Source organism: Phyllostomus hastatus, unplaced genomic scaffold, assembly GCF_019186645.2.
Source record: "Phyllostomus hastatus isolate PE091 unplaced genomic scaffold, TTU_PhHast_1.1 phas_scaffold_93, whole genome shotgun sequence".
Lineage (NCBI taxonomy): Eukaryota > Metazoa > Chordata > Mammalia > Chiroptera > Phyllostomidae > Phyllostomus > Phyllostomus hastatus.
Genome location: NW_025334042.1, coordinates 46,592,006 through 46,664,094, shown reverse-complemented (window position 1 = coordinate 46,664,094; position 72,089 = coordinate 46,592,006). Strand labels below are relative to the sequence as shown.

The 72,089-nt window shown below is 35.8% G+C and overlaps 4 protein-coding genes across 4 annotated transcripts; all 4 read right to left on the bottom strand.

Moving 5' to 3' along the window:
• Positions 1 to 27,950: 27,950 nt before the first annotated feature.
• Positions 27,951 to 28,978, bottom strand: LOC123812821 (taste receptor type 2 member 7-like). Its single transcript, XM_045829703.1, has one exon. It carries the CDS (start codon positions 28,890 to 28,892, stop codon positions 27,951 to 27,953), a length of 942 nt encoding a protein of 313 aa, XP_045685659.1. The 5' UTR covers positions 28,893 to 28,978.
• A 5,240-nt stretch (positions 28,979 to 34,218) lies between these two features.
• Positions 34,219 to 35,415, bottom strand: TAS2R9 (taste 2 receptor member 9). The gene is given in 8 exon segments (XM_045830140.1): positions 34,219 to 34,338; positions 34,564 to 34,804; positions 34,806 to 35,042; positions 35,044 to 35,227; positions 35,230 to 35,250; positions 35,253 to 35,321; positions 35,324 to 35,352; positions 35,354 to 35,415. Coding segments are annotated over 8 exon segments (963 nt in total).
• Positions 35,416 to 48,029: 12,614 nt separating this feature from the next.
• LOC123813101 (taste receptor type 2 member 10-like) lies at positions 48,030 to 48,959 on the bottom strand. The gene has a single exon (XM_045830139.1). The coding sequence runs from the start codon at positions 48,957 to 48,959 to the stop codon at positions 48,030 to 48,032; it is 930 nt and encodes a 309-aa protein (XP_045686095.1).
• Positions 48,960 to 67,410: 18,451 nt separating this feature from the next.
• Positions 67,411 to 68,334, bottom strand: LOC123813100 (taste receptor type 2 member 14-like). The gene has a single exon (XM_045830138.1). The coding sequence runs from the start codon at positions 68,332 to 68,334 to the stop codon at positions 67,411 to 67,413; it is 924 nt and encodes a 307-aa protein (XP_045686094.1).
• Between the last annotated feature and the right edge of the window lie 3,755 nt (positions 68,335 to 72,089).

The window sequence follows — 72,089 nt, the reverse complement described above, 5'->3', positions numbered from 1 at the left end:
ACTAAAGTGGAAAATATGCGTCAGTGGGTTCATGGTTTGTAAGTAGTATAGTAGGAACTGACTATGGATTGAGTGTGCCCCCCACCCCCACCAAATTTATATGTTGAAATCCTAATGCCAAAGATAGTGGTTATAGTAGGTGGGACCTTTGACAGGTGTTCAAGTCACAGGGGAGGAGCCTTTATGAATAGAATTAGTGCTCTTATAAGAGAGACATCACAGAGATCCCTGGACTATTCCACCACGTGAGGACACAGCAAGAAACTGGTGATCCACAACCCTAAAGAGGGCCCTTGCCCCACCATGCTAGCACACACCCTGATCTTGAACTTTGAAACTCCAGCACTATGAGGAATAAATTCCTGTTGTCTATGTTATCCAGTCTATGGTATATTTTTTTAATTTTTTAAAAGATTTTATTTATTTTATTTTTAGAGAAGGAAGGGAGGGAGAAAGAGACAGAGAGAAACATCAATGTGCTGTTGCTGGTGTTCATGGCCTACAACCCAGACATGTGCCCTGACTGGGAATCGAACCTGCAACACTAGTCTATGGTATTTTGTTATAGCAGTCCAAATGGACTAAGACACACCAAAGTGAAAACTTCCTATGTGTCTGTCAGGGGTTGCTGAATGCAAAAATTCTTTCATTACTTGTAATGTTAGTCTATGTTTTACTTGCAGTTGAGTCAATAAAAAACAGTCTCCTGTTTCTCCACTATATCTTGACTGCCTACCACATCCTAGGAACATTTCTAAGCATTTGGGGCATGTTAGTGAGCAAAAGAGATAGAGATCTCTGACCTCAAGGTACTTTTAAAGTAACTCAACAGAAAATATCAACCATTCTCCACATAACCTGTCTTTGTGGAGAGAGATGGAAGAGGAGCATCATTCTGCTTCAGTTATAGAACTGAAGGAAAATTAAGCAAGCTCCAATCAAGGGAAAGGATAGCAGAGATGTTCCTCTTGCTTGTGTCAGTGATGTTTGTTGACCTGACATATCTTCACAGTTTACCCTTAACAAGCAGCTATCCTTGTGAGCTCAACTATAACTTGCAACCAGGAATATTGTTCAGGCAGACACTAACCGTTCCAAGCATCACAAGCCATCTGTCCAGGCAGAACTTCCAGGGCTTGTGGAGAGAAAGAGTGCATTTCCTAGAGTAATGTTATGGAGTCATGGGGCTTGAAGCCAGTGTAATAGATGCAGAAAGGAAAGCTTGTTAAGGGAGCACTATTTATTGGAAGACAGAGTGAGATTTGCTGGCTTTGGATGCTAAGACAGTCACTTACAATCCTGCCACTCAGATTTTTGCCTCAGTGTTCCTGACTAAGGAGCTTATATGAAAAGAACAGTGGATAAAAACAAAACAAAACAAAACAAAACACACTGTAGTGGAGATACATCTAATACAAAGTTAATTAAGAACCAAAGTCAGAGCAAAAGGTGGAAAATTGTGTATGATGGAATCACTCATGATAATCCTGTAATTGCCTCGAAGTTAAAGTAGTTGGCACCTGTTTTTGTTTTTATAACTATATAGCAGGTCTTGTAACGTTTTGTTAGTCAATGTGTTTTGTGCCCTTAGTTAATTCTTCAGTCTCTCAAGAATATTGACAAGTAAATCATGACTCACATGTCTGGCCACATGAACCATTCATTTCTCTTCCTCTTCTTCTTTTTTTTAATCTAAAAAATTCTTTGAATCAATTGCATATTATTTCCTTAGATTTGCTAATAATAACCATTGACTCTTTTCAGCTTGATTGTATATGATCAATGTATACACAGTATTTCAATAAGTTAAATGTGTGTATAGGAAGTTTTCTTTATAATACTTAAAATTATCTGAGTAAGCATTGGGTAATGCAGGACTACCTGGTGTAAACTGGAGGTCTAAGGGAGGTTTCTAAGAGGGACCTTTGCCTACTTATTGACCTGGCCAAATGATGGGCAGAGGAGAGAGCCATCAGTCTGACTCAAGGCAGTAAGCCAAGCTACAGTTTGCCCCAGGAAATAGAAAGAGTGTTCTCTCAGGAAGCAGATGAACAAGAGAGTGTATTCTTATGATTCTGTAAAAAGCAAACCTCTCCCTAAATATCACCCAGTTAATATCCTACTGTTCTTGACTCCAAACAAGCAGATTAGCAAATGCTCCTCTCCTGGGAGGGAGCAGAAAAGGAGGTGGGCGGAAAGGAGAAAGAGTGGGAGAAAGGACTGGAAACAAGGGAAGGAGGACAGCAGTGTATGGAAAAAGGTAAACAAGCCCCTCTCCCCAGAAGTCCCTCACTGTAAACCCACCATCCTGTAGTTACAGAATGAACCCAAAGTTTACAGTGAAAAACACCACCAAAGGAAAAATGCCTCCTATTGTTACTTTTTCAAAGACATTCCCATGCCTTATAAATTAAAAGTTTAAAAAGACTAAATTCCAAAATACTCTGCTCTCTAATTTCACCTTCAACTCATCTTATCCAAGCCATACAGTTACCTAGTTAGATTCTATTTTCCTGGACTTGAGCAATCTTTCACTTGGGTAATTATAAGTTCTTGAATCTCTAACATTGAAAAATATCCACTTGCTTTCTACCCAGTGTCTTATGTGTTCGAATTTCCAAAGAACAAAAAGGATAATTACGTGTAAAAGAATATTACAAAAAGATTTCTATACTTAAGTTTGGAAGATTTACCTTGAACAATACCATTTAAGAACAAAAGCAACATTCTCTCGTTACTATTAACCAGAGAGGTAGAAAAATAAGGAAAAATTGCTTTCAACTTAAATGATCAGTAAATTTCTGCCAGATGTCCATAGACCACAAATTGTGAGCTGAAACACAACTAGAAGAAATAAGACCTTCAAGAAGCTAATTGTTATTTTATTTCCATCCTCTACCAGAGGATGGAATGTGAAATTCTGTCTTCTTTAAATTTTTATTTTTTAAAGGTTTTATTTAATTTTTAGAGAAAGGGGAAGGGAGGGAGAAAGAGAGGGAGAGAAACATTGATGTGCTCAAGAAACATCTATCAGTTGCCTCTTGCACATTCCCAGTTGGGGACCTGGCCCGCAACTGAGGCACGCACCCTGACTGAGAATTGAACCGGTGAACTTTTGGTTCACAGGCCAGTGCTCAACCCAGTGTGGCACACCAGCCAGGTCTTCTTTAAGTTTTTATAGACATTGTCTGTAGTTTACTTAAGGAATCCTCACTATTAGCTTATGAGAAACCTCTGAATTTTTATTTTCTTTGTGAATCTCATATTCTTAGTAACACAATATTAAATAGGGTATGAGTTCTTTCGCAGTATTCTTTTAAAGAAAGGCACCCTTATTTGTAGGAGGGAGGTATAAGCAACCTTAACCTTCAGTCAAGTCTTCTGCTTCAGAAGACCAGGTCTGTGTCCCCAGCAGGACCCCCAAACTTTGCATACCCTTTACCTCCTATGGTGAAATTCTTCATGCCTGTGAATCCTGTCCCCCAAAAGAGACTTTTCTTCTTGCCCTCAAGATCAGCTGGAAAATCACTCTTCTCTGATGCTTTTAATTAAGTCATTTCTTTATTGAGGCTAATTTTCAGACAGTATAGTACATAGATGACATTTCTGTATCTGATGAAATTTTAAATGTGAATATACTGTGTAACTACCTCCCAGATCAAGATAAAGAACAGTTTTGTCAGCTTATTCTTGAATTGAGCTCTTGATGTGTTGGGAGTGAAGTCAATGCCCCCAGGTGCAGGGGAGGAACAGTGTTTTCTTCTGTAAGCTCCTCTCCCCAAGCATACTATCTTCTAGTGTCTGAACTTTTCAGGCTGCAAGTACATTGCACAACCTCAAGAGAAACAGAAGTATCTCTGTATTCCGGCTCCTATCCTGACAAACTGGATTAGGCCTCTACTGTTCCATTTTTTAATTAAAGCTAGTCTCTATTTTTTTTCTCCAGCATATCTAATTTCTTCTAATTGCATTTCCATGATGACTAAATGAGGTTGAGCATCATTTCTGGATTTACTGTTTTGTGAATGCCTATTCAAATGCTTTATCTTTTATTGTAGAGGTTTTCTCACTTACTAATTTGAATGGGTTCTTTCTAATTTTTGGATACACGCCCTCCTCAAAGTCATGTGATGCATATGTCTTCATTTTTATTTTATGGTTAGCACTTTTGGTGTGCTTTTGATTGCTGACTTTATGATTTCCTATTACACTTTTAGAAGCCACTTTTCAATAATTTCTGAAACCAGTTACTACTGACAAAATGATTCTACTTTGTGGAATCTTTCCCTTCATTCTATATTAAATAAATCTTGGACTATCAACAATTAAGTCTTTCTTGTTTTTAAGTCCAATATTTAAAAGCCAGTAAGTACAGGTATGGAGCTCCTTTTCTCTTTCATATTTATTCAGTCTTGTTTCTAAGTTCTCAAATGTTTCCTTTAAGGACTTTTTTATTCTTGGTTTTATTCTGCAACAAATTTCAAATCTTGGTGTCTCAAGAGAAGAAGTTTTCTTGTTTTCTTTTTTGTTTGTTTACCCCTCTCCCCACCCCCACCCCTGCCCCTCCTCTCAATAGAAAGCCCACTGTGAGTCTGAATGCCTCTCTGCCTTCCATGCAGTTACTCCGTGATTCTGGCTTCTTTGATCTAATGGCTCTATATATGGAACCTGAGGACTCCACATATGCCTGATGAATCATGGAGGGCTTTCTTTTGCTTTCCGAAACTAACAAAGATGCATGTCACTTCTGCTCATACTCATTGCCTAGAGTTGGTTGCATGCTCTAGCTAATGACAAGAGGACTGGAAAGAACAGTTTTCCTTGGACCTAGGGAGCAAAAGCAGAAGAGGGATTGGGTGAACTCTTGGCATTAGTAGGACAGCCCCCTTCCTTTCACATCTTACTTTTTTAAGTTTTTGAGCAAACTTGATTCTTAGAGCCAAGGTGTTCCAGATAAAATCTTTTTCATTTCCCCTTTGCCCTAGTTTTTTTATTATTCTATTGAATAACCAATAATTCACTCCAACATCAGGCTCTCCCTCACCCTCACCATACATAAAGGGTCACTGCTATTAGGTTAGATAAGCTGATTCAGGTATCACAGTGAAAAATGAAAAATGAAAAAGAAAAGAAAAAATCCCTTGGCTATCAAAGTAAGCCGCACTCTGCTCAAAATGTAATATGTGAACAGTAGACACAATTTTTAAAATTAAACCTCATAATGGTATTATAAAGAATTGATGACAGAGAAGTAATCTGAGAATTGTGCCATAATGAAGGTTGCTCATTCTGGAATACAGAAAAGTGAGAAAGCTATGTATTTATGTGTCATAACACTGAATTAATATATCTGAGTCAGCATGAAGGAATATAACCATTTTGAAGCAAGAGAATAGACCACAGGATGCTCTTGCATTATTCTTTTATATCTTTGAAGCTAAGTATTTTTATTCAAAGAAGAACTGTAACTTCCTAGGAATAAGACTCCAGACCTTTAGATTTAGCAGTTTTTTTTTTAAAAAAAAACAACAAAAACTGGGAACACATATTGGGGAACTCAACATATCAAATTTAAATGGATATTGGCCTAAATAAGGAGAATTGCATTTGCTCTCAAAAGTCTAACCTTTTTTAGCAGCACATTTTGTTAATCAGCAAAAATAATGACAGTCCCTTTGCTTTCTGTTTTCTCAATGGAGGAATATGGTGGTTGGCTTTGAACACACTTGCAGAAGCTCTGTGCAGTCTAAGCACGAAGTGATGAAAACACGAAGTGAACTGGGCTAATCTACTCCTTTACAGTGGGACAGAAACCTAACACAGACCTCAGCTCAGTAAGGTTTGAACGATACCATGTTCTTTTAGAACACTCCTCTCTGAATTAAGAATATCAGATAGCCGAGAGACTGTTGGTGGATCTCTCGCTGCTCCACCTGGTGTTACTGCTTCTTGTACTTTCACCTTTCCTGCAGAGAGAGATAGAGCTCTCTCTGCAGCCAATCTCAACAACCTAGGGAAATCTGAATGAGAAACCTTTTCTAAATCCTGAGTTGGAAAACCTTCATACTGAGGAAGCATTGCACATCACTGAGAATGAGGCTATCAATCAATCATGAATAATCTGCCAGTAAAATAATAGGGATGATATTGCTGTGACTTATCTCTTCATTCTCATGTTTTAGACTCAGTTCAGTGTCCAGAAATAGGTAACAGTTCACTGATTATTTCCGTACACACACCAGTTCCCAGAGGACTGTGATGGAGACTTAGCATTTTTAAACGAAAGACAGATCAAAGTTATAAGCCTTTAAGTTCAAGGAAGCACTCAGGTAGGGCAAAGGGCCTCCAGAGTCATCTGTAGTAACACCTGTTTCACACTGTCATACCTAGTGTGACACAGGAAAAAAGCAATCTGGGCAGTTGAGACCTAAGTTTTAGTTCTAATTCTTTTCCCATGTTGAGTAATATGAACGTGGAAAAGTCATTAAAACACGTTGGGTTTTCCTTCACTTTCTTCACCTTAAAATTAAAAATTTGTGGATCCTATTCTCTGGTACCACTTTAGCTTCATTTCAAGATCAAATGTAGACATATAAAGTTGACTAGCAAATATCTAGGTTTTAAAAGAGAAAATGAAAGAACTGCATCTAGTGGGAGACAACTGGTTTTAATTATGTCAGAAATATATGTATTTATGCATATCAGACACTATTAATACTATTTTGTAAGCATAACACAAATGGTAGAAGTCAGTCTATAAGACACATACAGGTTTGATCATCCATGGACAAAACCTTCTATCCTTTCTCAAATGTGCACCGTTAGATGAAGACCTTGAAGAGTAGTAGCATTTTAGGAGATGGAACTTTGAGGGTTCAGATTTGAAGGAGAAGACTCCAATCCCTTAAAAACCTATAGAAATCAGATCTCTTGTAGTTAAAGGCACTTGCCAAAGTTTAACAAGCCGTAGACAGCCTGGATAGGTTTCTTTTACTGCAGTGGATTCCCACAATATACCTTTGGTCAACTCTGAGGTTCAGTTGCCTCACCCATTAAATGGAGAAAACTTCACCCAGCTTTCATGCTTTTAGCAATGATTAAATGCGATTGCAGTGCCTTGTTTGTAACAGCTGCTTAATTAATGCCAATTTTCTTTTCTTCTCTCTTTTTCCAGCTTGTTTTATACCTATCATTAAGTAATTCAAATACCCATCATAATCAAAATATGAGCTAAGTAGTCGGGGATTTTGAAATCAGGCTGCCTGAGTATGAATTCTCCTGATCCTTGGAGAAGTCTTAGTAGTCTCATTTGCAAAATGGGAATAATAATAATAATAATAGCATATTTTTGTGGGGATTGAATGAGATAGGCTTATAAAATGTTTAACACAGTTCATGCCACATGTGAATGCTCAGTAAATGTCACCATTTAAAACAGCAAAGAATGGGAAAACATTGAAATACATATTTGGATTAAGTGTTAAGATATCTGCAGAAATTCACCTAAAGGGCTACAGCAATATAAGAATGCAGGATTTAACAGAAGGTTGTAGAGGAACCACAATGTGCAATTGGCCCACATTTGTAATAACTGTTGCTCTGTTACCTGATAAGACTACTTTTGTGTTACTTGTAAAGATACCAGCATATTCATCTGGCCACTGCTCCCTGAAGAGGCCCTGCTCACCCCTGCAATGTGCCCTTGTGCCCCACCACCAGCCGTCCCTCTCACACCTAACACATTAGTGCTCTCAACTCCCTTCTCCACACATACTACCCCATTTGTTTTTTAATGTCTGCCTTTAACTTGTATAAAAGATAGAACTAAAAAGACAGATGGCTGAAACATTACCTTTTCTCCATGTTAGTCCTGATTCTTCTCTGCCGATGCCTAGCTACACAACACATTGTCCCCACTGCCTTGACTTGTATCTCTTGTTTCAACTTTCTCCTTAGTTTTCTGACCTACTCAGGTCCCTTTCCCACCCATCCCACACATACCTGTCAGTAGGTGGGAGGTAACCCTCTTTCATCCAGCCTTAAACAACCAAAAGAAAGAATTTGTGCATCTTAGAAACATCATTATCATCTTCTTTCTCACTGTTAATAGTAGGTCTGTCCAGAAAGTATCCAGCATGTATTCTGAAAAATAGAGATATTTATTGAAGAAGATACAAGAAACATTGTACACAGGACAATGATGCCTCAGGCCCTTTCAACATAGGTACCTTGGGACCTCACACAGTTCTCCCAATTGCCATCAGCTGCCCTGTTGTTATTTTCCTGAATCTCATCGATGGTCTGAAATCTCTTTCCTTTCAAAGGTGATTTGGGTTTTGGGAAAAGCCAGAAGTCACAGGGCACAAATCTGGGTAGTAGAGGGGCTGAGTCACCTGGGTGATTTGATGTTTTGCCAAAAAACTCTGCATAAGACATAATGCATGAGAGGGCACATTGTTGTTATGAAGCTGCCAATCACCAGTTGCCCATAACTATGGCTGTTTTCATTATGTCGTGTATCTCAACCAACAAAGAACATTGAAGTAGTGCTCCTTATTAATTGTTGGGCCTAGAGGGGCATACTGGTGATGGATAACATCTTCCCAATCAAAAATCACAATTAACATAGTCTTGATCTTGCTGTGACTTTACCTTCTTCGGGCATGGAGAACCAGGCAACTTCCATTGGGATGACTGGGCCTTTGTTTCCAGATCATAGCTGTAGACCCACAATTCATCTCCTGTTGTGACCTTCTTGAGGAAATCTGGTTCATTGGTAGAGGTTTGAATCAAGTCATTACCAACTGCAGCATGATGTTCCTTCTGCTGGTAGCAGAAGCTGTAGGACAAATTTTGCCACAACATGTTTCATGCCAGGATCCTGCATCAAAATATGGGATACAGTGGTTTTTGAAATCCCCAGATCAGCTCCTAGTTCTTGCACTGTTAGTTGTTGATCTTTGTTGATTTCAGCCTGTACAAATTCAACATTCTCAGATGTTCTGCTTGTTGCAGGCCTTCCAGAACGTGGATCACTTTCAACATTCTTGACCATCTTTGAAGCATTTGTGTCACACTTTTATTTGCATTGCATTCTTTGCATCATCCCTGAAAGCCTTCTGAATAATCTGAATAGTTTCTGTGAAAGAATTTTCAGGCTTAATGAAAAATCTGATGCAGATTCATTGCTTTACTCACCAGGTCATTTTGAATGCAGTGGCCACACAGTGCACATGCTCATTCAGTGATGTCTACTGCCCTCACTGACTGGTACAGTGAAGTCATTATGATCCATGCATGCACATTCCAGTCCCCTCTCCTTGGCTGCCAGGTTACATCGATGTTGCACAAACTGTTCTCATTATATTAATAATGGCTGGACTTTTTCTGGACAGAGCTCATATTTATTGAACATTTATAGTACACTGGGAAAAGCACTTTATTTGTGTCATCTCTCTTAATTCTCACAAAATGTTATGAGTTAGTTAATACTCTTTCTCTTTTATAAGTGAAAAGAATGAGGCCTAGAGAGGTTAATTAGTTTGCCCATATTATACAACTCATAAGTGATAAAGACAGATATGAAACCATATCTAACTTCAGGGCACAAGAGCTGAATGCTTATATTCTTTTCTTTAGAACTCAAAAGGAAGTTTTTTTATTAAGTCTGTTCTTTCAATCAAACACTTTCCTACTACTTATAAGATAGTCTTTTTTGTTTTTTAACTTTTCATAAAAATTGATAAAATAGCAGTTTCTATCCTCAAAAACTCTGTTCAGATTTTCAGCCTGTAAGATAAACATGTTTCTAGAAAGCATTTAGTTCAGCTCTTTCACTTTGATTGCCCAAGGTCAAAGAGATTATAAATGGAGAAGCCAAGTCCTGAGTTCACGGAAATCATTATATTTAACTTTCATGTTTGTGTAAGAAAACTAACTTTTTTTAAAAAAACTCCTTAAGTCCCTTCCATTGAGGCCAGTTGTCTTAAATCCCTTCTAAGTGCCTGTAAAAAGTGCCATCCCTCACTAAGTGACCCTCTCCACAACTTGCAACTCTCCAATTCCAATATTTTTGCTAAGGGAATTTGATATCATAAATCTTATCTTCCCTTCTTGTCAATTTTCTATAGGCTAAATTAACCCTGGATTAGATATAGTATATTAAAGTGGTCTTTCCTTTATACACTCTTGCCCTGGCACTACTTAGTGATTCCTTTGGTTCTACAGACCAATCAGAAAATTCTTCCTAAATCCTCCCCCAAAGTAGTTCCTGGGTCATCAAGCAGTTATGTTTGCATTTTCTTAATCTTTCATTCTTTATGATTCTCATCACATTTAAGGAAGACAGCAGAAGCCCTATTATCCCTTGACAATTTTAATAATAGGAATACAGTGAGACTGGTAATAAATCATATGAAGGAAATGTTCTGGTTGAAGTGACCCATCAGACGATACATCCTTCCTGTGTCGTAGCAAAGCATACTGTTCTTTATAAACTGTGTAAGTGAGAAACCCCAAACTTCTCCAGAAGACAGGAGAATATAATCTCATCTAAGGGTGCTTTCCCTTCTCTTTTAGTTACCCTGCCGACTTTGACCATATCCTAGCAAAAGTTCAAACTAAGAGTGGTAAGTCCAATATGATAAAAGGTATGGCAACGTTTTGATGAGTGAACTATCCTCAGTCATTTTTTTTTGCTTCCTTTTTTTCTAAAACAGAACAAGAAGTGACAGAGCTAGATTAATATATAAACCCCAATTCCAAAAGAACAGCACACTACTAGCAACTTACTTAACAGATAACTTGTTAAATCATGATTTTATTTTGTGTTTGTTCTTTAAGTCCATTGACCTGTCTATCAACTACTTAGCATGGCTAACTACTTCAATCACTGCTACAGAATAACAAGCAGTACAGAAGTTTCCCTTCCCCTCTCCCAAGAGTTGTGCCCTACATGGTACTGGCATTTTAGGGATAAATTTTATTTAGTTTGAACAGTATTTCTGATAGGTAATTGAATTAATCAATCAAAGGCAATTCTTTTGTTGATATACTTTTTGCTTTGTTTAATAAAAGTAAGCTTATACCATCCTACATATTAATTTGATAAAATAGTTTTTATATAATTTTAGAAATACAGCCTTCTTTCATCTATTTAACTTTAAATTAAGGATGTAGTTATATAGAAGACACAACAGAAATATGTGATTGTCCTCAAGAAACAAGCTTCGTGGGAGAGCAAGGTGTGACTGCATTTGGTAAGGTGGAGTATAATTACAGACCAAGTCCACCATTTCACTGCTGGACTATTTGATACAAACAAGTGGTGCCTGTCTCCATGGCCCTGGATGGAGTACTAAGGTAGTTATTAGTTGTTAAAATCAAATACAAAGATATTAAAAGGGGCCAGGTGAAGTGAGCAAGAATGAAATATATTTTATTGGAAAACTCCTCTATAGCTATATTTTAAATTATTATAGTATGTGTTCTATCAGAATGAGTAATGAAAAAGTAGTGCTTTTAATGATATTAATAATAGCTAGTATAGTATATTACTTGAATCTATCCTATGAGTTTTATTATTTTAAAAGGTCATATAATTTTTTAAACATAGACACAGTGTAACATAATTTAAAAGTACACCTATTTACAAGTTTATCTCATTTTTCATTACAAAGTTTTCAACTAAATTTTAAAATCATGTAGCTCTAGTAACCCACTTTTTGAGTCTTACTACTTCAACCCAATTCCTGTTGGTATGTTGCATTGTTTATTTGGCCTCACTTTTTTAATGTTATGTATTACCAAAAAGAAGCTTAAAATAGGAAGCCATGTTAACTAAAAAATAAAGGAACTGTGAAAATGGCTGTAATTTTTACCTAGAAATATAACCATATATAAAGGAGATAGTACAATAGGTATACTAACAATGACCACTGTGTGGCACCCTAGTCTCATGCATGACATCACAAAACTACATAAAAAATCATAATCACATCATAAAATCTAGCTCAAATGATTGTATGTTCTTCTTCCATCCCCACCAAACGAAGTCATCAAAAGAAACCAGGGAATAGCTCTGGCTGGTGTGGCTCAGTGGATTGAGTACCAGCCTATAAACCAAAGGGTCTTGTAGGCCAGTTCCCCAGTAGGGGGCGTGTGAGAGACAACCACACATTGATGTTTCCTCCCTCTTTCTCCTTCCCTTCCCCCCTCTAAAAATAAATAAATAAAATCTTAAAAAGAAAAGAAAAGAAACCATGGTAAGTTATTATGCTATTAAGCCATGGTAAATATTATGCTAAGTTATTTGATTTTTCCTGACTCAAATCTAGTTCTACACTTTCCTTGGCAACTGCCCTTTAACCCTTCCTGACCAAACTTTCCCTTATCCAAAAAGAAATAAACAAAACAAGAAAAAAGAAAAGAAAATGCTAACTCTGCCTCATCTTCGAAGTAACTATATATTTGCTCATTAACTTCTTAAACAAATATTCTTCATTTGTAGAATCCACTCTGCCTCAAGCAATAGCAATCTGGTTTCCAGAGCCATCTGTTAAAACTAGCTTTCAGTAAGCCTCAAAATGAGTTTGTATTCAACATTATTATTTATTCCCTTCTTTTGGAAACTCTTTTCTGCTCCGGTTTGGTAATATCACTCTCTTCGAAACTGGTTCTCAATGTTAGGTGGTGTGTGTTTAGTTTTTTCACTAGTTCTTCCTGAACCAATGATTGCATCCTCCAGAATTTTGCAGCTGAAAGGTCTGTCATCTAGGAAGTCTTATATACAAAAGCCCAGAGAACATACATATTCCATCAATCTTTTACTTCAAGTTCAAGGGACACAATCCAGCCAATACCGATTTTGTCAGATAATGGGTTTGTATCCCAGAGTTTGATCCACAATTTAAGGTTTTCATTCCTGGGACTCAGAGAACAGATGAGAGGGCAGAGGGCTTCTTCTGGATGCTCTTTCTCAGGCCCATCCATACCCCTCAGTGTTTTTAACTCCTTCACTGGCCCCCACTGCCTCCTCCTATGTCTGGCATCTGTAAGTGATCATTTTAGTTTCTGCTGTTGGATGAGGGGAGAAAAGAGCCTTAGATCCCACCTGTGGAGGTACGTAGGGACTATAAAGAAAGAGAGAACGCAAAGTGAGGTATTATCTTAAGTCAGATTTTTAAATTTATTTAATTTTTAATTTTTAAAAATTGTTTTATTGATTATGCTATTACAGTTGTCCTGATTTTTCTCTCTTTGCCTCCTCTACCCCCCACTCTCTCAGGCAACCCCCACACCATTGTTCATGTCCATGGGTCATGTGTACAAGCTCTTTCACTGCTCCATTCCATATGCTGTACTTTAAACCCCCATGGCTATTCTGTAACTACATATTTGTACTTCTTAATCCCTTCCCTTCTTTACCCATACCCTACACCCCCCTCCCATTTGGCAACCATCAGAACACCTCTGTAATCATGATTTTGTTCCTGTTCTTGTTTGCTTAGTTTTTTAAAAATATTTTATTGTTATTCTATTATAGCAGTCCCCATTTTTCCCCTTTTTTATCCTCCACCCAGCCCACTGCCCACTCCCACAGTCGATCCCCACTCTGTTGTCCATGTCCATAGGTCATTCATACATGTACCTTACTAGTCCCTTTCCCTTCTTTCCATCCTTATCCCCCTCCTCTCTGGTCACTGTCAGTCTGTTACTTATTTCCATGCCTCTAGTTCTATTTCGCTTGCTTGTTTGTTTATTTGTTTTGTTAATTAGGGTCCTTTTATAGGTGACATCATATGGTATTTGTCTTTCACCACCTGGCTTATTTCACTTAGTGTAATATTCCCCAGTTCCATCCATGCTGTTGTGAAAGGTAGGCGCTCCTTCTTTATTTCTGCTGTGTAGTATTCCATTGTGTAAATATACCACAGTTTTTTGATCTACTCATTTACTGATGGGCACTTAGGCTGTTTCCAGCACTTGGCTATTGTAAATTGTGCTGCTGTGAACATTGGGGTGCATAGGTTCTTTTGAATTGGTGTTTCTGCATTCTTAAGGTATAATCTCAGCAGAGTTGCTGGGTCAAAAGGCAGTTCCACTTTTAGTTTTTGAGGAAATTCCATTCTGTTTTCCACAGTGGCTGCACCAGTCTGAACAGTGTACTAGGGTTCCCTTTTCTCTACATCCTCACCAGCACTTGTTGTTTGTTGATTTATTAATGATGGCCATTCTGATTAGTGTGAGCTAGTATCTCATTACAGTTTTAATTTGCATCTCTCTGATGGCTAGTGATCTTGAGTATCCTTTCATATTTATGGGCCCTCTGTATGTCATCCTTGGAGAAGTATCTCCTTTGCTCATTTTTTAACTGAATTGTTTGTCTTCCTGGTGTTGAGTTGTATGAGTTCTTTATATATTTTGGAGATCAAACACTTTCAGCAGTATCATTGGCAAATATGTCTTCCCATATGGCTAGCTCTCTTTTCATTTTGATTTTTTTTAGCTGTGCAGAAGTTTTTTTATTTAATGTAGTCCCATTTGTTTATTCTTCCTTTATTTCTCTTGCCCTAGGAGATATATCAGCAAAAATATCACTATGTGGGATGTCTGAAATTTTATCGCCTGTATTTTTCTCTAGGGCTTTTATGGTGTCACAACTTATATGTAAGTCTTTTATCCACTTTGAGCTTATTCTGGTGTATGATGTAAGTTGGTGGTCTCGTTTCTTTCTTTTTTCTTTTTTTGGATATACCTGTCCAGTTCTCCCAACACCATTTATTGAAGAGGCTATTTTTACTCCATTGTATGCCCCTGCCCCCTTTGTGAAATATTAATTGATCATAGAAGCTTGGGTTTAATTGTGTGCTATTTATTTAGTTCCATTGATCTAGGTGTCTGTTCTTATGCCAGTACCAGACTGTTTTGATTACACTGGTCTTGTAATGTGTTTTGATATCAGGTATTGTGATCCCTCCTACTTTGTTCTTTTTTCTCAAGATTGCTGAGGCTATTCAGGGTTGTTCTTGGTTCCATATAAATTTTTGAAGTATTTGTTCTAGGTCTGTGAAATATGTTGTTGGTATTTTAATAAGGATTGCATTGAATCAATAGATTTTTTTAGATTCAATTGTTGATAGATATGTATTTATTGCCATTTTTAATTCATAGTTTTGATCTTCTTTCTCTTAATAAGTCCTTTTAATATTTCATATAATAGTGGTTTGGTGATGATGAACTCCTTTAGGTTTTTTTTGTCTGGGAAGCTCTTTATCTGCCCTTCATTAATTACTGATAATAATTACTCATGTAGTGCTTTATAGCACTTGGAAGAAATGAGTTAAGAAAAGAAATGAGCTAACAGAAGAGCATAATTAATGTGACAATAGACATATCTTTCATGAAGTTCCTTGTAGAAATACAGAAAAGGTAAAAACCTAAGTTACTTTTTTATTTTTATTTTTTATAGCTGAAGAGTAGCTGGGTATGTGCCCTGGATATACACAATCTTTCAAGACAAACCAACAGAGTGGCAGTCAAGGCTCAAATCAACCCAAATTTAGAGCCCGTCCTGGCGAACAGCAATGTAAATGACAACCCAGTCTTTGCATGTATTGTTCCAAGGATCCTTGTATAAAAAAGCTAATGGCTGCAAAAATGCTATGAAAAACTGTAGTGCCTCTAGGTGTGACCTGAGGTGCACACACCCTCTTTAGTGATCCTAAAATTTTCAACTCACCTCAACAATCGAAAGCATAGTAAGTTTCAGGGGACATGACACCCCTCATCTTTAACTCTCTTGTTTTAAAACACTTTCTGAGTCTTTTGTGTTATATGCTTCCAACCAAGACTCATATTTTATATCCAATCAAATTGTAACTTTAGGATACAATTTATGGTTAGAGTGGTATAGATTTAGATCACTTTCTCCATGTTATTTATTTATTTATTTATTTATTTATTTATTTATTTATTTATTTTTAAAGGTTTTATTTGAGGGGAAGGGAGGGAGAAAGAGAGGGAGAGAAACATCAGTGTATGTTGCCTCTCATGCACCCCCTACTGGGGACCTGGCTCACAACCCAGGCATGTGCCCTGACTGGGAATCAAACTGATGACCCTTTGGTTCACAGGCCTGCACTCAGTCTACTGAGCTACACCAGTCAGGGCACTTTCTCCATGATATCTAAAAGGTCATGCTAACTTGGAAGAAAATTCTATGTATACTCCACCTGACCTTCTTTCACTCATTCAACTAACTTTTATTGAATGCCCACAATATGCTAGGCACTGGGAATGTATTGATAGACAGATGCAACCAATTTACTGATACAGTTGATAATTTTAACAATGCTATCCTTCACTAAACAACCCAAACTTTTTCTTTCTTTCATGATCTCTACTGCTCTCCTTCCTTTTCGAAGACAACATAACTCTTATCCTATCTGAGGTTTTGAGGTCAATTTTCAACTCTTGGTTGAATTATTTCTTCCTCTGATTTTTGCCCTCTAGACATTGGCTGGAGAAATGGATTCAGAAGCAAATGCTAAAATATTATTCTCTCAAGTGTCATTCTTAAAATCTATGTGTCATTAAAAGCTTAGTGTCACTTAGTGTCACAAAAACTCTGTGTTTGAACCTTATGTTTGATTTATTGTTTTAATTCTTTTTGAGCTCTATAGGTACTGGGAGTAACTAGACTGCAAAGCATATGGTTTCTGCTACCCAGAAGGGGGTCCTGGGGATCGAGTAGTGGTTCTTTAAGTATCTGTAGACTATGAAATATAAGCAATTTGGGGACATTTTCAGATGACACACAAAATTCAATTTGATCACTGAAATTCCTGTAAATAATTCTAAAAGTTCACATGATATACAGGTTGGTTTTTCCCCCTCTTTTCTCGTCTGATGTAATTGTTATTACTTTAATCTTTCATCTTCTATTGATTTAATCTTTTAATGTTTGCTTTGGGAAATACATGGAAGAAATCCAAGGCACTCACAGTTATTAATTTGCCTAAGTTAAACCATGTAATAAATTTATGAGATCCATGAAGGTCATCCATTATGATGTCAACTTCAGTATGATGAATTTTTCCCATTTGTGTAATTTGAAACTCATTAATTAAGAAATATTAAATAAACACCTACCTTTCTCACAGACATGCTCTGTAATATGGCATGAAAATATATGATTCATGTGTAGAGTAACTTGTATGCATTCAGAGAACAAAGAGCTCTGGTATAAACCATAGCTGACTCGCCTGGAAAATGTTCTAATTTGCCTTATATTTTATGTAACAATGGGGAAGAATGAACTCTAGAAATTAGAACTGCAAATAAATATCTATTAGTATGTTTCTTTTATGCCTTTTAGAAGAAAACTTTAAATTCTAAAAAAGAAAAAATCTCTGTGGTTAATAGGTACTTACCAGATAAGAAAATGAGAGAGGGAAACAGGGAAAGAAAGAAAGTTGTGTCTACTAAAAGTTAGTGGGCAGACTTAGCATATAGTTCAGCATTGCGCTATGCTTTGTTCAAGACTTTCTTTTAACATACTTCCCTGCAAAGATGCAATTCTGATTTTGCTCTAATGAGTCAAGCAGGAGAGAGATCCTTGCATTCCTGTGACACTGAAGTGAGAGTTAACCTCCTGTGAGCTGATGAGATGAGGCTAACTAATCTTGCTTCTAGTCTCTAACTGGCACTAAACATGGTAGACCTTAGACACCTTGAATTTTAAGGATGATGACACTAGTGAAAAGTTTAAATTAGTTTAGCTATCAGTTAAAATTTTTTTAATAAAATAAATTTTATTTATTTTGAATGCAGCATAGAGAAGTCCTGAGACAAGGTGATTCTCTGAGGAATAAAGAGTTTTTCTGATGGTGCCATAGACAGAATGTTTGTGTCCCCCCACATTATTTTTTTTAATTTTTTTAATCCTCACCTGGGAACATTTTTTCATTTCCTTTTTGGAGAGAGAAGGAGGGAGAAAGAAAGAGAAACAGCTATGTGAGAGACAAACATTGATTGTCTTCTCATATACACCCACTCTGGGGATCAAACCTGCAACCTGGATATGTGCCCTAACCAGGAATTGAACCTGTGACCTTTGGTCTATGGGACAATGCCCCAACCAACTGACTGATCTATGCTGGCCAGGGCTATGTCCCCCCAAATTCAAATTTTGAAACATAATCCCCGGTTATGGGGGTATTAAGAGACAGGACCTTGGGAGGTGATAGGTTGTAGGACAAAGCCTTCACAGATGAAATGAATGTCCTTATAAAAGAGAGCCCAGAGAGTTCCTCCATCCCTTTCCTCATGTGAGGACACAGAGAGAAGAAGGACACCTATGGACCATACCCTATCGAATCAAGCAGAGTTCGGTAGATTTGTGCCAAGATATCGTGTATATCTATAGGCAAACATGGTGACTCCACCTGGTGGTTTCTCTCAGACATCATGAGCTATCTGATGGTTTATAGATAGTTTTATGTATATCACGGCACAGTTAGAATGGATGACAATATAAACTAGATGGCAGAAACATAGAAGGAGAGAAGAATATATTACTTCTAAATAAATTTAGGCTGCAGTAAATTTCTTACTTGCCTCTCAAGTTTATGGCTAATTTTTCTCTTTCCTTGTTTCTTTCTGAATTTCCTCCCACTTAAGAAGATCATAAAGAAATTGAAGAACCCTCAGAGGAATTGCAAGTCAATTCTCAAGAAGAAGATAGAGGTCAGCATGGAAAAAAGGGCAAAAATGAAAAAGAAGGCCATGGTCAGCAGGGTGAGCTTCATAGCTGGAATGTCCAGGGAAGCCAGGAAAACTCTCATAGCAGAGATGGAAAAGGTGGCCCAGGTGGTTGAGGGGGCCAGGGTGGCCTGGGTAGCCAAAGAAGCCAACGTGAAAGAGGTGGTGAGCATGGTCAGCGTGATGGCCAATGACAAGGAAAACCAACTAAAGATGGCTTCCAGTGATTCCATAGGTATTCATCATACCTTTATTCAGTAATCTGGTGACTTTCTCTAAATTTTTAATTTTTCTTTCTGTTTCTGTTTATTTCTCTTGTTTTATTCTTGACTTTAATCACTTAAAACTGTTCATCCAGATTTGTCTTTGCCACGATTCTCCTTGCCTCAAGCTTACAAATAGAAAATTTCCTCCATTCTTTTAAGAGCAAGTGTTACTTCTACCATGAGCTTTTATTTGACTCCCTTTCCTTATGTTTGCCTACAACCTCCCCAGGTTCTACCTCTCATCCCCTCTGCCTCTCTTCTTCTCCTCTCTTCCCTTCTCTTTCCCCTCTCCTGGCCTCCTCTTTCCACCTTCACCTCCCTACTCCTTCTTCATCTCTCTCTTAACTTCCTGTATTGTCTTATAATGAGACAACTTAGTAGTAGAAATAAATACCAGGCATAGATCACACTCAGGCTGTTATTACTTGTGTTTAAAATCCTTCTCTCTGTTTCAGAATTGATAGATAAACTGGCAACCATGAACTTTTCAGTGTTGTAAATGTGGCCTTTCTCCAACTTTCAGTCATCAGTAAAATCATAAGCATTATACCCTGGCTCTCATTTTCCTTTTAGGGCCATGGTCCTCAGTCAAGGGATAAGTAGGGCAGGTTGGGAGGTACAAAGTCCTGATTGGACTCCAAATGTTCTGTATTGTGCAGCTTGATTGGCAGCTCAGATTTTAATAATTTTGTGAGGACTTAACTACCACCAATATTCCAAAGCAAAAAAAAAAATTATTCTTGAGACCAGTAAGAGAGTTTGCCAAGTTCACAAGTTCACGTTATCAATATGCACACCCTTTTCTCAGTTCAAACACAGTCTTTCAATGCATATGTGCCAGATTATTACATTTCTGATTACATCTGGGATTCAGAAGGGCCTCCAGGATCTGCTTTCCCTTGTCGTGCCCTACAGGAGGCAGACTCATTACCAGCTGTCAATCAGACAAGCTTCCTCTTGGTTTAGGTACAGTATACCTTGTACACTGCATTTAGCTCATACATGTTGACTCAACTTATTATTTTTCTTGCATGTATGGTGTGAGGTAAAACCTGCCACAACTAAAGAAGGTATAACAGAAAGTGAGTGCTATGAGCTGAATTATGTTTCCCCCAAATTTACGTGTCGAAGTCCTAACTCCAGTATTTCAGAATGTGACCTTATTTGGAATGAAGGTTGTTAGTAATGTATAATTAGTAGTAATTACTTCAGTAGTAGTAATTAGTTGTAGTAGTAATTAGTTAAGATGAGCTCATTTGTAGAGTAGGGTGGGCACCTAATCTAGTATGACTGGTATCCTTATATAAAAGGGAAATTTGGATATAGACATGTATACAGGGAGAACACCATGTGAAGACGAAGACAGAGATTGGGGAGATGTAGCAGAAGCTAACAGGCCTGGGCAGACTTTTACTCACAGTCCTCAGACTGAATGAACACCTTGATCTTGGACTCCTAGTCTCCAGGACTGTGATAAAATGAATTTCTGTTGTTGAAGCACTCAGTTTGTAGTATGTTGTTACAGAAAGCCTACAAAACTAATACAGTGAGAAAATTTACTTACCAATTTTTTAAATGAACGAGCATAACCAGACTAATTACAACACGTTTATTCCATCTACTTCCAAAGCCTCTGACTAAAGATTAACGGAGGGTGTGAAACACCCCTCAGGTGCTGGGCTCAGTGCAGTCAGGCCAGGAGTTGTGCCTCACCTGGAAGCTCCTTGTTTCTCTGAGTGTCAAAATTTGGTTATACCTACGGTGAGTCTCACATGTGAATGCTGGCAGCCCTAGGAGATTGACAGTGAAATTAGGTGAGGCTGAAAATGAAGGCTGTGATAGACATTTATATCAAGGATATAAGTAGCTTGGGTGGGTGGGCTGCAATGGGAGTAAAGGACAGAAAAATGTACTTGAACAATGATTAAAATAAAAAATTTTTAAAAAGGATATAAGTAGCTTGCTTTTAGTATTAGTGTTAGTGAAGAAGAATTTACAGGTTAAGGTAACAGAAACATGTTTAATATTCTTTATTCCCACATTCACTACCAGGTTCAATTCTGGAATTGGATTAAGAACTGGCCTTTTCCTTGGAAACAGAATAAGTCTCTGGTTGCCCTGGCTCTTGGTGCCCTTATTGATTTTCTGTCCAGTTTCTAAAATAATGTCACCATTCTGTGGATGGACTTGGGTATACTTCATAGTGCAAAATGTATGAAAATGTATAAACCTTGGGGGTAAAAACATTTGAAAATGACTCAGGTGAGGAATCAAGAAGCATTTAGCAGCTTACTCTTTACCATGCAAACAGTTGTTATTTTTCCTAATTTTCCATTCTTTATTAAAAGCATAGGAGAAGAAAGATAAAAAAAATGATAAAAACCAGCAAACCTCTTAATAACAATAAACATTACAGATAAATGACAATAATTTACTAGATAATGGGTTACTATCATTTCCATCAAAATACCATACAACAAAGCTCATGGTCTCATATCCAAATCAACACATTTTTGCATAATAAAAGCCTAGTCAATAGTAAAGGACACTCATAAACGAGCCACTTAATGTCATGCTTTATTTTTAGAAAGAAATAGCAAAACTTGGCTTTCCTGGTTAAAAATTTCATGGCTAGCAACATTATCTTCATTTCAGAACTCTATTCCCCATTTCTTCGTTCCTAATGTCATCTGAAAGAGCTATCCCCCAGCCCACCAGAGAAGACTCCCTGTTTGCTCACATTAAAATAAATCTCTTAATAAAGAGGTATCTTTCCTTTAAGACAACATTTTATATTAACCAATTTGTATCTCACCCTAAAATACTTATAAAGAAACAATAATGTTGCTCCACTTTCCAAAAATCTCTGTGACCCACAGAATAAACTGCAAGTCAGTTTGCTATTCACAACATCCTTCACAATGTGGAACTAACTGCTATCTTCGGCTTTATCTTCCTATATTCCTGGGAAACACAGTTGGATGGTGGGTTTTTGTATCTTATGCAGTCAGTCCTTCCTGATAGGATCATGTCACTGGTCTTTCTGATCCTTCATAATAGTATACTAAGAAAATTGCAGCAACTCCACCTTATATACCAGGCCCCCATGTGTCCAAGCTTCATGGAGCTGCCCCAACAGAGTTTTAGGACTGAATTTATGTTCCCTTACCAAAAAATATTGAGTCCCAAGTCATTATTGAGGGCTTCCATGCCACTAATTCTCCACATCCAAGTTAAGAGAATTCCTTGATCTACCAGACTCATGACCCATTTCCAGCATGTTCTTTTATTCCCACAGACATGTTAACAGTATGTGCTAATATTAGCATGAAGCTATTTTCTTTTGGGACAGAATTGTACTTATACCTGATTGAGCTGTGCTTAAACCTTGTCCTGAAGCAATGAGGAGTGGTAGGACATATGGTGAGGAGAACAAATGTTAACCTGCCCTGGACTGAGTAACTGAACAGTTTCTGGGAGTAGGGAGGCTCTTCTGCTCTTATAAGGAGTAAGGATCTGCCCCTGGCGGTCCTGAACCTTCCATGGAATCTGGGGTCCCAAATTTTCAGCCTCATCCACCTAAATATCTCTATTTCAGGTCTGAGGGTTCAATTTTTTTATGTCAGCGCCATGATTTTAACACTATCAATTATTACCCCATCCTATATTATCATCTTCCTCTCTACCGAATCATTTCAATTTGCATGCACTCACTATATCATCCAATTTAAAAACAGAACCAATGCAAACACTAAAATTTTACCTTGTTTTCATGTTCCACTCTCTACTCTGCTTAATAACAAAATTTAACTTAAATACTGTATTTTCAGTGTGCCTCTGCTTTCTCACATTCTTTCCCTCAACCTTCCCTACTGAACCTAGCTTCTACCCCTACAGTTTGCTAACATTGCTTTTGTTAGGGTCACCATTTACAGACACTTCTCTATTTATAATAAGGTTACATCCGGATAAACCCATCATAAGATAAAATGCATTTAGTATACCTCACATCCCCCAAATCATAGCTTAGCCTACCTTAAACATAGTCAGAACACCTACTTTAGCCCATTAGCCTACAGCTGGGCAATTATCTTGAGTTTTATTTCAAGAGTAATTGCCTTCCTCTTCTCACCAGAAACAGGGAACACACATGGGTGTGTTGTAGACCTAATGGGATGTGAAAACACAACACACAATACCCAAGAAACATGGGCAACCTCTAACACTGTAGGCTGGAGTGTCAAACTCATCTTCAGAGGGGGACCAACTACATCAGCCTCATGGTTGCCTTCAAAGGACCGAATGTAATTTTAGGACTGTATAAATGTAACTGCTCCTTAACAGTTAAGCGAGAGCTCAGTGCTGCCAGGTAGAAACAAGGTGCCGGGCCGGATAAAACAAGGTGGAGGGACAGATTGGGCCCATAGGCCTTGTGTTTGCCACCTGTGCTATAAGGTATTGCTTGTTTACCCCTGTGGTCATGTGGCTGCCTGGGAGCTGCTACCCAGCATTGTGAGAAAGTACTGTACCACATATTGCTAGGCAAGGAAAATATCAAAAATAAAAATTTGAAGTATGGTTTCTGCTTAAAACATACAGCTTCCATACCATTGTAAAGTCAAAAAACCATAAGTTGAACCATCTTAGGCTGAAGTCTGTGTATATTCATGTTGCCAAGTCCAGTGGTTATTTTGCTATTATCAGTTTTACTGTTTTGCTCAGCAGCGTTTGAAAGTTGATCTGTCTCTCCTTGTAACACAATGACATCTTTTATTTCCATTTCACCACACTTCCCTCGCTTTACTCCTTTTGTCCTGCAAGCTCTTTCTTGTTTCCCTTTTGCTGATTTTTTCTCTTGAATTTTACTTCTAAAGATTTGAACATCTCAGGGCACAGATCTGGTGTCACTTCTCTCTATATACATCTTTAGGTAACCCTATTTATATGTTGATGACTTCCAAATTTATATCTCTTTTCTCTATACTTAGTTACAGATTTATACATTCAATGATCTATTTGACATTTACACTTGGTTATTTCATAGATCTCTCAAACATATATGTGAAAAGTAGAATTTTTTATTTCTATTTTCCTACCCCTCAGTTATGATAGTTTCTTCTCAATCTTAGGTAGCAGTGTACTTCTAAGTTCTAAAGTAAAAGCCTTGTAAAAGTTTTTTGAGTTTCCTTTTTCTTTAATCCCCTGCCTTTCTCTGATCAAGTAATAAGACCTACTAGTTTTACCCACACAACATATAGAATTCAGCTATTTAAAAATTCCCTAACTCTATTGCCACCGACCAAATGAACCACCATGATTTCTCATAGAAATCATATAAAGAACTTACACAACTCCACTCTAAGACAAGCAACCCAATTAAAAAATGGGCAAAGGACTTGAACAGACACCTTTCCAAGGAAGACATACAGAGGATCCAAAGACACATGAAACGCTAGCTATCAGAGAGATGCAAATTAAAACCACAATGAGATACCACTTCACACCAGTCAGAATGGCCATCATAAACAAAGCAACAAACAAGTGTTGGAGAGGTTGTGGAGAAAAGGGGTCCCTAGTGCACTGTTGGTGGGGCTGCAGACTGGTACAACCACTATGGAAAGCAGTATGGAACTTCCTCAGAAAACTAAAAATGGATCTGCCTTTTGACCCTACAATTCCACTGCTGAGACTATATCCTAAGAACACTAAGACACCAATACAAAAGAACCTTTGCACCCCGATGTTCATAGCAGCACAATTTACAATAGCTAAGTGCTGGAAGCAACCTAGATGCCCATCAGCAAATGAATGGATCAAAAAACTATGGTACATTTACACAATGGTATTCTATGCAGCAGAAACAAAGAAGGAGCTCCTACCCTTTGCAACAGCATAGATGGAGCTGGAAAGCATTATGCTAAGTGAAATGAGCCAGGCAGTGAAAGACAAATACCATATGATCTCACCTTTAACAGGAACCTAATCAACAAAACAAAGAAACGAGCAAAATACAACCAAAGACACTGAAATAGAGGACAGGCTGACAGTGACTAGAGGGGAGAGAAGAGGGAATTTCAGGGGAGAATGGGAAGGGTTTACAGGAACAAATTTAAAGGACACATAGACAAAAACTAAGGGGAGGGTGGTAATGGGAGTGAAGTGGGGCTGGTTGGGTGGGTGGGCTGGAATGGGAGTAAAAGGGAAAAAACTGTACTTGAACAATGATTAAAACAATTTTTAAAAAACTACGTACTCTAGTAATATACCAGATAGTCCCCTTAATTGTACTTCTCCCTACCCCCAACACATAAAATATCCGTTCTTCTTATTACCAAAATGAACTTAAATCTGCATGCAGATCAAACTATATTGTACATAGCTTCCATTCCTTTAGTGTCTTCAGATTGAACTTAAACATAAATTCCATCTCATGACCTATAAGGCCTTTCATGATCTTGCAAGTCACCCTCCACTCACCATGCTTCAATCACTCAGACCTTATTGTTCTTCCTCAAACATCTGTTCCTTGGGGCACCGGCATTTGCTTTGCCTCCCTTTGGGAATTATATTTGTCCATAATATTGATTGCATGGTTGGGCTATATTTGTGATTCAAGTCTCAGCTTGAAATCCTACTTTCTTAGGTAGGTCTATCCCGACTATGCTGTTTAAAGCTATCCCTCATTTCCAGTTTTTCTCAGTTGCATTAATCATGCCTTGTAACTATTTGGTTCTTTCCTTGATCATTATCTGTCTTCCACAACTTTTCCAAAGCTGCACATGAAAGCCTGAACTTAGATTTCATTTATACCTTAAGCACTCAGTATGGTGCCTAACATTCTGACATTTGATGTATGAGTGAATATCTATTAATTAAACAAGGATTTTTTAAAAAGATTTTATTTATGTATTTTTAGAGAGTTAAGGGAGGGAGAAAGAGAGAGAGAGAAACATCAATGTGTGGTTGCTGGGGGTCATGGCCTGCAACCCAGGCATGTACCCTGACTGGGAATCGAACCTGTGACCTTTTGGTTCACAGCCCGTGCTCAATCCACTGAGCTATGCCAGCCAGGGCTAAACACGGATTTAAAAACAAAACAAAACAAAACCAGAGATAAATCTGCCTGTGTTCTCTGTAACCCTTTAATTGCATTCTCTTAGAGAAAGCTTGAAAACTCTACCCCAAACACTGGGAGTAAAGAAACAGTATAAATGCTTCCTTGAACCTTAAGTGATTTTCATTTTTGCACGATTTCTCAGAATTAATAAAATCTCAGAAGATAAACAACTTAACTGGCTACATCACTTTCATCCCAGATTGCCCATAAAAAGAATTATGTATAGTAAGAGGTCTTTGATATGGCTTCTGTTTCTACCTCAGCATCCTTTGCCTGGCTGCAGTCTGCAGAGAAACGGAATGTGAGGCACTATGTTTGTAACGTAAGTAGATAATCAAGTTTCTATAGTCCACAACATGAAGACATTAAATATGGAGCTTTCAAGATTCCCATTAGCCTTCATGGTTCTTCTGTTCCCATGCCTAATAAATGCACATACACTGGCCTCTGCTTAGCTGTGGGGCAGAGACAGGTATTCTTTAAGATGACATTTAAAAGAACTAAGTTTCAGTATATGCACCTAAATTTCCATTGTTTCTTTAACTTATAAGGCAGTTAGTAAATATTTTTAAATTGATCCGTTTAATCAATGTGTGTCTTTTGCATTGTCAGATTCAAAGAAGAAAAGTTAGCTTATGAAACTTAACATATGAAGTATAAAAGTAATTTTGATTTTTACCAAATGTATTGATCAAAATATTTATAAACATCTCTTCTGTACACAAAGCCCATGGCTGCTCCAGGCTGATTAGTAACAGAGTCAATCACTTTAAAATATCTGTGTCACAGCATGAATGATGTGCTTTTGATAGAATTTCCTAAATAGATAACTTTCATCTCATAGATGACTTATGTATAATCCAAACATCCTGCTGGTGTGTAGAGATGATCTGTATTGAATCAATGTCTCCTTTGATGTTTTGACATTTTCCCAACTCAAAACGATAGTTTTTTATTTAGGTCTCATCTTATCAGGGTATCTTCACAATCAATGCTTGGTGTAGTCCTAGTTTGCCAAAAGCAAATTGACACATGTCTTTCATGTAAGAAATATCCTTCAATAAGCAATAAATAGTTCTTTAGGCTCCTTGTTTAGCCATCCTTATTTTATAGAAACTTTCCACATAAATTGTCCTTGCCTCATGCTTAGAGTGTTTTTGTTTTCATTAATCTATGATCCTAAAATAATTTCTGAATCCCCTGTGACAATATTTATTTTAATCACAATTTATGTTTTATTTATGATTATAATCAGTTTTAATTCCTGCTATATTCATAGAATTGCATAACATTTTATTAAGAACTGTAACCGTATTGAGTCTTTTCCAAAGGTGGAGCTTAGTTGGATGATCTGAGAACAATCCAGCCAGAACCAGGAGGATGAGCCAGCTGCTTTTCATAGGGATGCAAATAACAGCAAGATGCTATTATAACTGTTTTGAATTAGTCATACAATTTGCATCTGGAGAAATGATTTAAAACTATGAAAATATTTTCTCCTTACACAGTTAATAATATTAGGATATTAATGTCTATTTGTTCTAAAATATGTTAAAAAAAACTCTGATGGGAGGGAGAGAGAGAAGCTAAACAAAGAGGAAGAGAGACAAAAAGGGAAAGAGACAGAGAGATAAAGAGACAAAATAAGGTCTACATGAGATTTCCTAAATTATAAATATACAGATACAGTTTAAGATAATCAACCATAAGAAACCAGCATTAATGTAAGAACTGAAGGTAATTAAGAAAGATTTTCTTCCTTTGTCCTAGAAAATGATCGTTTATCTTCTGATCTGTTTATGTTGTCAGAAATTTCTTCTTTTTAGCGCATGGGTTACCTTACCTAGCACCCTTTGAGACGCTTGTCTTAATTTATTGTTCCCCAGAATCAAGATAAATGAATGGCTTGAGGGATAAATTAGAGCTACCAACTCACCAATCACCACAGCTAATTCAGTCTCTGGAATGAAGTAACTGGAGGTGGCTACAAGAAAGGACAGAGAGTAGACAATGAAAAGGAGGAGGAAGGAGACGACAGCTTTCACAGCTCCCACGTGGGCATCTGTGCTTGGGTCTCTGTACCCTGTGGCGTTGAGCTGCATCTGCCTGATGTGTCCCCATAGGGAGAGGATCAAGAGGAGAAACGAGACCAGGGACACAGAAAAGGGGAACAGCGTCAACAGGTTGAGCAATACCTTGATGGAAGCATATTGAGTTTTATTTTCCCAGCATCTCAAAGTTAAGTTTCTTTTCACCTTTGTCTTGACACAAAGCCTGAAATCGTCATTCAAATTCTCAGTGACAGGAAGGCTGATAAACACAGACAGGGCTGAGCACACCAGCAAGATCCCAGGAATCGCCCTGTCAATTCTCCACTTCATCCAGAGGAAAAAAGGATGGCAGAAATTAGCTATCTTGAAGAAATAGAAAATGCTGAGGCAGGTGGCAAACCAGACATTGACATGGTTGGTTAGTGTCCAGAAGAAGTCAATGATTCTCATTTCTTTACCAGTGGCATAGATATCTGGGTACAGCACCAATATAAAATAATCTAATAGTATTACACACAACAGACAAATTCTGGATACGGCCAGACTTGTGAGGATTAAATCAATGGGAGCAATCTTCTTCTTATTCTTGATCCAGTCCATGCAGTTTATCAGTCCAATAAACACATTTCCTAAAATCCCCACTGAAAACTCTCCAACAACTATGATCATTAAGGTGCTATTTGCCTCACCTGACATGTTAAAACAGAGAAATATCCAATTTGTGTCTATTTGGACTGGTGTAGTATGATACCTACACCTACTTCTTAGATTTTGCTGTTATTTTCTTCACCTCTTTTATTGTAGTCTCTGTTTTATGCTGGAGACTGGAATAACAAATGAAGATTAAAGCTCTCTTCATTAAATCTTAATTAGTCTTGACAACTAATGTGTTTGGCAAATCCTTACCTGGTTGTTGTACGTTCATTTACCTCCCCAGCAAGGTTTACTTTTCTACATATCGTTAATTTAGGCTGAGCTGCAGTTTGCCAAGATGCAAATTTGGCCAATTCCCTTTCATGGGCCCACACTGTCTCAGGTTACATTTTGCAAATTTTGGATTTATTACTCTGTGCTGCATGCTAGTAACCTCAACAGGCATGCCAGATTGAGCAAATAAAAACACAAGACAGCCAGCTAAATTTGAATTCCAAATACAACAATAAATACAAGATCCAGCAGAAGTGAGGCCTGCTTGAGTGGCGCTGGTTGGATAATATGGCTGTAATAATTTCTAGTTTTAATTTGAACATTTCACCTAAAATGTCATATGGTGTGCTTGAGTGTGACATTGTTATGTTACAGAATTACATGCTTATGATTTTGTAATAAAAGATTTGTAATAAAAAGGGGCATTATTTGGACCAGACCCTGTATTTTTTTTAGTGTATGTCCCAAATGCATGGCATAACTACTTCCAAGAGGTACTAAAATTCAAATTTAATTGAATGTCCTATATTTTGTCTGGCAAGCCTAAACCTCAGGCATTTCTGGCAGTTAGAAAATGGTCCAAAGTTGAAATTTGTAGAGAATTCTTCATTTTGTTGTATAATAGTATTAATTACTGCTACAAATCCAAAGTTTGGTTTAACATTGAGACCTATATTCTTCCAGGAATTTAAAAGGTTAACACTAAGTATAAATTACTTGGTTCTAAAAAATATTTTAACTCATTTTATCTTGGTTGTTCAGGTGAAAAATTATATGGCACAATGTCTCTTAAAATAATGATTTGTCTTATTAATCAAGTGACATTTAATGGTTATTTACTTTTTATTTATGACAAACTATATATATATGAAGCTGAAGGAGCCATAATAAAGAAGAGCATTGATTACCTTTAGATTTTTTTCTCTTTGTTTAAAAGGAAAGAAGAGTATTGATTACCTTTAGATTTTTCCTTTTAGTTTAAAATGTTCCCAAGGGCAGTTGTATAAACAAGAGGGAAGAAAGCAAAATCCTGGGTTCCATTCAACTCTCTACCCTCCTCCTTACCAAATAGATCTGAGTATTTAGATCCTTAACCCCTCTCACCTTTAAGCAGGAGACCCATGATTAAATTTATCTCATTTCTACAAACTAACTCTTGTTTTGAAATAGCTTCTCTAATTCAAGTTGCTAAGAACCACTTTACTACCTAACATTTTCATGGAACAATTCTGGGGTACTTATACCTTCTTTGGGAATGCAATTCTCTCAAACTTTCTTTTTTTTCTTTTTTGTTTTTTTAATCCTTATTTATTACATTTGCCCCAATTTTTCTTCCTTTTTCCTCCTCTGTCCAGCCACCACCACCCCTCCCAGCTCACACAGCCTGTCCCCACACCATTGTCCATGTCCATGGGTCGTTCATACATGTTCCTTGACTAATCCCTTCCCATTCTTTCTACCATCCCTCCTCTCCCCCTCTTTCCTCTGGCATCTGTCAGTCTGTTCCATATTTCCATGTCTCTGGTTCTATTTTGCTTGCTTATTTGTTTTGTTGATTAGGTTCCACTTAAAGATGAGATTATATGGTGTTTATTTTTCACAGCCTGGCTTATTTCACTTAGCATAATACTCTCCAGTTCCATCCATGCTGTCACAAAAGGTAGGAGTTTCTTCTTTCTTTCTGCTGCATAGTATTCCATAGTGTAAATGTACCACAGTTTTTTGACCCACTCATTTACTGATGGGCACTTAGGCTGCTTCCAGCATTTAGCTGTTGTAAACAAGGCTGCTATGAACATAAGAGTACATAAGTTCTTTTGAACTGGTGTTTCAGGGTTCTTAGGATATAATCCCAGCAGAATGGCTGAGTCAAAAGATAGTTCTGTTTTTAGTTTTTTCAGGAAATTCCATACTCTTTTCCACAGTGGCTGCACTAGTCTGCATTCCCACCAACTAGGGTTCCCTTTTCTCCACATCCTTACCCACATTTGTTGTTTGTTGATGGCCATTCTGACCAGTGTGAAGTGGTATCTCACTGTGGTTTTAATTTGCATCTATCTGATGACTAGTGATGCTGAGCATCTTTTCATGTGTCTATGGGCCCCCTGTCCTCCTTCGAGAAGTGTTTGTTCAGGTTATTTGCCCATTTTAAATTTGGATTATTTGTCTTTCTGGTGTTAAATTGTATGAGTTCTTATATATTTTGGAGATCAAACCCTCTGAGGTATCATTGGAAAATATATTTTCCCATATGGTCAGTCACCTTTTCATTTTGATGATGGTTTCTTTAGCTGTGCACAAATTTTTAATTTGATGTAGATCCATTTGGTTATTTTTACCTTTGTTTCCCTTATTCTAGGAGATATATCAGCAAAAATATTGTTTAGTAGGGTATCTGAAGTTTTACTGCCTATGTTTATCACTAGGACTTTTATGGTATCATGACTGTGTTTAAGTCTTTTACCTATTTTGAATTTATTCTGGTGTATGGTATGAGTCGGTGGTCTTGTTTTATTTATTTATTTTTTGCATGTACCTGTTGAGTTCTCCTAACACCATTTATTGAAGGGGATATTTTTACTCAATGATTTCAATTTTCTTGAGTTTGTTAAGGTTTGATTTGTGTCCTATCCCATGGTCTGTCTTTGAGAATGATCCATGTGCACTTGAGAAGAATGTGTATTTTGCTTTTTTGGGGTGAAATGTTCTAGAAATATCAGTTAAGTTTATTTGATCTAGAGTCCATTCAATTCTGCAATATTTTTGTTTATTTTTTAATTGGAAGATTTTCTGTTGTTCAAAGTGGGGTGTTAAAATCCCCTATAAGATTATATTGTGGTCTACCTCTTTCTTAAAGTCCTCCAATATTTTCTTTTTTATTTAGGTGCACCTGCATTGGATGCATATATGTTTGCAAGAGTTCTATCCTCTTGGTGGACTACTCCTTTATTTAGTGACCTTCTTTATCTTATTATGGCCTTTGATTTGAAGTCTATTTTTTCTGATAAAAGTATTACTATCCCAGCTTTTTTTTTTATGTCCATTTGCATGGAATATTTTTTTCCATTCCTTTACTTTCAGCCTGTGTGCTATCTTTTGTTCTGAGGTGGGTCTCTTGTAGATAGCATATATGCAGATCATATTTTCATATCCATTCAGCTATACTATATGTTTTGACTGGAGCATTTAATCCATTTACATTTAAGGTTATTATTTTTTAAAGATTTTATTTATTTATTTTTAGAGAGGGAAGGGAGGGATATATCTATAGAGAAAGAACCATCAATGTGCAGTTGCTGGGGGTCATGGCCTGCAACCCAGGCATGTGCCCTGACTGGGAATCTAACCTGCGACACTTTGGTTCACAGCCCGCACTCAATCCAGTGAGCTACGCCAGCCAGAGCTACATTTAAGGTTATTATTGATAGGTACTTATTCATTGCCATTTTTCTCTATATATATTTCTTCTTCTTAAAAAAGAGCCTTTAGCATCTCTTGCAGTACTAGATTGGTAAAGATGTATCTTTTTTGTTTGTTTGTTTGGGAAGCTCTTTATTTTGCCTTCTATTTTAAATAAGAGCCTTGTTAGATAGTGTAGTCTTTGTTACAGATCCTTGCTTTTCATTACTTGTAATACTTCATGCCAGTCTCTTCTGGTTTATAGTGTTTCTGTTAAGAAATCAGCTGATAGCCTTATCAGAACTCTTTTGTATATTACTAGTTGTTTCTTCCTTGTTGCCTTTAAGATTTTTTGTTTTCATATAAGTGGTTAATTAGGAATAGATACGATACAAACTGAATTACAAGTAGCACTGAATTATAAATAATGTTATTGGACAGTCACATGGCAACATTTACTAAAAATTTATTCTCTATGTTTATTTACAAGTAAAAGATGCCAGTTTAAGATTTGTTATCTTTAGTTTTATTTAATATGGAAAATGCTGTCCATGACAATTTATTCTCTGCAATGTCTCTTGGATAATAAACATTTTCATCTAAAATTAAGAAATTCACACTTTAAGTTGTTCTAGTTACAATTGACACCTTTTATAAGATTTATGATCTCACATTCTACACTTTAGTCATTTCTCTAGATGGACAATCACTTTAAAATTTTTTTTATAAAAAAGCAATAATTCTAGGAAATAAAACCAATTCTACTATTAAATTTAACTTATGTTTGGGAAACATGACAGCTTACAATAAATTTGAATCTAGGTTTACAAATGACACAAATGAGACTTCCTCTTCTTGTATTTAAATAATTTTGCACTGTAAACATCATATGTCACATTTTCCCTATTTCTTACCTGTGTATGATGCATAACAATAAGCATGAAGTTAATAATTTTAAAAAAATTATCCATAAAATATTGACTGAAACAGAACAGAGAATGAAGCTAAGGGAGAAAATGTCAAAGATCCTCAAGTCTAGAAGGGTAGAGGGAATATTTCAAAGAATGTTTGAGAATATTGACTCTTTGAATTGGCATCACCAGCTAGGGTTTACTTAAGATTTACTTACTTATTTAAAGTTTAATTTTATCAAGGTTGTTCTGATTTACACATTCCTAACTATGCAACCTCCCCCTTTCCTGCTCAAACCTTCATTCTTGAGATAACACCTCTTTTCCTACATTATATTCCACCAGAATATAGGCAGAATCTCTCCAAAGAGCACCTCCCCCATTCTGATAAGGATGAACCATTCCAGAAACAGAGGTGATGAAAGGGCAGAAAAGTTAAGGACCGACTTTCAGTTCAGACAAATTAGGCAGTTTTTTTTTGCATGATTGATTTTATAGGAAGGACTGGTGTGTTTTAAAAATTTCTTCCCTGTAGCATGTTGGCTTGAAATTCTTCTGTTACTGAGTTCAAAGTGTTTACCTGTACATGGCAGGAAGAAATAGAGCCTTTTTATGTGTAGGCAATGTTAATATGAGATTCAGGCTCAGTTTTTCTGAGAAGACAACACCTGTGGTTTGATGATGGATTCAAAATCAAACAAGAGAAAATGTGAAGAAACACAAAGGAAAATTTAGAATAATGATAGATATTATTTCTAACAGCATATAATAAAAAATGAATACCATTAATTGGGAGAGAGAGTATTTGTTGACATTTTACTGCTTGTACTCAGGATTCTCAAAGGAACAAAAGATTGCCTTCTTCTGTGAAAATCTTTCGCAATCAGCACCTTCAGAAAAGCCTCACCCTGGCTGGTGTGGCTTAGTGGATTGAGTGCCAGCCTGCAAACAAAAAGACTGACCATTTGATTTCCAGTTGGGAAACATGCCTGGATTAGGGGCCAGGTCCCCATTAGGGGGTGTGTGAGAAGCAACCACACATAATGTTTCTCTCCCTCTCTTTCTCCCTCCCTTACACTTCTGTCTGTCTAAAAATAAATAAATAAAATCTTTTTTTTTAAGAAAAATCTTCTCAGCTTACTGTTCCCCATTACCAGGATGAATGAATGTCTTCATGGAAAAATGACAGTAATTATGCAACCAAACATCACCACAAATTTTCTCTGAGGAATCAGAAAGCTATAGGTTATGACAAGAACGTATGGTACATAATAAAGAGCAGCAGAAAGATGATCACTGCCTTTTAGAGTCCACATGTGGGCCTCTGTTCTGGAGTCCCTACACACTGAGGCATGAAGTTTCATCTGCCTGGTGTCTTAAAAGGGAGCAAAGTAACAAGAGAAATGAGATCAGGCTAAGAATAAAGAGAACTATAACCCCCAGATTCAGGGCAATCTCTTTGAAAGGATTGGGGATTTTACTCACTTTGAATTCCTAAGTTATATTTTCTTCATAATTGACCTTGAAGTGATAGCAGGTGTCCTCAGTCAATGAAGCACTAATAATTAAAGAGATAAGAAAGGTAATCAGAAGAATCCCAAGGATGACTGTTGTTCTTCAGCTTCAGCCAGAGGAAAAACGAGTGGTATATATCTACTATCCTGAGTAAATAGAAGATGTTGAGGTAAGAGGTAAACCACACATTTGAATGATATGAATGAACACATAAAACACCCAAAGTGTTCATTAGCTCACCATGGGCATATGTATCTGGAGAGAGCTGCATAATGAAGCATCTAAAAATATTACACACAACAACAGATTCTGGAGATGGCTACGCTGACCAGGATGACGTCAGTCAAAGAGCTATCTTTCCTTCTGAGCCAATGCAGTTAACCAGTACAAAAAATGCATTTCCTCAAATTTCTAGTCAGTTCACCAGCAATCAAAATCATATATATTGCCTCCATTGTACCTGGCATGTCGGTAGAGAGTTCTCATTTTGAATATCACTGATGATGAATTGACTTTCAGCTGAATAGTGAAGAATGGTGTGTGTCTGCCACTTAGGACATACTGCAGCTATCTTTACCTACCTTCTTTCTCAGCTGTGATCCAGGTCAAGGAGAGTTCTGCTCTAGGTTAGAACTGCTTAAGAATTCACTGATGGAAGCCAATGATTCTGTTATGTGATGATTGAAGGCTTTAAGATGCAAATAGGAATTGATCTGACTTGTTGGATTTGCACAGTCTTTCTCATTTTAAGCTTGGAATATTTTCAATTCATCAGTCTAAGCAAGCTGTTGACCAGAAGCTTCAAGAAGGAATCAATTCCTTGGAAAATAAGGCTAAAATTTCATTTGGAGATGTGGCATCATTACCATCTCTAAACGCTTGCAAAGTACTCCCAAATTGTGGTCCATTTTGTACAAGTGCAGGTTTTGGAGCTTATAAACAACTGTGAATTTAAAATATAGACAGTTAACAAATACGAGTAACTTTAGCCTCAAAATATTGACTATTAATTAGGATCACTCAGGTAGAATACTAGTGGTTTTCAATTTTCTGGAAAAGGCAGCTACTTGACTTCTATCTCTGTCACCTTGTCAGGTGAAGGACTGAGCACTGAGGATACTCTAGTTGTGCCTGTTATTATTCAGTTTGATCTCAGAATATGTATTTCTATGTAACATTTTATGGTTAAAATATGAGTGTTATCTTGTTTATAATGCTTTTATAATAATGGGTACCCATTTCAGAGACAAAACACATTTGATCAGATTTTATTTGTATACTTTACTTCTGGTTTCATGGTTCAAAACATATAGCATCCAGATGCATAAAACAATAACACAAACTATACTGGCATTTTCTTGCATTGGGTTCACTGAAAAGTCCATGGTTTTTTCCATAAAAGAAAAAACATATTTAATTTTCACCAGTAACTTTATTGATTTGGATATTTTGAGTATGTTGGCTAACTTTCATGAGGTGTAACATTGATCATTCTCAATTAATGTCTTAATTTGATCACTAGTCCCTTCAACTGGTCTACCCTACTGTGGAGCATCATCCAATAAGAATTCTCCAGCAAGAAATTTCACACACCACTTTTGACACATTTTATCAGTCACAGCACTTTTTCCATACTCTGCACAAATCTTCTGTTGCATTTCAGTTGCATTTTTACCTTTGTTAAAATAAAAGGCATAATATGTCAAAAGGTTTTATATTTTCTTCCATCTTCAATATTAAAATGACTACACAAAAATTCACCAATTTTGCCCTAGCTGGTGTGGCTCAGTAAATTGAGCTCCAGCTTGTGAACCAAAGGGTCACCAGTTCAATTCCCAGTCAGAGCACATGCCTGGGTTGTGGGCTAGGTCCCCAGTAGGGGATAAGTGAGAGGCAACCACACATGGATGCTTCTCACTCTCCCCTCCTCCCTCTCTAAAAACAAACAAACAAATACATTTTTCAAAAATTCACCAATGTTAATGTGTTTTTTAAAATGCACAGTGATATGACAGCTGTCATGATACAATCTAACAAAATTATTGCAAATAAAGTTAAAGACAACTAAGTGCAACTAGAGCATTTTTAAGGAAAAAAAAACAAATGAACTTTAGGCTAACCCAATATTTCACCAACTTAACATATAAGCTGGAGTCTTTAAGATTTTGCTTTAACTGGAGGTGCTGCCCTGTCAGAGGGAAAGCATTTGATTTGATGACCTCAAGCAAACACCCCACATCATTGGCACATGTATTTTAAGAATATTTGTAAAAACAGACAGTGAGTATAGGAAATTGAGATAGAGTCCCACCCACTAGGTGACATTGGGAATCAACTCTCATGGTTTGCTTTTTTTTAAAAAAATTAATATTGTAATTACTATATATATATATATATATATATATATATATATATATATATATAGTCAAGTATCCAACTTTATCTTGCTATAGATGGCTGTCTACTTGTTCCAACTTCCTAATTCATCTTGTTTCCCTTGCTTTGAGATACAACTTTTTTTATAATAGTTTTCCTTATATGTCTGTGAATCAAGGGGCTGTTGCTCTTGATCCTTGTTGTATTCATCACTAAAAGGGCTGTGAGTGGTGTGGCTCTTTCTAGCTGCATAGGAGAACTTATGACAATTTGAGATTTTAAGTATTCAGCTAGTGACAGGAAATCAATGATCTTCTACGGTGGTCATGAAAAATTCTCTTACTTTTTTACAGCTGTAAGTCAGATCTAAAAGTTACTTGTGTACATAAGACAATTACTATATAAAATGTATTCACAGACTCATCAAAGTCTCATCAAATAAATTTTAGAGAAATGATGGGAAAATAGTAGGACCTTAATGCTGAGCATGACAAAATGTATGTGGACTTAGATAAATAAAGCTAAGAACTTTAAACTCCTTTTGTAATTAAAGCAGTCTAGCAATGCATGTCAGAGGAATTAGCCTTGCTCTGCTTGAAGACCCTATAGTAACCTCACCTTGGAAACTTGCCATGTAAAGGGATGTTTATTTCTTCAAGATCCACTTCAACCCCCACTTATTGACCCTAGACCCATTAACAAAGTCACACTTTAGCATGCTTCAGGCAGTAGAGGGGAAAGGAAGGGAAGGAGGGCAGTTACAAAGTCTGACTGAAAACATTTGTTCTCCAAAAGAATTGCAAGATTTTGCTCAATTGTAATTTTAATGACAGTCACTGGAAGAATACATGTGAGAATGGGCTCTAAAAGATTGAGAACAAAGAGGATAGAATTTAATACTGAACCTGGGCCAACATATTGATAAAGCAGCCCCTTCGTAGATTCTGTGTTTAATGTGTTAGCTTGTGAATTCACCTTCAACAGTTTACTTGCTTGGTTGTCTAAAGCTTGAAATACATTCTTATTTACATTAAACATTAGATTTAAGGACAGAACTGGCAGAATATAGAGGAAAGAATCTAACAATTTAAGAAGACAGGAATATTGAAGTGAATTTAGCATATGTAACTTTACATCTTCTTCCCATTCTATGATCTGAAAGGATCCGAAGTACCCACCATTTACTAGGGCAACAAGAAATACATTATTGAGGGAATTACCAATATCTTTCAAAAGCTCTGTAGAATCTGTCTTCTCAACAGAAGGCGTGATAGTGGTAGATGTTTGAGAGGAGTTTCCCAGTTTCGATGAGGATGATTCAATCCTCAAGGACTGGTGCCTAAACTATAGATGCAAAATGGACACAAATGCTACACTGAACAGCAAGGACCCAGCGGTGATTAGAATACTTTAACCCTCAACTATTTTTGGTAGCATCTAATTGATCATAATGTCCTTAATAATGAAAGAGATGGGTACCCTATTATAATCCTTCTTGGTCTTTGTAACAGGAGAAATTCTGCATGTGGACACCAAAAAACTGACTCGAGTTGCCATAAGAGAAAGGCATGGATTTCACCTGATTTCCAATCTTAAGCCATTTTACAAATTCAGAGTCCCTCACCTGAAGGAAAGGCCAGGTCCTCCAAAATGTATAAATAACTGATTTTAAACAAAAAAGAAATAAGATAACACAATAGTAAAAAGTTTGATTTAAAGCAGGCAAATATAAACATAGTTTTCCAAAGAAGACACACATATAAGATGGCCAACAGATTCATGAATAGATGTCCAACATCACTAATCATGAGGAAAATGCAAATCAAAACCACAAGCCAGCACCTCACACTGGTAAGAACAGCTATTATCAAAAATATAAGAAATAACAAATGTTGGAGAGAATGTTGTAAAAGGGAAACTTTGTGCACTCTTAGATGGAATGTAAATTGGTGCAATCACTCTAAAAAAGAATTTGGAGGTTCCTTAAAAGATTAAAAATACAACTATTGTATTATTCCGCAATTCTACTTCTGGGAATTTTTCCAAAGAAAACAATCCCTGCATTCATCGCAGCATTTTTTTTTACAATAGCCAAGATATGTAAATAACCTAAATGTCCCTTGACAGGTGAATGGATAAAGTGTAATTTTTATTTATATGTATAGTATTTTATTGTGCATATATGTATATAAATACAATATGGAATATTATTCAATTATAAAGAATGAACCTTGCCATTTGTGACAATATGGATGAAACCTGAGGGCATAGTGCTAAGTGAAATAAGCCAATTAGAGAAAGACAAATGCTATTTCATATCTATTGTATGGGAAGTCAGAAAAAATACTGAAGAACAAAACAAGAAAAAAATCAAGCTCTTAGATCTAGAGAACAGACTGGTGGTGGCTAGAGGTAGGGCATGAGGGTGGGAAAAATGGGTGAAGGGGGTATTAAATATTTTTAAGATAATAATAAAAATAAAAGTATGCTCCCAATTAAAACATAAAACCACTAACAACAAAAACAAACAAAAAAGCAACATCAGTAATCACATTTAAATAATTTTTAACATTTATTATGGAAAAATTCAAACATAAAGAAAGTAATCAGAATAGTACAATGAACCCCCATGTAAAACACTCAGATTTAAAAATATTTTAATACTTAATGTCTGAAAAAATGTATTCCAGTTAATTAAGAAGTTAATTAATCCGAGATTAATCATATCTTTAAATCCTGATAAATGACTTAATCTTTTAGTCTTGCTGACCAATAAATTCTTTTATTGGTATACATCTAAGTATTGACTATTCAGGGTCTATTATACCTGGTAATATAGTATTTTAAAATATATTTTATAGACACAAGTATTTTATTACCAAAGAGCATTATGCTAAGTGAAATAAGCCAGGTGGTGAAAGACAAACACCATATGATCTCACCTGTAAGTGGAACCTAATCAACAAAACAAACAAGCAAGAAATAACCAGAGACATTGAAATAAAGAACAAAGTGACAGTAACCAGAGAGGAGGAGAGATAACTGGGGAAAGAAGGGGAAGGGTCTGGTTAAGGAACATGTATAAAGGACCCATGGACAAAGCCGATGGGAAAAGAGTATTAAATGTGGCAGGTGGAAGTGGATAGAGTGGAGGGGAGTGATGAGAAGAAAATGGGGACAACCATAGATGAACAACAATAAAAAAAAGAAAAATTACTTGTTAAATTATACATTTAAATATTTGTTACTTTCAATTGTTTTGTTTTTCAGCTTTGGAAATTCTAATTATTGAATATCTATATTGTGAATCTCTTTTGCCTATTTCAGATGCCTAATATTTTTACCTAACTCCTCTGGGCTCTTCTCTTATTTCTGCTTCATTTTATTACTTGTCTAATTTCTAGTCTATATTTTTTGTGTGTTTTCCACTGTATTTTTGCACTCATTGTCCTATCATATTTTATTCTGGGATGGTTCTGTTCTTTTCTTCTCTTTCCTGAGTTTTATCAGTTTAGGGTAAGTTCTTGAATTATGGCTCTATTTTTTCATAGAAATGATTGCTTCACTCATTAAAAAAACTTTATAGTCATAATTTTCATCTATTCCATGTTTTTATTTCTCTTTTATTTGACACTTCTTAATGTTATTGCTTTATACAGAGTTTTTCCTTCATTTTTTAAAAACTTATCTTTATTTAGGTGGTATGCCAAGATTACCAGTAATAGAATGAGCTACACTTTCTTGGAGTAGCTATTTGCATGTTTTCCTATAATTTTTTTTGTGTGTGTGATCTAAAATCTGCCTTTTTTCTGTTTTCTTTTTTTTTTTGTTTTGTTTTGTTTTGTTTTCTCCCCAGAAGCAGACTGGCTCGTTTCTACCAATAGAGTTGATTTAAATGATGTTTTGCATATTTCACCTTCTCTATTACTCTCAATGAAACCAGGTTAGGAGAGTTTTTATCAGTAGCCTTACTTATCCTAGCTCCTGCAGCCAGTGCTGCAAATAAGGGATATATAGCTTTGCATTTCAGCATACACCCCTCAGACTCAGGAAGTATTGTATATTTTGGCAATTGATTTCTGAGATTTACAACCTTCTCCTCAATTTCTACCTCTTCCTCCTCCTTCTTCTCCTTCGTCTCCTCTTTCTTCTTCTTCTTTTTTTTTTTACTTCTTCCTATGCAACTTTAGTCCAAATGTAGCTGCTTTTGGCAGATCTTGCATGTATTTTGAAATATGTATATAATATAGGTTTCCTGGTTTTATGAATATTTTCTGTTTTCCCTTTGCTTTCTGCTGGTTTCTAGTACAAGAGGAAAAGACTGATTTGTGCAATTGTGTATCTGCTTATTTTGCCAAAGAAATCAAAGTAGATGCATAGGCTATATGCTATTCTAGTATCAGAAAAGAGAGAAATTTAAAATATGTTTCAGAAAGCACAAGAAAATGCAGTTTTATTTGACATCTAAGTAGCTATGAGAAATCTTCATTAATGGATGTCTATAAAAGAAAAAAAAAGGTAACTCTAGAAGGAAATAAGGGATAGACAGTAAAATGTAATAATATTAGTAAATGAGATCCAGAGAACTCTGGTTAAGATGTTAGAGTTCCTCGGAGTGTTTTTTGCTTTGTACCTGAGGGTAGCCTGAGTATACAGAAAAATCAGTCAAAATGTCAGTCTCTTTTTGTTAAAGAGACAAGGAAAACAAACAAGTCTGAGCTGTGGGGAAGACAAGGAAAGATCTAGAAAGCTACAAATTCTGATTGACATGTGAGACTGTGCCACCTGTAATGAATGATGAATTTTTTACCTATATAATTTGTAAGAGGTGTATTATTACAAAGATCAACTAGTATATAAATGATAGGGCACATATACAAGTGAACAAACACACATACCAACATCTAGCTTCTAGAATTAAATAAAAAAAAACACGCTAAACATTACTTGTTAAACAAACTAAAACAATAGCATCAAAAAATATTTTATTACATTTATTGGGATGACATTGGTTAAGAAAATTATGCAGATTTTAAGTATACGATTCTACAATATATCATCTGTATATTTTATTGTGTGTTTACCACCCCAAGTCAGGTTTCCTTCCATCACCATTTAGTATCATAAAATCTTTAATGAGATAATGCTTTATCTGCTTTTGTTCATGTGATAAAACACTTTTAGACACACAAAAAAGAGTTAAAAATTAAATTTGTAGGTTTTTATGAGAATGCAAAGGGCTAGTGTCAATCTATTAAGTGAGATTTGGGGTTCATTTTATGATTCTCTGTTCTTTGTTTCTGAAGAAGCATCAGATTATACACCCGAAAAGCACACACTGTGCTTGCCATGACCAAAGCCATAAAAAAGACAACAATCTGAGAAGAACTTGAGTAAAGAAATTGATTTGCATATTAACTACAGACATGACCAGACCATACTTAAACATGGCCTAACAAGGCTTATGTAGCTGGAGAGTACTATGCTAAGTGAAATAAGCCAGGCAGTGAAAGACAAATACCATATGATCTCAGCTATCAGTGGGACCTAATCAACAAAACAAACAAATGAGCAAAGTAGAATCAGACACATGGAAAGAAGGGACAAACTGACAGTGACAGAGGGGAGGGGAGAGAGGGAAAACAGGGGGAAAGAAGGGAGAGGGTCTAGTCAAGGAACATGTATAAAGGACCCATGGTAATGGACAACAGGGTGGAGATTGACTGAGGGAGGGGGAGGGGAAGGAGAGAGCAATTGAGGAATACTGGACCAACTATAATTGAACAACAATAAAAAAAATAGAATGGTAAACTTTGAATCAGTGGTTGAAGGTTATCATTGGGAAGCAGAAGTATTCAGGGTTCAATATGTAAGGTTCAGAAAAGATGAAGACAAAAACAAATCTTGTATGTGGATGATCAGTAAATACTAGCATTGTTGAATTTCTTGGTAATCTCAGAGAATTCTGCTTTTCTTTCTGATCCCTGGTCTTTTTTTCTTTTATCCCTTATTTCTTTACTTTAGCTGTAAGCGAAATATGGGTCAATTTGAGGAAGGTGTTCTGCTTATGTTCAAATGGGAATGAAAATAAGCTATGGCACAGGAGCACAGTTACCTAGGGGCCTATGCTTACTAAAATGCCATTCTTGTCTATCTTTCTTTGCTAGAAACAAAATGCAAATGACCTCATGTGATTTGTCCCCACTGAATAATTTCTTAGGTTATTTGTCCTTTGGATTTCAGACAATTCATATTATTCAATTTATTTTATTTATTTTTATAATTTATTTTTATCATATGTTTTTCCATTACCATTTATCCCCCTTAGACCCCTTCCAGCCCCGCAATCCCTGCATTGCTGTATGTGTCCATGAGTCCTTTTCCTTTTTGCTCTACAATTTATATTTTAAATAGTTACTGACTTCACAGTAAATCATCAGCAAAACCATATAGTCTAATCCATGTTTCTGCTAGTTCACTTTGCTTTTTGTGTATGAACTCAGCAACTTAAGCTTTTTTGTACAGTGGAATACTTTGGCAGTCTGGTGATGACTGATTTCCTCAGAATAATGTTTTTTGATGGATAAAATGAAAATACTTGGAATTTCATAAGAATCTGCATAGATTAAAATACATATTTGATATCAATTGGAGATGGGAAAGAAGTGGAAAAACTAGAAGTAAGCATGAAAAATAGAAAAAGAGCAATGTGAAGATAAAAAAATTAATATACCTGAGATTATAATAGTATAAAAATATTTACCCAACAACCATAATTTTGAGATTAAAATTTTAAATAAAGTATTAAAAATCAGATATTTGTTTTCTACAGGAGACAATAAAAGAAAGATGTGGAAATGTATAAAATACGCAGAGATCACATAATCAAATATGAAGCAAACTAACAAAATTAGTGATTTTTAACATGGAATAAATAAAATTTAAAGCAAAAACCTTCATGAGTACAAAGAGGGCTTTTAATATAAGTAAAGAAAATAATAATAATAAAAATAATGACCACCAAATCACAATGATCAATATTGCTTCAAGTTAAATACAACTACAAATAAAAAATTATGAACAAAGACAAGTAACTGTGAGTGTATGTTCCTTGATATTGATTTCAATTTGTCATATAATAAACATGGATAAAGGAAGTAAATATAATTAATATGGTCCATCTAATGTATATAAATTCAAATTTCATATGACTAAATTTCTTTTTAAAAAGCATGAGCCATGCACAAAATTTAAATTATATATTAGGCCAAATAAATCTTATCCTAGATCAACTATCATACAGATACGTTGTCTGATCCAATTTCAATAAAATAAAATTTAATATAAAAAATTACCTTCACATATATTATAACCTAGAAAATCACCCTGTTTAATAACCTTTGTACTAAAAGAATTACAAGGTATATTTTGAAATTTTTTGAGCTGAACTATGTGTCAACATTGTAGAACGTATCTAAATCAATATTTAGGTAGAAAGTATATAGTTTTGAATACCCATATGAAAAAAATGACAAAAAGAAGCTTAAAAAACCCAACTTTTGCTTTTAAGAATATGGTAAAACAGGTGTCTGGAGAAATCCTTCCAGTTCAAAATATATAAAATATGGAAAAATAAGTCTTTAAGTTCATGGCCCAACTGTCAGGAAAATGTTTTTAAAAATCTTCAGATGCCAAAAATGGTGGGAAAGTGCAAATTTTGAGAGAGAAACAAAAAGTGCTAAAAATGGAAGCTTTGGGCCATTTTTAAATTTCCTTTTAAACTACAGCTTATGTTTTAAAGGAATCATGTGTCTGTAAGATAAGATATCTAGCTTGTGCCTCTCCAAGACTAGAAATAATTGGATAATATCAATAAACCAAGATCTCTGAAATGTAATTCCTTAAAGCCCAACGAGAAAACAATATATGCCCAGCAAAAGGTTAAATTAGAGGTACTTACCTGTCAACCATGACACTGAGTTAAAAGAAGATTGTAAAGGAGAATTGTTGTTCTGAGAATTTCTAATAATAGTCTTGCACATATGTATCTTAGGACCAGAATTTGTACTACCTTTGTAGTACAAATTATAAACTGAAAATTTAATTTAAAGAAGTCCAAAACTGGCGGAGTCCCCAGTCAGCCTCAAAAACAGAGTTCAATCCTTTGTGGAAAAGTACACTGGAAACTTGACCTCAAAGAACTTCCACAGATAAAGTTTAATGAGACTGAGTTCCAGACTGAGTTCCAAATAGAATCACAAAGTACAAGACGCCCAAACGTCATAACCAAGAGTCAGCACTGATAAACTAAATAAACTTAGACATTAGACCCGCAGACATCGGAGTTAGTAATTACGGTTTATGAAAATGTTAAGGAATTTTCCTCTTTTCTCAAGAAAAGTTAACCAAACAGCTTTATTCATGTATCTTGTCTTTTATTTAATTACATTGTCCTGATTATAATAGTTATTGCATAAATTATAGAACATTTAGAAATTCAAAGAAAACTAAAAGAAGAAAATAAAAATCTCCTATAATTTTACCATCTATAGATAAACCCACCCATCCAGCTTATATACAAATGTAACAAAAACAGATTTTTAAGCACTATACCTACCAATATCTATCTTCAAATTTGTCTTGAAATCAATGGAGAAACATGTTAACAGTTAGTCAAGTGTTACAAACATATATGACTTCTCTTTCAGCCTTTTCTGTGTTTCTTAATTTTAGGTGTGATAAAACTATATTATTTTATCAGAAAAAGTGGAGTTATTGATAAGAAACATGTAACAATAAAACTAAACCAAAATTTACAAAAATAGCAGTAGATGAAATCATACTAGTAGATGAAATCATAGGGAAACATACAGATTTCAGTTTACATAAATTACCACTTTGTTTTCCCAAACACTATGAACTAAGTTATTTACATGACAGCAAATCAAGATATAGACCATAATGCATATATGGCATGATGTTAACAAATAAGTTCACAAAATTGATAAGAAGAATTATAAGCATGAAAAAATAAAAAGGACAAATGAATAATTTCCAAAAATTTACATCATTTGTTAATAATTTTCTAAAATTCTTAACCTCACTAGTAATAAAATACATTAAAATTAAAACAATGTTTCTGTGACCAAAGCAATGACATTAAACATAACTTTGAATGGTTTCAAGATTGGATGAGGATTGACATTTTTCCACTACTGAAACATTAGCTGACTATTTCTGCAGGGCACTTTATCAGTTCTGGGAGGAATTTATGAAATTCCTCCTTACTGGAATTTCTCTAAAAATAATTTAAAATACTGCACTTTCTATGTAGTAGTCGCAGGGGACATTTCAGTTCCTGGAATGCTAGATGCTCCTTCTTGCCTAAAGACCCACACAAGTGCTGCTTTTCCATCCCCAGTCTCTCCTGCTCTGACCGCCACACTCTTAACGCAATTTTCAGATCCCAAATTAAACTACCTCAACCTCAGTGATAACATCTCCACTCCCAAGATCAAGTCAGGTTATTTGCTTAGCATCCTTAAGTCTTTCTCTCCCCAAACCAAAAATAGTTAGATGATTGTTTACTACTTACTTGTTTTTCTACTAGAATACCTTATCCATTATACTGGGATATTGTTTAGTACTGTATTTTCAGCATCTAACAGAGTTAGTGTTCAAAAATATTTATTAAATGAATAAAGCCTCTATACTTAGAAATTTTCCAGGCTGTAAGTATAAGGCAATGCACTTTTACAAGTTGCTAAAATAAGTTACTCAGTTCACATCCTAGGTTGGATATAAATATTCGGTTTAAAAATCAGCATTTGAAATATGTCTGTGAGTGCAAGTTTATGTGTGTGAATATACGTGTGTATGAAACCCTAGAGCAGAACAGTTCATCCTCCACACTGATTCCATCCTGGGTCAGTTCGTGTCCTTGTTGTAACTCGGTGACCATGTGGAGTCCTTTGGATGTGTTCTTCCAGCAGAATCTTTGCTTAACTCCAATTGGTTCATGATTTTTTTTTCATGTCAAGTCAGTGGATTTGAAGAATATAAAACCTGATTTTATCAGTTCTCTGATTCCCTTTCCCTCTTGCAGACTGAGCTCCTTTTCACAGAACTACATCTACTAATATGACTACTGTTACTACATCAAACACTCACTCATTTAAAAAGACAGTAGGATTTAAACAGTGAAAATAAAACAACCTTTTAAAGAATTAAAATTGAAAACTCAAAAGAAGCACCTCTGCCTCTGTCCCTCACTTCCATGTTCTAAATGTCAAGATTAATCATCACTTTATTTTTGCTTCTTTTCCTTTGGGTCTTCTTGGTGAAAGGCTGACAGTGCTTCAGAGAAGTCCGGTAAAGCACAATGGAAAGCCTAGCCTTAGATGCTTATTCCCACCACCATCATCTCCACAGTGAATCATCTCCAAGCTGTTCTTCCTCCCTCTGGGAGATGTGTGGAAAGAAGTTGCAGGGTCGGGAAGCTGACTGAGCCGCTGGATTTGTCTGTGGGATTAAAGCTCCTTGAAGAATGAAATTCACTCAGATGTCATCAAAATAATTAGGGAAGATTTTAGTGATGCTCTAGAACACAGCTAAATCAGTGCAGTAATGTGGTGTCAGTGAAACGTCTTCAGGCGTTCCTTCACTCCATTATTCTCATAGAGCATCCTTTTCTCCCCATGCCTGTCTATGGAGTTCTCAGAGGTTTCTCTTTCCCACAGCACTTTAAAAGCTGTAGTAACTTCAAAGACGCTTGTTTTAGCTTGCTGTTTCCTAGAATTAGGATAAACGAGTGACCCCAGGGATAGAGGGCTGAGGTTGTCATACCAAAAATCATCAGCCATTTCTTTTCTGGCACAATAAAACATGATATTTCTATGGCAATACCTATAAAATTCAAGGTAAAGAGGATGATAAAAGATAGCAAAACTTTCATTGCTCTCACATGTGCCTCTGAGCTGGGGTCTCTGACACCTACCACATTCAATTGCATATGCCTATTGTGTCTCCAAAGGGAAATGATTAACAAGAAACATGTAACCACGGACAGCGTAAAGAGGAAAATGACTCCCAGATTGAGCACAGTTTCATAAGCAAGGTATTCACTTGTAGGGACCATGAAATGCCAGGTTCTGTTTCTATTTTTTACTTTATAATCATTAATAAGCTTCACAATTTGTGGGAAACTAAGTAACCATGAAACAAGCAACAACCCTATTAGAAGGGGAAGTACTTTATTGATTCTGTGCTTCAACCAGAGAAAAATGTGGTGGGAAAAATTGGCTATCCTCAGGAAGTAGAAGATGCTGAGGTTGGTGGCAAACCAGACACTTGAGTGATTGATAATTATCCATAAGTAGGACATACATTCAATTAGGCTCCCAGAGGAATATATATCTGGAGTGAATATTCTTATAAATCCATCAGTAATTATTATCCATATCAGAAAAATTCTTGAAGTAGCTAAGCCAATAAGAATCAAGCCAATTGCAGAACATTTCTTGTTCTTAACACAGTCCATGCAGTTTACAAGTCCAATAAATCCATTCCCTAAAATCCCCAGTACTGACTCAATAACTGCTATGAAAATAAAGAGGCCTTCCACTACACTTAGCATACTTGCTATGCTCTAATATTGTTTCTGTTACATGTATTTCAGATTACCTGATGCAGGGTGAGGCATATATTGGCTGCTTGTTGGAAGAATGATTTTCTTTTCTTTCAGCATATGAAGATTTAAAATTACCCCATAAAGTCATTAAAAAAGAAAAAATAAAAGTGCCCCAGTTGATGCCCTTATATGGAATTCAAAATCTCTGCACTGGGACCCCTCCACTTATATATATATAACTTAGCTAGGCTACAGAACACGTGTCCAGCCTGAATGCCGACCTACAATTTGTTAACATGCAAATGAAAGTTTGTTTCATGGATTTTACTTCTGCCCCTGAGACTATTTTGCATTTGTAAACCTGAATTGTGGAGTGGGAGTACCAAATACATATCTCTGAGAAACAAAGCACAACAGAAACAAAGATGGAATTCTTCATCTTTTTTAGTATTAACATTAGCATCATCATTTATGTGTGTTAATTCAGGCAGGGCACACTTCAAGTGATAATGTAGACAGGACAATAGATTGTGACTCAATTACATAGAAACACTGAACAATTGGCACTTTGTGTTAAAGTAGATACTAAAAACCAGTTTGTTGTGTTATTCAGTGTATTTTATCTTTTAACTTTTATATTTTTTTATCTTATTGTCTAATTTAAGCTTAACCAGGTATAGGAAATTTTCCAAATATTATCTCATAAAATTGTTGCCGTGTTTTTATACTCCTAGTTATTCTATTCATGAATATAGGTTGACTACCCAATATGAAGGGTTCTTAGAAATAATCCCTTTATTTAGACTACTTCGCTGTGATGACATCCATCCACCCATTTATTCTACAAGTATTTCAATGAGTATCTAAATATACCAAGCTCTCCTCTAGACACTGAGAGAATATGATGAATATAATGGTACACAGAATCTCAAAGCTTGTGTGATTCATTTAATTTACATTCTAATCTCCAGCCAGAAAAAATCACAGAAATCAATATGTTGTTTAACAATTTAAATTTTAAAAATTAAAATAAATAAATATAAATTTATCGAGACTTTGTTATATTCCCAGCACTGTACTAAACACTTTATGGTTATTTTTTCTTTTCAACATCACAACAGACCTTTAAAATATGTACTACTATTATCTTCATTTTTTAAAAGAATAAACTGATCTTTAGAAAGAACTTTTCCAACTTATGTTAACATGACTCCCGTGAATAACGTCACACAATGGTCTCATGATGAACTACCATCAACATGGAAATAGATAATGAGTGAGAGTCACCAAGGCAAAACAAACATAAGCAAGCAGCAAACAGATGTCACCTGAACTGCAAATATTGAAATTGACAGATAAGAATATCTGTAGATATAACACCTATGTATGACCTGCTTTAAAGAAAAATCAAAGATGCAATTTCAGAGAAAGCTAGCAATGAGAGACTATCAAAACGAAATGGGAAATTGGGGGGTAAAACTTATTGAAATAAGAAGAATAATTATATTCAATGAAAATAAACTAAATAACTCCAAGTAAAACACTTAATATTGACAGCCAGAATTTTAAAAATCTAGCAATATATTTGTTATAGGAAATATAAAAAATATTAAGACGCACAAAACTTGGGATTAAAATTATGAAAAAATAGATTACACAAACATTATCCAAAAGAAATCTGGCATAGTTATAAAAATATCATATAAAGTAGATTTTAGGTTAAAAGCAATATTATAGAAAAAAAGATACAGGGTACTTTAAAGGTAAAATACTCAACTCAGCATGATTATATTGCTATCCTAAAATTTATGCACCAAATAATGTACCAAACAATACAGAACTAAAACAGAGAAAAGGCAAATGTATAATCATATAAAATCATTTAAAACATATGACTCAATAGTTCATAATTCACATGGACTGAAAATCAATGAAGGTAGAGAATATCTGAATTAACAAACTTGATACATCTGACAATGGAATAATTCATATCCTTTCACATAGACTATTTTTACCAAAATCAACCATATGTGAGGCTAGAGAAAATTCCACAAATGTTAAATGAATAAAAACTTTCAGAAGATGTTCCCTAACTACAAAGAAATAAAATAATATTTGATCACCAACATCACTAATTAGCAAAATGCAAATCGAAACCACAATGAGATGTCACCTCACACTTGTTAGAATGGCTATTATCAAAAAGACAAGGATGACAAATGTTGGTGAGAATGTAAAGAAAAAGGAACCCTTGTACACTGTTGGTGGGAATGTAGATTGGTACAGCTACTATGGAAAACAGTACGGGATAGAGTTACCATATGACCCAGCAGTCCCACTTTTGTGTATTTATCCAAAGGAAATGAAAACACTGCGGGAGGGCTGTTTACGCCCATGTCCACTGCAGCATTATTCACAATAGAAACAACCTAAATATCTGCCACCAGAAGAATGGATAAAGAAAATGCAATATATATAATGTCATTCAACTATGAGAAAGGCATCTGGCAAAGGAAATCTGGCATTGTGCAATGATGTAGATAGACCTTGAGGGTATTATGCTAAGTAAAATAAGTCAGCCAGAGAAAGCCAAATAGCTATATGTACTCACTTGTATTTGGAATCTAAAACAGCCAAACTCATAGAAATGCAGAGTAGAATGGTAGTTTCCAGAGGCTGGAGGGGGGTGTTGAATTGAATGATGTTATTAGTTATAATAACATCATAAGATGTTATTAACATAAGATGATTAACATCTGGGAATCTAATGTACTGAATAATGACTATTAAGTAACAATACTGTGTTATATACTTGTATACACAGACACAAAGAATTACTATGTGAAGGGATGGAGATATTTACTAATCTGTACTGTGGTAATCATTTTGCAATATATACATGTATCTAATCATTACATTATATACCTTATATTTATTTATGTTGTATGTCAATAACATTTCAATAGTATCTCAATAAAGCTTGAAAAATTTCAATAATGGCTTCTTGTTATTGAAATTACAGGAAAAAACCTAACTTAGTAAGAGCACAGAGGATTTTTTAGATTTGTGTAGCTTTAATAACTATTTATATAATTTGTACTCATTAATTTGAATAATATCAATTTTTTCTTGGTTAATGAAAAAATTTATTTTAACATCTTTACCAAAGCCCTCCAATTATTTCTATTCTCTTTTCAAAGGACTCTCACTTCCAGTGTTACCACACAAACTAAGATGCAAATATCACACACCTAGTAGCAAAAAAGCATTTTCATTTTCCAGGAAACAAAATTTTATACAAGGTGGATAAAGCTTTCATGGTAAATAAATCTCAGACATCACAAAACTACTTTGGAAAGGAAAATTTTTAAGTAAGTAACTTTTCAAATATTCAATAGAGTCATGATGTATGCAGAAACTTGGAAATCATCCAAAAAGCTTTTCTAAAAGAGCCCGTGTCAACATCTTGTTGTGCAACTTTGAAGATTGATGTATTTGTGAGAAATATGTGGAACACACTGTTCTGGAATAATTTCTGACTAAAAACACATAATTGTCAATTTCTCATATTAATACTTTATCACGATTGTTTAAGAGAGTTGATAATTTTGATTTTGACTCCTTAATAATTCCCCTTCTCTTGAAGTTTAAGATGTTTCCATTTGTACACTATGGTGTTTTTCAACCTCAGACATTGGCGTTTTGGGTTGGATAATTCTTTGTTTTAATTGTTGGTTGTTTAACAGCCTCCCTGGTCTCTACCCACAATATGCCATCAGCACCTCCCCAGTTGTGACCACTAAAAATGTCTTTAGACATTGACAAATGTTTCCAGGGAGTCAAACTTGAAGGTAGTTAAGAACCACGGATACACTATTTTAATTCCTATGTTGATTAACAAATTGCATGTATGTGTTTGAAAATTTTGTGTTGCTTTCTTTACATTAAAGCATGTTGCAATAAGTAAAAAACTATGAACTGAAAATGTTGGAAATAGGTGAAAACTATACATATCTTGAGCAAATTATATCCACCTTATAAAACAACATATCTGCTTACTTTCCAAAACGAAAGAATAATTCTGGTACAAGTGAAATGGAAATTAAAATTAAGTATGCACTATGTCAAAAAGGAAATCCTGATAAATTTTGGAAGATCCACATGCAAACCATGTTCTCAATGTTGCTGAGCAACATATAATTACATTAGATAACTTCATTAGTAAAATACTGACACATTTATAAAAAATAAAATAGAACAATATTTTCTATGTACACAAAAAGAGAATAAAACAGAAAAAATGCAAATGAATGATTAGCCTAAAAATTACCTATTTAAATTTAGACAATCTAACTGGGAGATAAATGAAAGTTTTGAATAAGAGATCAGAAATAATGTCTTTCCAAATGGCAAAATAAAAACATGTAAATAATGTGAATATATTCTCAAATATTTATAGATTAAGTATATTTTCAAACATTGTCTTTTAAAGAATTATAAATAGAATTAAAGAAAGGATTATAGTATCCAACAAAATTTCAGTCAACAAAGATTTTAATTATTTATTGAAATATAAAATGTACTTGAATTAAAAGTATACACAAATGCCCATATGCATGTTTTATTCAATTGATTTCTACAATGTTACTGTCAGAGAATGTATTTTTAACATTTCTGTGTTTGGGGGAAGGGCAGAGGGTAAAGTCAGATTTTGCTTTGTAGGCTGGTAACTAATTACAACTTTTTAATATTTTTGCATATTTTTAAAAATCTGGAGAAATTCCATATATTTAATTGCTACCACATGTCTAACAATTCTCCTTTATGAATTTTAAGTTAAAGTCTTATATAACTATATTTATTTTCTAAACTTTGATCTATAATGTCAATAATTATATACCATAATGTATTAGTTAAAAAATTCTTTTGTGTTTAGTTTCATAAATCCTGTCCTATTTTATTCAGCTTCTTTATTTTGTTGGTTTGCCTCTTCACAATTTCCCTTTTTATATTTTTTTAGTTTTGTTATATCATCTCATATCTGTTCTCTTCTTTTACAGTAGTGCTTTCTTGAATTTGATGAAGAACATTTAATAGATATTATCCAATATCAACCTTTGTCTCCTACAGTGATTTACTCAAACAGGCCTTTGAACCAGGGCTTGCAATTTCCCCCTAAAACAAAGGAGTGAATTCTTGGATTATTTTATTTTTAATTTTTACATGGATTTAAATTATCCTTGTATCTATTCTCAAGCTGGACGTACTGGAACTCTTTAAGTGTCTCCCAGCAGTCAAGGAGAGCAGGAAGACTTGGTTCTATTGGCAATTCCAATAGGGGAACTTCTCTATGTTATCTCTATGGTTTTCAGGAGCTTCCCAGGTGTGCACAACAGGAGCCAGATTAAATGTAATTGATTATCTTCTAGATATATGGATAGCTTTTTGTTTTTGTTTTTTCCCTGTGGTGTTGAAGGCCGCCCTGCCTGGTCTTAGGAATCTATAACTGCCTATGACTATGGCTGAGTAAGAGGCTTCTGAACTAGGAGACACTAAGGAGACAAAAACTTATTTCCCTGGTATGAACACTGCCTGTTCTAATGCCTGGCTCCCTTTGCATGATCAGCAGTCAATGACGGATAACAATTTTCTAGGAAAGAGAATGAATCTAAGACAGATGCAATCACGTGGAAATGCCCTAAGGGAAGAGATTCAGGGGGCTTTGGAAATGAAGGGGTGATTGACATCGACCCCTGCCCCCTTGGCTTTGCCAAAGCCTGAGTCCTTGAGAAATCCAAGTCTCCCAGCTGCCTCTGTCTCCTTTGCCCAACTCAGGCCTTCGAAAATAACAGGCGGTGTAGTCCAGACCAGGGTCAGTGGGCCCCTGGGGTAATCAGACCTGAGACATAGAATATGAAAGATCCTGTGAGATCTGCTTGCTGGAAGATGCTCTTTAATTAGACTATGAAGGCACAGAAAGGAAATGAAACTAAGCTTGAAGTCCTATAGTCTTTTTAAATGACAAAACCCCAAAATCTCTAGCTTAGGATCCCAGCAGGAGATCTGCCAGTGCCTTTCAAAGCTAACTACTTGTAATTTGCAAACTGTATTTGTATTCAAGAATAAAACCCTGCTTGGGCAGGGGGGCGGGATGCTCTCCCCTAGAGAGGGTGGCCATGGGGCTTCCGACTAGAGAGAGTGGCTGTTTCGTCGCTATTTCCCCACAGGACCCGGTTGTCTCTGTGTATGTTTTTCTCGTGTTTCGACGAGCATCTGCAGCAGGGATGGATACTGCTGGTCAGTATCCACCACACTGTGAGAGTAACTTTTTCCCCATAAATATATAGCATTAATTTAGAATAGCACAGCTTTGGCCAAGCACCTTATCCCATCCAGAGTTTCTGTAGCATTGACTATGGAGTCTTCACGTCATTTGCTCAGTCAACCACTGTTGGCTTGCTAGCTTGGTACCTTGGTCATTTCTCCATCATCACCTCTACAGGTTTGCTATTGACCGACACCCCCTGAACTCTTGATAGACACAAAGCCACTACCAATGATTTGGGATTCCTTAATTTGTAGCAATAAAAAAGCTGGTGTGAAGCTGCCCCTTCATTCAGCTGTTGCTCTTCCAAGGCCAGGGTTTCCAGGCTGCAATGGGTTTTCCATCAAACACTTGGATGTGTTTCCACTGCGGTGTTCAATATGAATTCAAGCTTTGGCCTGTTCCTAAAGAAATTTATATTCCTAAAGATAACGTGATATTCTAAAATATCTCATAGGAGGGTCATGGAGGAGGCAGTGATTACATGCATGGCAACATGAATGTCTAGGCCATGTGGCCAGGGTTGTGGAGGATAAAGGGACGGGGCCTGTGGGCTGAAGCATGCAGTAACCACTCACTGAGATGGGCACACAGTCAGTGGGTAGCCACCTATGTTGCTTGGGATGCCATCAACTCATTTATGGGTTTAAATTCTCCAGATGCTCACAGTTTTCTTTTAATTCATAGCACAATGTATTTTTAGTATTTTTCATTGTTTTAGTCATTTAATAGTTTTTATCAATATTGTTTTGGAGTGATTTAATGTATTTCACTCATGGTACCAGTTCCCCATGGTCACTTTCAGAAACTTTGTCCTTGTTACTAAGTGAAAAAGTCAAGAAAACATATCTTTTGTGTTCCTGCTGCACTTAGCAATTATACACTTCTTAAAAGTTCTTGGAATTTTCTTTTTAATAAAACAGTCTCCTACCAATTAATTTAAATTTTCTCTTTTCTACTATATATTTTTCCTCCATAATCAAAATTCAAACTCTTAATCAATAAAAAGTCTTGCAAAGTGGTGTGCCACACTAAATCAACTGATTTTGATGCTGTTATTAAATAACTGAATCAAGAGCTAATAAGGCAGTTTAATTCTTTTTTATCCACTCTTTTTTAATTTCAAGTCAGAAGATTTGAATTTGAATCCTAACACTTTATAGTGAAGTCACATATGGTAAGCCTCAGTATTTTTATCCTAGAAAATAACAATAATATTTTATACAGCCTTTGGGAAGATTAAAGAACTATGTCAAATTGCCTAGGTTGTTTCATGGAACCCAGGAGACTGTTTTTCTTATGTCAGTGGCCTGGTCTATGGAGATTTTAACAAACTCACAGATGCAGAAAACAGAAGGGTGGTTACCAGAGGGGAAGGGGATTGAGGGAGGATGAAGAGGGTAAGAGGCCTCATGACCACACTTTGGCTGGTGAGCCTGCAATGGAGTATACCGATGTTGTATTATAAAATTTTATTCTTGAAAGTTATATAATGTTATTAACCAATATTACCTCAATTCATTTCATTAAAACTTTTATAAAAAATTAAAACGTAAGAAGTTTATTGGACGCAAAATGGAAGCCATGAGAGAACCCAGGGGACCCTCAATGAGTTGTTTTTCCACAGAACATGAACAGTTCTCAGCTCCTCCATGCTGTGAGGGATTCAGTTCCTTTGACTCAGGACTCGGTTTGCCTTAGCAGATTCACAGAAGTCTGTCTCAATTTTCTGTTCCTCAGAATTATATTGATAGGGTGAATTGAAGGATAGCAATGCTACAGTCTCACTGATAATCAAACTTAGTTTTCTGAGATGGAGTAGGACAATATTACCAAGAGAGTGGCCAGATAGTGCACAACTAAGAAAATGAGGAAAGAAATCATAGTGTTTCTGGCTCTCACATGAACTGCTGTGCTGAGGTCTCCAGGGCCTTTGGCATGATGCAGCATTTGCCTGGTATGTCTCCACAAAGAGAAGATTAACAGGAAAAATGAGATGAGCGACACAGCCATGAGAATGAGAAATCCCAGGCTGAGAAGAATTTGATTGCTAACATATTGGCTTCTATGCAAATATTCTTCCCAAGTCAAGTTTCTTTCCATTTTTAAATAGTCACTGGATACAAAAATATCAAATTTGATGCTCAGAAGATTCAGAAAGAAAGAAAGGGGGGGGAGAAGGAGAGAGAGGGAGGAAGAAGGAAAGAAAGAAAGAAGGAAGGAAGGAAGGAAAGAAAGAAAGAAAGAAAGAAAGAAAGAAAGAAAGAAAGAAAGAAAGAAAGAAAGAAAGAAAGAAAGAAAGAAAGGAAGGAAGAAAGGAAGAAAGGAAGAAAGAAAGAGAAAGAAAGAAAGGAAGAAAGGAAGAAAGGAAGAAAGAGAAGGAAGGAAGGAAGGAAGGAAGGAAGGAAGGAAGGAAGGAAGGGAAGAAAGAAAGAAAGAAAGAAAGAAAGAAAGAAAGAAAGAAAGAAAGAAAGAAAGAAAGAAAGAAAGAAAGAAAGAGAAAGCCCGACAGAATGGTGAAAACAAGTCTATCTCTTCTCCACTTCAGCCAAAGTAGGAGGGGTGGGAAAAACTGGATAGCTTGAGGAAATAGAAGACACTGAGGCAGGTGGCACACCAAAAACTTAAGGAATTGTGCAGATTCCAGAGTAAATCAACAATTATTATTACATGGTGATTTTCATATATTTATAGATAGAACACTGTTCTAAGGCTATCTGTGAGAATTATGCATATCACGCCAATCCTGGAGATGGCCAAGCACATAAAGATAAAATCAAATAAGGAGATTTTCTTGGTTTTGACCCAGTCAGCACAGGTTGCTAATAAAATGAATCTATGTCCCCAAATACCTGTTATGAATTCCAGAAGTTCAATGGTCACAAAAGCTTTTTCAATTGCACTTGACATATCTGCAGAAGTCAAAATCTCAGTTCCTTCTCTCACTGCTGAGAGATAGTTTTCCAAACTACTTTTTGAAAATGATATAACTGTGGTGAATGCTCCTCTTCAAGGTTTTATTTTGGAGTCTGTTTCAGACCACAAAAATATCCAACCCTGATGTGAGAAAATGCTGTGGGTAGCTTCCTAAACAGCAGTTCTAGACATGAAAACACTCCAAACAACAATCGTCATAAGTATCAACTCGAGGACTAATTGCAATCTTTATGCTGTTGTCACTGGCTGCAATCTTTATGCTGTTGTCACTGGCTGAAATTTTTATTTATGAGGTTGACTGAAAGCTGAGCTTGTATTTGCTTGCAGGCAAATAAGGAGATGTTTCTATAATATGATATTGTTTTATACTTTCTTCCGCTTCGAGCAGGGAATTTTCAATGGCTTCATGCAGAAATTCAAAGTAACAAATTCCAACTAAATTTTTTTGTGTTTCCTCCTAAATTCTGACTCCTGAAATTAAACATGGCCAGGATCCTGAATTCTTAACTACTTACAACTTTAACTTCAGGATTCTTAAGGGATATAAACACCATGCAAAGCACTTATGAATGTTTCATTTGTAGCTCAGGCCTGCAGCAAGACCACACTGGGCCGAAGTTACAAGCCTTCTCACTCCTAGGCCACAATAGTCTCATTCAACAAAGATGTTATATCTAAAACATATGAGGAGGAAAACAGGAGAATGGCATTTGTCTCTTCAGGCCCTTTTTTCTTTCTGATACATCCCATCCTGGTCTTACTAACATTCCAAACTGCTGACTTCCTCAGGTCTCACCTGAGCAGATTAGAATTATTGGAACAAGGGAATAAACCACAAGAAGGAAAGCATCGTCTCTATTTGCTCCTTCCTCGTAAAGCTCTAATCCTTACTAGGAGCCATGGGAGATTAACCTATGTCCCTACCAAGAGAGGAGTCAAAGTGAATGTATCCTGATGAGGAAAAGTCATCTCTGCTGATGGAGTCATCCTGGAGTGAAGTGGACCCTAAATCTAACGACCTGTGTCCTTATAAGAAAAGGGAGAGGGAGATCTGACCCCCTGAAAAAGGCCCTGTGAAGCTAAAGTTATAAATTACAGTGATGTCACTACCATCCGAGGAACACATGAGGGCACCAGAAGTCAGAAGGGGCAAAGAAGGATTCTTCCTTAGAGCCTTCAGGGGGAGTATAGTCTTACTGACCCCTTGGTCTCAAACGTCTCACCTCCAGAACTGTGCAAGAGTAAAAAAACTCTGTGTGTGTGTTTTTTAAGCCATCAAGTTATTTGCAACAGACAAGGAAACTAATAAAGGTGGCTCTATTACTTCAAAAAAAATGCTTTTCATTGAAAAAAATTTATAGAGGAAAGGACACACAAATTAAGTGGAAAGCTTGATAGAACCAGCACCCAAATCGAGAAGCAGACGTGACCATCTCCCCAGAAGCCAAGTTCTACCCCTTCCAGTTGCAGCCTCACCCTCTCCAATTTCTTATATTTATATACAAGGATTCACAGAGTATGTAAATTCAATTTCCTGAATTCGACGGTTTGTAATAGTCATCTGAATATTTGCATATAATTGTTGTTATTTATTCTCACCACCTCAAAGTAAAGGCATGGAAACCTTTATTTGGGGCAGCAGCAGGAGGAGTTGTGCATTGTTCAATTTTTTGACTTCCCATTTGTCTCACAGGATACTAAATTTCCCCTTCCAGCTTCTTTTTCTTTTGCTGCCCAGCTTCCCTGGGGCCCTTATACTTTCCTTGTTTTCCCCCCCCCTCCCAGAAGTGATCTTTGTGAGACTCTGCACATTTTAAACTGCCTTCCACGTAGGCCTTGCTGCCAGGTTTGGGGTGTTTTGTTTTTAGTATTTTCACATTTGGGATGGATATTTTCTTTCTACCTTGGGTATAGTCAAACTTTAGATACTTACTCTGCTTTTATGTCTTTGAATTTTGAGAATGGTTTTTATTTCACAACAATACAGATTGCTTCATTGCTTTGGATAGTACCAATAATAATTTTATTCCCATCTAGTAGGAAGATATTTAATAACCAGTCTCTAAATTTTGACAGGGGCCACAGGAAAGCATCAAAAGAGTCTGTGGGCAGTATATTTATCTGTCACTGCTGTAACAAACTAATACAAATATCTACAGGGTAAATATATTACCTTGCATTTCTTCAGTTTAGAAGTTGAAATAGGTTTCACTGGGCTAACATTGAGGTGTCAGCAGGACTTTGTTTTTTCCTAGAAACTCTAAGGAAAAATTTGTTTCTTTGTCTTTTCCAGTGTCCAGAGGTTTGCCCACACTCTTGGGCTCATGGCCCCTCCCATCTTCACAGACAGCCGAGACTGGTTGAATTTTCCTCACTTTGTTACGAAAAAGATGACTCAGATGGCCTTGGAGTTTGCGAAGTGGGGTTTATTCACGCATTCGGACCCAGAGGAGATAAATTCCAAATTCTGGGCACCCAGCTTAGGCTGGGGTTTCCTTATATGCTTGTTACACAGGCAGAAAGAGGAAGGGGAAGGCAGCTGCTGAAAGCAAGCAGAAAGCGAAGGTTGACCTTTAAGTACGACCTTGAGATAACTGCTTATCTGGGAAAGGCTGCTGTCTGAGAAGGGCTGCAGGTCAGCTCATACCTAAGAATGGCTACTGCTCAGCTATGTCCTGTCACATCATTTCATTTTGACTCTTCTGCCTCCCTCTTTTCCACTGAAGGACCATGCTAATTAATTACATCAGTCCCAGCTGGATAAGCCAGGATAATTTGTTTATTTTTAAGTTCAATTGATCAGCAACCTTAATTCTCCTCTGCCTTCCAATTAAATGTTTTCATAGGTTCTGGGATTTAGGGTGTGGACATCTTTTGGAGATTTCTAGGTCTAGTTCTGCTATTTACTGTGGATTAATCACTTGCAAACTTTAGCTTCTTCTCATAAAATGAGACAGTTATACCAAGCCAATTTCTATGGGGTTTTTTTGCTCCTACATATATGTATTTCAACAAATAATACAGTGTTGGGAGCTTTTCTCTTGAGTAGGAAAGTACTTCCAAGGGCTCCACTTAATCTCTGTTAAAACTACAAAACTACTTCTGTTCTGCCAGTCCCTATTTTTCCAATTTCTCTTTCCATTTTCTTCTTAATTTCTAGCAGATTTTAACAGGAAATTTTATGCTAGACCATTAGGATGATGAACAAAAGTTAGCCAGGAAAAAAATGTTAGTGTATTCAAAATACACAGTCAATATTGATACAGAATGGAAAACAATTTTATTTCAACTTCCAGCAGATCAATGATGGATGCATGCCCAACGAATAACGATGTTGGTGCCAACTGTGGGGATTGGCTGAAGGCAGAGCTGAAACACGTGTGCCATGTGTTTTATGAGCCTGGAATAAATAACAGTTGAAGTTGTGGGTTGAGATGAGGTCATTTCAGAATGTATTTGGAGGAATGAGGCACTTATGACAGCCCTATAGAGACCTGATCCATGGAACAGCAAATGATAAGGAACCCCACCAGGTGACTGTCCTCAGAACAGCAGCTACCATTGAAGGCTTCCTTGTGCCAAAAACATGTACTGACATGAGAGTTTTACATGGGTTGTTCTTAAGTTTTATAAAAACTAGGTAATTTTTAATAATGATATAAACTGATCTATTCCTGTAATCCAGAAATGTCCCAATTTTAAAGCATATGGTTTACTTTAGACCATTTGCATTTAATGTAATGTTATGCTAAAGCTTAAGTCTGTCATTTTATTTTTTTTGTTTTCTGTTTATACTGTTTTTTGATTCCCTGTTTTCTATTTTCTGTATCCCTGTGGATTACTTTAACTTTCTTAGAATTCTACATTAGTTGATTTATAGTGATATTGAGTGTATCTCTTCCTGTTGCTTTCCCAATTGTTGCCCAGGCGTTACATTTTCTGTACCTAACTTATCACAGTTTAATAGTGCTGACATCTTGTCATTTCAAGCCAAGTGTGGAAAGCTTATCTACTTCTCTATCCCTTTAATAAACTCTCCTAAAATTAGGAAATTCTGATCCTATAAATTCTGATTATTGTGGGTAACCTATCCATCTTTCCTTCTGGAATAAGAAAGGTTATCATATCTTGACATTGGAAAGTAAACCAAATGTCTCTGAAGAGAGGAGGAAACTCTGTCTTTACACAAATCTGTCCTCTGACCAAGAGGACTACATCATTTCAGATTCCAAGGCTCTATGCCTTTTCTTCGTCTTGGTATTTTTGACCTGTTTTCTAATTACCTATTTTTAAGAGGAATGTATCTTATTAAGTATAATTCTGCAATCTGAGTCATTGTCCCTGTTTTGTTTTTCTTTGAAACATTTATTGTTCTTTGTTTCTTTGTTTTGGGACTCTCATCAAATGAGGTCTGTGTTCCATTACTATTATTTAATGAAATCCCATTCACTTTCTTTTTTAAATTTTTTTATTCTCATTCAAGTACAGTTGTCTGCATTTTCCTATCATCACTTCCCCCCACCACACCACCCCCAACTCCCACCCTCAATCTTTCCCCCCTTTGGCTTTGTCCATGGGTCCTTTATACATGTTTCTTATATACCCACAGAAATCATATCCTGGAGGTGGCCAAACAGGTAAAAATAAAATAAATCTGAGAGAATTTCCAGTTCCTGATGTGGTCAATGCTGTTTACTACACAATGAATCCTTTCCCCAAAATTCCTACTATGCATCCTACTATAGAAGTAAGTGCTCATGCACAGGCAGGGTCTCCATGTCCTTGACATGTCTGTTGATAGGAAATCTCTGCAGTAAGTGCACCATTCATTGACTGATTGATTGATTGATTGATTGTAGCTGTACCATTATAGATTTATATGATTCCTAATGATTGTCTTCTTTCGGATAGCTGGGGAAAACTGTACGTGTTCCCTCTTCTTGAACCTAGGACAGTTCGTGGCTACTTCAACTACTAAAAGTAGCAGAAATGACACTACAGGAATTTGGAAGCTAAGTCATAAAAAGCCATGCAGCTTTGTTTTGATTTCTTTACACTTTTGGGAGGGCCACCCTGATTTGCATTTCTTTTTAGTTCTTGAGTTGAATATGTGACTCATTTGTTTAGAAAGTTTTTCCTACTATATAAAACAATGGATGTAAATTTTCAGCTTTAGCTGACTTGCTCATTTGACTATACAGATTTTTTTGTTTTTGAATTCCAAATATCATCTTTTACTTAGAAATCTAATTAATAGAGAGTAGTTTCATTTCAAAATCTAATTTTTAACATTTTTTTGCATTATATTTTATATAATATCTGTTCTACAGAACTTGTTGAGACACTCTTTGTTGAACTATGCATGGCCCAGGTGTGTGACTGTTTCGTGTATTTTTAAAAGGACTGTATATAGATTTCTCTCAGTATAGAGTTCACATAAAAGTATTTGACCAATTTTGCTAATTATCTTATTCAGATTTTTATGTCACTATTAATTCTGTTTGATATATCAGTTTATTAAATGTGTGTTAAATTCTCACTATTTGGGGCCCTGCCTGGTGTGGCTCAGTTGGTTGCAAAGGGCACAGGTCCAGCCCCCAGTCAGGTATGTGCAAGAGGCAACCGATTGATGCTTCTCTCTGACATTGATGTTTCTCTCCCTCTCTTCTCTTTCTCCCTCCCTTCCCCTCTCTCTAGATTGAATAAAAGAAAAAAATGTTTTTAAAAATTCTCACTGTTTTTGGATTCATCAGTTTTTTGTTGTGATGCTTAGTTTTGTTTTATCCACCTAGATAATGCATTGTTAGGTGTGTTCAAATTCAGAATTATTACATTTTTTCCATAGATGTCTCCTATTATTATTAGATATTTTGAAATAACATTTCTCTAACCATTTGTTTTGTTTGCTTTAAATGTTAGCTTGTCTGACACTTTTGTTTGGATAGCGTGCTAGCTATAATTCAACTAGATATGACAAATATAAGCAAACAAGCAATTGGATGCTAGTAGCTTAACCATATTGTAGAGTCCCTATCTCTCCTGTCACTAACTAAAAAGTAAAAAGATAAGCATTTGTGGCACAAATATGTTCAAGAGAACAGTGAGATTCTGTCACTACCAAAAGCTAGGATAATAGATATTGAAACATAAGCAGCAATCATTGTGATCATGAGAATGTGGTGCGTTTTTATCCATTTATTTCCAACCATTGTGGTTTTCTGCCGTAGGTATACCTTTTGGAAACAGTATAATTGCACTTTATTTTCTTATTTAATATGAAACTCTGTCTTTTGATAGAAAATAAAGTAAATTTATTTAAATTTATGACAACTTTTGATAACATTGGACTTGTTTTTACCAGTAAAAACAGAGTTCTACTAGTTATCATTTTCTTTACTTTCTTTTCTCTTTTCTTGCTTTGCAATTTGGGAGGAGGAGTGTCATACAGATATTTATTTATTTATTAATTTATTTTTATTTACTTTATTGGGGTGACATTGATTTATAAAACCATGCAAGGTTCAAGTGTACAACTCAATAAAACATCAACTGCATATGGCACATAGTTTGGAATTAAATTATGAATTGTTTTTATTCCTTTCTGCACCTACTCTAAGTGTCTATTCATATCTCACAAACCACCCTAAAAATTAGTGGATTAAAACAACTGCTTAAAACAGCTAGTTCTGTGGGTCACCTGGACTTGGCCAGGCAGTTCTTATGGTGGTCTTTCCTTTCATTGCCATCAGATGATGGCTGGGAGCAGAGTCATCTGAAGGCTTAAAAGGGCTGGACACCTAAGATGGTTCAGTCCAAGAGGTAGCAGTTGGTGGTTTTCAGCGAGGAGCTCAGCAGGGGCCTGCCCATTGAGATGCTTGCAGTGGCTTCTTCCTACGGTTTGGCTACTCACAGTATGGTGTCTGGGGTTCCCAAAGTGAATGTCCAAAAAGACAGGGAATGAACGATGCCAGTACCATAAAGCTCTGCCTAGAAGCTGGCACAGCACCACTTGTACCACATTCTACTGATCAAAGCATTTACAGCACCTGCCAGATTCAGAGAGAGGAAGTAGCCCCCCTCATCACTGGAGAAGTGTCAAAGAAATTGTCGCCATTTTAACCCACTATACCATCTATAATCTTCAGACTTATACCTTCCTTTCTTATTTACATAAGTTATTCAAACTTATTAAAATACAATGCTTTTTCTTTTTTTATAAAAGCAAAATATATCCCCAATTTTCTATTTCCCTCCAATCAAAACTAATGTCTTAGCAACCAGTGGTAGTTAATCTTCTCAGGTATTTTTCTTTTTTCTCCTTTTTTATTGTTATTCAAATACACTTGTCTCCATTTTCTTCCCACCACTCCCCTCCACCCCAGCGATTGATTCTACAATTGTTTCAATATTTGAAGCTTGTCCCTGTAGGAGAATTATATGTCAAATAAGATTTGAAGAAATAGTTAACAAAAACTATTGGAAATTACAGAAGATGATGAATATACCATAATTGAAGAAGTTTCAAAGACATTTTTCTTTAACAGATGAGACAAAAATAAGAGAACTAATATTTTGCATAATTAATATACTTAATACTATACTTATATATGTCAAATCTTGCAACTAAAGCAAAAGACACATTCTTTCTTAATCAAATTCAAAGTAAATAAAATAAAATTAAATCATAGTGTAGTTTTATAAGTCAGATTATCATAACCTTTGAAAATAATTTAAAAGTAGAAATCAAATACAAATCAAACCACTTGTTGTTCTTGAAATATTTATTTAACATATATACATTATATTTGGTTAGACAGAAAACTTAAACTTATCCATATTTTGAAAATGAAATACTGTAAGTATACATGTGAAAACACATGTGTTTTGGTTAACATAATAATTAGAAGACATTTTAGACAGATGATTTTATAACACAATGAGGAGTTACTGAAAATAAATTAGGAAATAAACTTAAATAATTAGAAAAGGAGAAAAAATAAAACCAAGAGAAGAAACAAAAATTAATTAAAACAAATAAAAGTAATATTAAGTGAATGAAAAGGAAGGACTCATATATTTGGGACTAACAATAACTTCTTAAAAATACAATAAAATTAACTAAAGTCTTTTAAATTCTTAAATTACAGAAGGAAACAAATAGAAGCAACGTCTTAGAAGTAACCAGGTAAAGCCCCAAAAAAGTGCTTGAAAAGAGAAGACATTTTTTCTACATTCTAAAAATAAAAATTGGTTTATGCAGACATAAAATACAAAATGACTTATGATGTACAAAATGACATTAAAATATGTTAAACATATGTTAAAGTTCTTAAAATCTAAATAAAAATTCTGATATTTAACAGAGCATTGACTCCTCCCAAAAGGTGCTGGATATAAGTGGATTCATAAGAGATATGTTTAAATAACAGTCCTCTAATATGACAGTTTACACAAAATATTGAATAGAAAAAAAATTGCAGTTTCCTGATAATATATAAATCTATGTACTGTGAATCATTAAATGAAAATGTAATAAAGTGAAATGAGTGAGTGGTATACAGGTTCTTTCTTGCTTCTGAAACACTGCTAACAAATAGTTATAAATTTATTCTTACAATTGGAAAGTTGACATGCACAAAAGTATAACTTTCACATTTTAGTAAATATATATCTACCATGTATATTTTTAACATGTCTTCTTTTATTTATTTATTTATCTATTTTTAGAGAGGAAAGGGGGAGAGAGAGAGAGAGAGAGAAAGAGAGAGAGAGGGAGAGAGAGAGAGAAACATCAATGTGCGGTTGCTCGGGGCCATGGCCTGCAACCTAGGCATGTGCCCTGACTGGGAATCGAAACTGCAATGTCTGGTTCGCAGCCTGAGCTCAATCCACTGAGCTACACCAGCCAGGGCTATATTTTTAACATTTTTATTAAAATTTTCCAAAGAAGTGAGAACTGAAATACTATTTTTATCATTTGCTGCTGACAAAACTCTTATAATTAGATAATCCATTTACTTTTTTATTTGTATAAATATGTGAAATATATGCATACCTGTATACATGTAACTAACATTGGATAAGCATAGAAAAGAATCTTTTCCAAATAAACATTTAAAATTATTTAATATTACGAATTACAGTAGAACCCCCAAGAAGGGTGAAATACCATACAAAAATTTAATTGTTTTCCTTCTAGGTCACATATGATGCTCTCCAACAGCACTTCCACTGCTGCAGCACTGCAAGGGAAGCCTTCCTTAACTTCCCATTTCCCAGAATCAGGATAAACGAGTGAACTGAAGGATAAAAATTCATAATACTCTGGTCAAGCCAAAAGACCAGTTTGTTCTGCATCATCTCAGAACAGAAAACTGTTATGAAAATAGACAGGATATAAACAACAACCAGTAAGAGAAAAGACATCACACTTTTCATGGCTCTTATATGGGCCTTGAGGTGGAGATCTCCGAATCCCTTTGCACTGTGCTTCATATTCTTGAGATGTTTCCACAGGGAGACAATTAACAGGATAAAGGAATTCAGGAATATTAAAAAGGGTAGAATGTCTCCCACAATTAATATGATCAGTTTTGTAAAGTTTTCAGTATTACTCCTTTTGAAACTCAAAGTCGTATTTCCTTCATATGGATGTATCTGGATGTTAATATACATACTTGCCATACTAATATTCAAAGGCAAGAACACTAATGCTCCCAGCAACATTACCTGAACTACCATTTTAACTCTGTGCTTTAGGCAAAGAAAAACAGGATTTGAGAAATTGGCTATCTTGAGAAAATAAAAGAGGCTGAGGCCTGTGGCAAACCAGTTACTCAAATAACTGGCTACCACCCCCAGAATAACATATATAGCTTCCTTTTTATTCATAAATGAAGATGGATAAAAATCCTTTGCAAACCAAGTCATCATTTCCATCCAAATTACACAAATTCTGGAGATTGCCAAAGCAGTGAGGATTCGATCAACTGAGGAGATCTTTCGTTTCTTGAGCCAGTCAATGCAGTTCACCAGTATTATAAATCCATTCCCCACAATACCAATTATAAATTCTGTATTTACTACAATGATGAAGAAGTTATGCAAGGCACTTCCCATGTCTGCAGAGAGAGCTTCAATGTCTAATTGCAATGTTAACAACGTCTTGATTTACCACCTTGAAATAGTATGTATACTTACTCCTTGTACGTGCACTTAATTTCTTTTTAAAAATCATAGGTTCAATATCAAGTCAGAAAGCACTAAGGTGTGCCAATGGGCAGGCACGTAGCTCTCCTTATAAAAATCATTTTCTCCCAGAGAGTTAGCTGCACTCTAGTCCAGGTTTTCTACATGCTCAACATAAAATGAAGTTTCTCATACTTGATGGTGACAGAAAAACTGAACTCTCATTTGCTAACATGCAAATAAAGACATACTCTCTTTCATTATTTTGCAATCCTTGTTTTATTTCATCTCTACCCAATTTGTTTACCAATTTCAGTTGTTATCAATGCTATTAAAAACTCAATGCTTAGAACTCTAATATATAGCAAATATCTACATTAGTAGATGGAGTTTGATAAGCACAAAAATTGTCACCACTGAGGTGCAATACAGGAAGACTGACAGGACATTTCCATAGTTTATCCAAAGATTTTTTTCTTTCAAAAGCATTCACGTTTCCTGAATGAACCCAGAAAAGCCAAACTCCTGAATGATAGATGCTCATAATTTATATTTATTTATCTATTAATAAATTGTTTGCAAGTGCCCAAACACACACACCTTGTAATCCCAATCACACTTTATGGGATTATTGCCCAGGAATGACTGTCTTCTTTACATCAATAAGGAAGTGACACTCAGAAAATCCAAAATCATCGGGATTCTAAACTACTTCATTTTCTCTCTAATAATACAGGCTTGTATTCATTCCTTAGTATTTATTAGGCTTTTCTTGGTGTTAAAAAATCATACTATACATCAAGATATCTTAAAAACATGATTACTCTTGATACTATTTCATACTTAACTATAAATGTTCAGCAAACTTTGGTAACTACGGGGCTTGTGAGAAATGATAGAACTCTATCTTTGTTAAACAAACCAGTCTCTGAGTTACAGCCAGACATGGGCAACATAAAGAGGCTCATCCGCAGAGCATGAATTGTCCCCGTTCATGCCTCTCCACCACTCAGTAGCACCCATTCCCCCACAGTCAGCAAAGGCTTTTAGGTTTTTCTCAGTTTGTTCTTACATCTTCCCAGGAACCTCGTCACTCTGTCTGTTAAATCAAACACCAATGCAAGAATTACAGGTTTCTTAAACAAGATGGTAGAGTAAAATCATAATACATGTACTCATGTCTTCAAAAAATTTTAGAAAGCAATATAGAAACAATAAACCCAATCCACAAAGTCCTCTACAATTGTCAATATCATCCTTCAATTTAGAGGAATCCAGATTCTAAGTTGAAGAGTCAAAATGGGAAATTTTGAGTCACATCTTTCAAGGGTAGAAATCCAATACATCACCGAGGTAGGATGGGTATTCCAGGCTTGGCATCTTTCAGGGCACTGAGCTGAATTCGAGGAACACACCAACTCCCACAAAAGTGTGAGCAAAGATGGGCTAATGAAACAGTATCTGAAACTGAACTTTCATGAGACTTTAGAAGATGAAACATTACCTAGGTTACAGTCAAAATAGGGCTCACCCCAAGGGAGCTCTCTGCTCCTACTCTCCTATCCCCCCATACACATGCATCCATAAAAACATAAGCACATGCATGCATACCCAGCTGCAGCACTCTGCATTCAAAAAGTAGCCCTTGTGAAAAGACAAACCAGTTCCACCTGAGGTAGGTAGAACACAAGGAGAAAGCTTCCACATTGTATCTCAACTCAAGATCTTGAATCTTCACAGACAGAAGGAATTGTAAGTTGAGATTGGATTTTTCTGAAGTTGCGAAGACAAGATTTCTGTGAATGTATATTTGTGTGTAGCTTTCCTCCTGAACTGTTTTTAATATACTAACTGCAGTAGAATTAAGATACAAATAATCTGTAGATACTTCAATTGTATAATTTTGTGAATATGACATATTTATATATTTGTGAAACCATCATCTTAATCAAGAAAACAGACATATATTACCCTCCAAATTTTATCCTACCCCTGTGTAAATTATAGATTGGTTTCCACATCCTAGAATGTTTTATAAAAGAAATCATACCTTGTAACTCTGTCTGGCACCTTTCACTTGACATTTTATAGCAAGATATATCAATGTTGTTGCAGGTATCGATAGTTCATTTTTTATCACTGCATAGTACTCCATTGTACAAAAACATCAAAATTCATTTATCCATTCACTGCTGATGAACATGTGGATTGATGGAAATATAAAATGGCACAGCTACCTTGAAGAAGGAATACATAAGTTCCTTTAAAAAGTTAAACAAACACCTGTTGTATGACCCTGGCATTCCATTCTTTGTTATTTACCTAGGAGAAATTAAAACATATGCCCATGCAAACACTTGACACAAATATTCATAGTAGCTTTATTTTTAATACCTCCTAAATTCTGAATAGAACAAGAAATAATCTGGTAAAGAATTTTGCTTCTAAGGAGGTGTTTTATGGCAAAATAACTATTATTAATGGATTAAAGATTAACTTCACTAAGCTTTAAATATGATTTGTCTTTTAAAAAGAAAACTAGTCACATACAGAAAATTAAGTTATTCAAAAAAAATCTTTTGCTTAGAAATCTTCACTTTTGAGTGAATAATTTAGACAAGGATTAGCCTCCTGTCTGAAAACATGAAAATCAAACAAAATAATGAAACAACAGATTTCAAGATACTAAACATCAGGCAGTGAAGGACAGTGATTTGATGAAATCACTGGATGGAAAACAAATGTGGTGGGCCTATGATTGCCCAGACAATGGCTTTGAAAACGTTTTCAGGCCATGATGGAGGGATAGGAACCTAGCTATGAGAACTAGCAATGACCTTCCCAAGTTGGAGAGAAAAAGCTGAGAATCTAGGAGACCAAGCATGCTAGAATTTGAAGCACAGAGTACCAGAAAGAAGAGATCTTCTACCGATCTATGGTGCGGGGGGGTGGGTGGGAGGTGGCGTTTCTCATCGAGTATTCAGCAGAGAAATAACAGACACATGTCTATGAGGAAACTACCCAGGGCTGAGAAAGAGTCATCCAAGAGGATAAGATAAATCAGTGCCCAGGACACAAAAGGTACAGAACAGCGTTTGTACCCACCAGTAAGACCAGGTGCTATTGCTCTGTATCCCCTCAAATTCATAAATTAAACTCTTATTCACAATGTGATGGTATTGGAGGGGGGACCTTTGGGACGTGATTAGGTTATGACTGTGGAGCACTCATGAATAGAACTAGTGCCCTTGCTTTTTTTAAAAAAAGACCCCAAAGACCTCCCTTGCCTCTTCTGCCATGTGAGAACACAGCAAGATGACTGTCTATGAACCAGTAAGTGGGATCTCATCAGACACCAAATTGCCAGCTCTTTGAGATTGGATGTTCAACCAAAAATTTTGAAAAATAGATTTCTGTTGTTTATAAGCCACCCAGTCTATGAAGTTTTTGTCATTGTTTATTGTTGTTGTTGTTGTTGTTGTTGTTGTTAAAGAAGCCTTAATGGAATAAAATTCTGAAAATCTCATATTTTGCAGGACATACAGAAAAATATTCAGATGATATTCGCATAGAAAAATCTTGCTTCAGTGGTGGAGAATAATTAGCTCTTGATTAACACTATTTGGTCCTGCCTAACAAATCTTAAAAGCAAGACCCAAAGGATAAACAACATCCAAGTAATTTAA

Bases quoted from the DNA above. Each gene is read 5' to 3' on its own strand.
- LOC123813100 (XM_045830138.1), bottom strand. From the start codon at position 68,334: ATGGGAAGTGCCTTGCATAACTTCTTCATCATTGTAGTAAATACAGAA.
- LOC123812821 (XM_045829703.1), bottom strand. From the start codon at position 28,892: ATGTCAGGTGAGGCAAATAGCACCTTAATGATCATAGTTGTTGGAGAG.
- LOC123813101 (XM_045830139.1), bottom strand. From the start codon at position 48,959: ATGCTAAGTGTAGTGGAAGGCCTCTTTATTTTCATAGCAGTTATTGAG.